This window comes from Hippopotamus amphibius, chromosome 6 (genome assembly GCF_030028045.1).
Source record: "Hippopotamus amphibius kiboko isolate mHipAmp2 chromosome 6, mHipAmp2.hap2, whole genome shotgun sequence".
Classification (NCBI taxonomy): Eukaryota; Metazoa; Chordata; class Mammalia; order Artiodactyla; family Hippopotamidae; genus Hippopotamus; species Hippopotamus amphibius.
Genome location: NC_080191.1, coordinates 61,279,377 through 61,351,465, shown reverse-complemented (window position 1 = coordinate 61,351,465; position 72,089 = coordinate 61,279,377). Strand labels below are relative to the sequence as shown.

General features: G+C 39.2%; 2 protein-coding genes across 2 annotated transcripts in view; both read left to right on the top strand.

Annotated features, from left to right (window-relative positions):
* The window catches only part of TAGAP (T cell activation RhoGTPase activating protein), a 9,313-nt gene extending 2,090 nt beyond the window's left edge, over positions 1-7,223 (top strand). The window contains exons 5-10 of the mRNA XM_057739359.1: positions 557-723; positions 1,411-1,572; positions 2,059-2,168; positions 3,588-3,783; positions 4,355-4,469; positions 5,157-7,223. Of these exons, the coding sequence (XP_057595342.1) occupies positions 557-723; positions 1,411-1,572; positions 2,059-2,168; positions 3,588-3,783; positions 4,355-4,469; positions 5,157-6,424 (2,018 nt within the window). The 3' untranslated portion in view covers positions 6,425-7,223. The remainder of the gene's footprint in view (positions 1-556; positions 724-1,410; positions 1,573-2,058; positions 2,169-3,587; positions 3,784-4,354; positions 4,470-5,156) is intronic.
* Positions 7,224-36,504: 29,281 nt separating this feature from the next.
* Positions 36,505-55,660, top strand: RSPH3 (radial spoke head 3). The gene is given in 12 exon segments (XM_057739517.1): positions 36,505-36,574; positions 36,577-36,662; positions 36,664-36,782; positions 36,784-36,883; positions 36,885-37,339; positions 42,623-42,710; positions 47,798-47,939; positions 49,480-49,625; positions 50,642-50,845; positions 52,362-52,524; positions 54,687-54,773; positions 55,168-55,660. Coding segments are annotated over 12 exon segments (1,974 nt in total). The 3' UTR covers positions 55,482-55,660.
* The last annotated feature ends 16,429 nt before the right edge of the window (positions 55,661-72,089 follow it).

Sequence of the window (72,089 nt, the reverse complement as noted above, 5' to 3'; positions counted from 1 at the left end):
GCGAAAACCCCGCAGGTGACTGCAGACAGACTTAGTGGTGTAGCTCCCTCTAGCGGTGAGTGCTAGCATGGCCACAGAGGTTTAATGGCCCGCCCAGGGCAGAGCCTTCAAAACAGTCTTGAGCAAGTCACTTCCTCTTCCTATAAGTTTCATTTTCTTCACTAGTCAAAGGAAGAAATTAAAGCAATCTATTTCACATCAGAAATATCCACCGTGGTTATTAAGGTCAATATGTTAAGATGGTTGTTTATGACCCACTTAGTTAGGTTTTGCTCATTTTCTGTAGCAAACAGCTGGTAAAGAGTAAAAACAGGAAAGGTGGAGACTTTGAGGAACCTTGGTGTTGCTGTTTAGGGGCTGGTTGCCCTGGTAACAATGTGGTGGTTTTTCAGGTTGAGTTTTCTAGATTAAGATTCACACCCTTTGCTTCCTGGGCTTTTCAACATTATTTCTCCCACATGGCAAACCGTAGATGACAATATCCGTTGTCTTGTCTATATCCTTGCTTATCAATATTTTAATCTAACTTCTCTTTGCCTTGTTTTCTTGGCTGTAGAGATTAAGAAGAGAAAGAAGGTGTTGAACTGGCTCTTTCTCATGAGAAGGCTTTCCTCTTCATCAGATTTTTCTGGGGCTTCAGAGCCAGAATTGAAGGCGTCCCTATTTGATCAGCCCTTGTCAGCTGTCTGTAGTGACAACGACACACTCCCCAGACCCATCCAGGTAGGTGTACATTCACACGTGAACCTACTTCACTTTTCTGCCAGCTGTGAAAAGTCCTCAGGAAATCTGGATGGCATCCTCATGTTAAACTTGTTGGGACCAATCTTTAGTTTTTTTCCCACATCTGGAAATGGTCTTTCCACTTAGGAATGCGGTCAGGAGACTACCTGGCTGCTCACATTCTAGAAACTGGTTGTATTTGCCAATGAGCTCAGGTTGACGGTCCCTCCATCCTTCTGACTTCATGGATGGAAAAATGCCAATAATCTGTAGCTTCTGAGAAATCTGAAACTCTATAAATCCTGAGGCAGAGATTTATAGAGTTTATGATCAAAATCCAATGTTTATATGGAATGACTTCAAAGGAGGGAGGCCTGAAATAGTTTTAGAATGTGCAAATTCCAGCTTTCACAGTTTACCTCCTCTTAGAAAAATGGCAGGGTTGAGGGAGACAGTTGATAGCAACTGGACTGACAGGAAAAACTGGCATTAATAGTCTCAATATCCTGGAGAACTAATTTTTATGGAAAGGATATTCTATAACAGGTAAAGTTCGCTACTGTTCATGTCCACTATTTTAATTATTTTTCTCCTACCTAAACATAGATTTTCCCTGTATTAGTAGCAGCAAAGTGTGTCTTCAAACCAATGGTAATCACTTCCTATCTCTATACCCCTTTCCTTTAGGATATCCTCACTATTCTATGCCTTAAAGGCCCTTCTACTGAAGGAATATTCAGGAAAGCAGCCAACGAGAAAGCCCGAAAAGAGCTTAAGGAGGAGCTCAACTCCGGAGGCATGGTGGATCTGAAAAGTCTCCCTGTGCACCTCCTGGCGGTGGTCTTTAAGGTGAGTCCATAGCATTGGTGCCAAATGCCCTGCTGATGGGCTCTGACACATTGACTCTCAGGAAATAAGAAATGGGCTCTTTACCCTACAAAGCAAAGGAAACTGATCTTTGAGTTTAATTTTTTTTAGTCAAGCCTTTATTTATTTGTATAAGCATCTCTGTTTCTGTGATCCCAGATTCCAACAAAAAGTGCTGCATTAAATTCCCTCCAAATTTCTATGAGAAAAGGCACTTGGATTGTCCCATGGCCGAGTCCATTCTCCTGAGTCTGGTGGCCCCTTGGATGATGGCCTTACTGTGCCTGTTGTTAGGAAGTTGCTGAGAGACAAGTCAGGTGAGAGGTTTCCCTAGGCTGATGAATGCAGGAAGGAAGGGGCGCAGCCCGTGGCAGGGATAAGCACAGAGTCCCTGAGATGCGACAAACAAGGTGAAAGTTAGGCTGGGAACACATTATGTAATATGAACGTTCCCCTTCCACCCTCCAGGACTTCCTCAGAAGCATCCCACTGAAGCTCCTGTCCTGCGACCTGTTTGAGGAGTGGATGGGTGCCCTGGAGAGGCAGAACGAGGAGGACAGGATCGAGGCCCTGAAGCAGTAAGTCACCAGCATCCCCGCCCGAGGCCAGGCCCACAGGGTCTCCATCCTTCGCTTCTTCACACAACTGTCAGAGTGGTTTATGTATATTGCAATGTTTAGGGAACTCTAGTGGAATTGTTCATCTACTCCAAGAATAAAAATCTAGAGTTACCCTGGAATTTTTTAAAATGTAGTTTTAGCCAAATGAGAGGAAGCACCTCTTCAAAAGGCAGAAATTGGACTTCAGTACTCATAAATCCCAAGAGGTGGGGAGTCTAAAAACATAAGTAGTTCAAGAAGATATGAGACAAACTCATAGATGAACACCTCAGAGCAGGGGAACCAGCCAGGTGTAGGAATCTGAGGTCTCCTTAACCTGTATACGTTGATGTCGTGCAAAGCAACGATCCTACAAAACATCCCTTAAAGCATAGTAAACAATCTGGAAGGGGTCGTTTGTCCTTAAAATTCCATAGCATATTTCATATTATAATCAACCAAAATGAAAACTATATAAAAACAAATTCCAATGACAGCAAAAACAATTCCGTATATAAATCAAAGTGTGACCTGTTAGTGACTAGAAAATCTTAAACACCTAACTTTAAAATATCAGCGCTATTGCCAAATCCTATGAAAGTCTGTCTATATATTATGACTGTCTCACATGGCTAAATATTTGCAATGAAATGTTTATTGAATTGAAGACATTAGTGTGTCTGTCCCTACGATTATCACAATAAGTTTGTGCTTACAGATGCAAAGCTCTTTCATAACAGTATCTTCTTATAAGAAATGAATGATCCTTATGTTAGAGCCACTATTTCATTTTTTGAAAATATGAGGCTTTACAATTCTAATGTATTAGTAGTAGTACCAATGTTGCCATTTAAGTGCCGCTGTCATCATTTTTATGAACATGCTCTTATAAACTGATTTATCCTCCGTAAAGATTTCTCAGAATGGTATAAAAATGTCTCATCTTCATTTGATGAGCACAGTTTTTAAAAAGGCAAATGATGGTATTCTTTAAAAGAAAGAAAAAACTGTCTTGCAGTGTTAGAAGCAGAAAGATTCTACACGGCTAAATGGTTACTCAACACAGTGATTTCCAAAATGCATTAAACTATGGAGTTTATTGCAAGAGTTAATGCTTCAAAATTTAAGATCATATGTAAGAATAAAGGGCTGTGTTATTAGTGTTCTGATCATAAAGGCCAGTTTTTTAGGGCTTCAGGATCTTGTGGTCAACTGATTCATTCTGTGTCAGTTGCCACTGGAGGTGTCTGAATGAACCTTTCGCAATGTTTCATGTGAAAATGGACCTTCCTCATTTTAAAGGAAGTCTGGGTTAGGCAGAAACTTTCCACTTGCTACCCTCAAGCTACACAGTCCATGAGCCTTCCCTAAAACCAGCCTTCCCGAACTCCATTCCAGGGTTGCAGATAAGCTCCCGCGGCCCAACCACCTGCTGCTCAAGCACTTGGTCTCCGTGCTCCATGTGATCAGCAAGAACTCCGAGGTCAACAGGATGGACGCCAGCAATCTCGCCATCTGCATCGGGCCCAACGTGCTGAGCCCAGAGAATGAGCAGAACCTGTCGCTGGAAGCCCGGAGAGACCTGAACGATAAGGTTTGTTCCCACCTGTCTCTGAGAAACTCATCCTCTGTTTGCAAAGGCCAAGCAATAAAATGCCTCTGAATTTTCCTGACTCAGTCAAGATCATGGTGAAAATACAAAATGTGAATGCTTTGGTCATAGTTCCTTTCTCTTGGGTGCATACATTGGATGGAACTGAGTAAAGCTAGGCCTGCGTCCTCTGTCCTCCCACGAGACAGAGGACAAGTGATGCCCATCTCTACATGACTGTTTTCCCAGGAAAAGGCCCTTTCACGTCTCTCTTTTGTGCATCACACTCTGTCAGCTAGGCTACCAATTTGGGAAACTCCTGAAATGAAAATTTTGGTTACTTTAATGTAACAATTTTTTTTTAATTCAAAAATTAAAAATGCATACCTTAAAAATTTTAGTATACATGACTGTTACCAATTTTCTGGATACTGCTTTCAGACCCTGAAAGACCTCTTACGGCCATTTTGGCACCTCCCTAACCCTGACCCCCACTGTGTCCCCATTCTTAACCCCTCTTCCTTTAAAAATAAAGATCTCATTAAGCTGACAACCTGTTAACTTTTCCTCATAGGTCAAGACACTGGTGGAATTCCTTATCGATAACTGCTTTGAAATATTTGGGGAGAATATTCCGGCACATTCCAGAATTGCTTCTGATGACTCCCTGGAACACACGGACAGTTCAGGTACGGAACATGCTCTCAATTGATTTTGACTGTGGGGTCAAGTTCATGCCCGGCTACCAGTCCAGGCCAGTAATGTAAAGCATCCTGGTATCTGAAGCAGAAGTTACCTTTACACATCACCAAATCAGAGTAGCCTCCAGTCGGTAGGGAAGTCATTAAACACGGAAACTTTCCTCTCGAATTTTCCTGCACTGTCTCCTCAGGCTGCAGACACTCATCCAGCTTCAGCCTGGAACCTTCCCTTTCCTCTTCTAAATCATGAAGAGCTGCTAATTTTACTAAGTAACCTTTAGCTAGAGGTTTGGGGTAAGAAACTTTTGTTTCCACACAATGGAATATGGGTCTATTAAAATGCGGATGGATCCAATAAAAAGAGCCATCCAAAGGGCTGGTTTTTAATTTAAGATCAAGAAATTTTCAGTGGAATGCTGTTTTCTCTCTTTTCTCTTTCCTCCCTCTCTCTCTACCTCTCTCTCTCTTCATTTTCGTACTTATCTTCTCCACCTCAAAATAGCAGATGTGGAAAGAATCAAAATTTTAATGTGGCCAATTTCCTTCATACCAAACCCCAAATGAGCATCACCAAATTCCCTAGTGCCGTACTTGATATAAGTAGGGTGAACAGTACTAAAGTTTATTTCTAAAAGTAGCTGAACAAAAACTCAACCATCCCTTGATTTCCCCCAGACGTGTCAACCCTGCAGAACGACTCGGCCTATGACAGCAATGACCCTGACCCCGACACGGAGCTCAGCAGCGCCATGGGATCCCCGAGCAGGCGGCCGCCAGGGCCCTTGGACCAGGCTGCCGGCCTGGAGCCCAGAGGCCCGCTGCACCCTTGGGAGCCCGTTGTCAGCACTGCGGCCAGACTGAAAGGCTCCCTCGGGCAACCGGACAGGAGGTACTCGGACCCCAGCGCAGCATCCTGGCAGGGGTGCCTCGAGGGCAGGAAAGCAAACCCGAAACTCACTCGAAGTGAGGATGACTTCACTCTGGCCCAGGCGGCCTCTCGTTTTGCAAGTGAGGAAGCTGAGGACCCATTTGCAGAGGAGGTGTTTCCTGCAGCTGAAGGCAAAACCCAGAGGCCCCAGGACCTGAGGGGGCAGGACCCAACTCGGGGTTTGGTGTCACCGTACAGACTGGCCCCCAAAGCTGCCTCTAGTGGCTCCCTGGACACTTTCTCTGACACCTCACCCCTGGCTTCTCCTTCCAGTCCCAAAAGAAACGTCTTCACCAGACATCAGTCTTTCACAAAGACTGAGAAAAGTAAGCCCAACAGAGAAATAAAAAAACACTCCATGTCATTCTCCTTTGCCTCTCACCAAAAAGTGTTGACCAAAACCCGCAGCTTTGTGGTTGCAAAATCCAAGGGCTGCACCGCAGACCAAGTAAAGAAAGGTTTTAAGAAAGAAAGCCAGCTCGCAGGCCGAATCGTCCAGGAAAACTTGTCCGACATCCGCGGCCAAACAGCTCTGGACTTTAACTCGGGGGCCCACGCCCTCTCGGTGGAGAACGTATTCCAGCTGGTGGATCAGAGGAGCCCTGGCAGCCCCCCATCTTACGAGGAGGCCATTCGGCACCAGGCCTTGGAGCTCACCGCCTACGGGAGCCAAACAGTTGGCAGCATGAGGGCCAGGATGATGAGCCTGGACTCTGGGCTGCCGCCTCCTCTCCCTGTCCCCCACAGAGGGGACTCAAGAAATACATGCAGCCAAGAGCCACTGGCTGGGCCCGGACGGTGGCCTAGGACTGAGAGTTGGAAGCAGAGCAGGACTGTCTGTGCTCCCGTGGAAACAACAGGACAGGTGACTATCACCAGGAGACCTGAGCTGCATCGGCTGAGAACGATGTCTGAGTCTCAACAGAAGAGCAAGCAGGCCCCCCTGGCCCGGCGGTGTAGTCAGCCCATCTTTGATGCTGAGCAGTTCCGATTCGCTAAGGAATCCTACATCTAGGAGGTGGGCCCACTACCCAGACAGAGCGCGTGGCACCTCTGTACACATGGGACTGTGTAAAGAACTGCTCTTAGACTCTGTTTTCCAAAAAGTCATGAATAAGCTCCTTTGGAAAGTTGTGTAGACATCTCCTCAGAGAGGAAAGCTACCCAACTCCACAACGGCACTCAGGCAGTGTCTGTGCACCTGAATTTGTGTGACATGTAGCAAACGTATAAAATGCATTCTAGACAAAGCGTCGGGTGCAAAGAGGTCTACGACAACATGTGTATATATGTGTTTGTGTACTTGAGCTAAAACTGCTTTGCTGTTCTCTGCCTCCTGGGGCATTTTTCTAGTGGTTAGGGTTGTAAAATAATCTTTTCTTTTTTTATGTTGTCACAAATGGCATGCAGATTTTCATATTTTCCACAGACTCCATTTAGGGGAAAATGTTTAAGTCTCTGTTAGAAGTTTCCTTTAATAACCAGCTTCGTGATAACTCATCACCACAGTAAGATGAAAGCAACAGCAAGGAATAGAGTTGTCGGTGAATGGAGTTATTGAAGGCATTGCAAACTCCCGTAACAGAAGAGGTTGTTGTTAAAATGTATGAAAAATACTTCGGTATGTCTTTTAATCATCTAATTCTAAATTTGGGTGAGTTAGTAAAAATGCATTATATTATGCATCATTAACTGATTTTTAGCACTTTGAGATTCTTTGTAGTTCAGTGGTATCTTCTCCAATAGTGTGGAGGAAATCACTTTATATGCATTGGCGGTGATATGTAAAACTTTGGTATAATCTCACTACAATAAATTGCCTTCCTATTTCAAAGTAAAAATGTTCATTCTTATTATGTTGCCTCTTCTCCCTCAGTTCATAGAAACCCACCAAGAAAATCATTCACACATTGGTTCAGTCAACAAGCATTTACTGAGTATACTCATTATTCTAGACCGATAGGCAGGGCAAGATGTGGATTTCATGTTTAAGAAAAAGAGACTATCCCTGTTTCCCAGAAATTTCCAAAACCATAAAAATGTACCCTCTTTAAGCCATGTTTTGGGCAAACGGTCACCCAGAGGCCAGAAAGTTTAGTATGCAAATATAATATTTCCTGGTTTTGGAGAAAAAAGTTCTCAGTACTTTTAATAACCTTATTTTTACGATGCTCAGTTTGCTTGATTACTAGCAAACATAGTGGTAAAAAGTCATATATTGGAACTTTCACGCTCAGTGATTAAGATATCTTGTAGATACTGGATGTGTTTTTCCTTACTTTATCAATGTCTTTCATAAAACACTGCATGTTTTTGATTTGTTAAAGAAGTATTTTGGGGTTGGCTAGCTAACAGATGGTAAAGACCTTATCTTTTTGAGAGGTGATTTATTAGCCATGTGGTACAAAGCTTAAAATGTTCCAACCCAGATTGCTCAAGGCAGCATGTTCAGACCCATTAATATCATTTAAATACTTTAAGTACCATCGATAACGCATAAGTTTCAAGGGGCAGACACTCCCCCTCTGACTGCTGACTTAAGAAAAGCATTATTTTCCAGAATTGGACGCTAATAGTGGTAGTTACAACTTTTAGCACCTATCAGTGCTGAGCACTGCACTAAGCATTTCAGGACTGAAAGGAAAATCCTCCATCATGTTTTTAGCAACTTCTCATCAAGAATCAGAAAGTTCTCATCCATAGATGACTAACACGATAAGCTAGGACCAGCTAGTCCATGCTACCACTGACCTGACCTCCATGTGACTCAGCTCGGATCACAAAAACTCTACCCCCATTTCCTTATTTTACCAAAGTAGGAGTGAAACCAGCAGTCTTCTATTGCATGTAAGTAGTCCAGTTTGTTGACAAACATTTATGAGCTTCTTGTAGTCAAGAAGCTACTATGTTTGAACAGTGGAGGAAAAGGTAGGGTGATGATTCCAGATACTCACAGTATTCCCACTTCTAACCACGGAGTCCACTAGCCTTTTAAAATAGGAGAGCCCAACCTGGTTCCCAAGCGTGGTAGCCGGGCTGTCATAACAAAGTACCACAAACGAGTAGCTTAAACCAGGGGTCTCCAAGCCCCCGGATCTAATGCCTGATGATCTGAGGTGGAGCTGATGTAATAATAATAGAAATAAAGTGCATAATAAATGTAATGTGCTTGAATCATTCCAAAACCATCCCCCCACCCCAGTCCATGGAAAAATTGTCTTCCACAAAATCGGTCCCTGGTGCCAAAAGATTGGGGACCACTGGCTTAAACAACAGAAATGTTCAGTCTCACAATTCTACAGCCTAGAACTGTAATCAAGGTGTCGACAGAGGGCACATGATTGCAGTGAGATTTGAGTGATATTTAAACATGATGCTATAGACAAGGACCCCAGAACACCACAGTTCTGTCCTCCGTGGACCTCCTAAGGGCCACACAGTCATCAATGGGCCTGACTCTCCAATGCAAGGTTATGGTAAAACCAGGTTGGAAGTCAAGGCCTGAGTAGGGGCTTCAACCTAAATCCAGGTCTGATCCCCAGCCTCCGAGCCCCAGGGCCTCCCCAGCACCCATGCCTTCCCCGGGTAGCCTAGCTCAGGAGGGATTCCGACCCTCTAACCAAGGGAAGAGGCAGGGAAGCACACACCATTCATGTGCCTGTTGGGGAACAGCCAGCATTCATGTCCTGGAATCTAGCTGAACAGACTGCAACTTCTTCCTCTTGGGGAAGGTAGGAGGTTTTCTTTCCTCCTACAAAGAGGGAGAGGGGTGGATTTCCGAATGCCATGGCCAGCATCCCACATGGTACACTGATTCCCTGCGAACATATACTGACTCCCAGTCCAGCACCACCAGGACTTAGTCCAGAACCTGTGGTTGTTAACCAAGCTGGGTGCTGGCCCTGGAGCTGAGCAAACCCTCAATCACCTTGGAGCTCAAACCCAGCAAACATAACCTATGTTACCCTGGGGTCCCGGAGTCATGGCTTGTATGCTAATAAAACAGATAATAGTTAATGGCCACTGTGCTTCCCATGGCCGTGCATGAGAGCACCTAAAGGGCAATCGGCACTGTTTATCCTAATGTGCTATTAACAGAATAAATTCTAGCTGAAGTTTCCTGATTGTGATCTCATCAAAAGGACCTCCGGGACACTCTTTCCTCCTGAAGGGTCAAGTAGATGGGCTGTCACATATTTTGCGTTTCTTTTTTAATTGAATTATGTAAGATCTTAACGCTTTATCTGCAAAGGGAGAAAGACTGAGGAATCAGAATATAAGCATTTTGCTAGAGACAAGGGTGAATCACTTCTGGGAATATTTTAAATGTGTCCTGAGGCTCTGCATCTTGTCCACTCCAGAGTACAAATTAAATGTGAATGAGGAACCACCAATGGGATGAAGCTACCCTCCTCCTATTATAGGCTACACAGAGGGACCATTGTAGAGACCAGCAAACCTGCAGAATGCAGTAGCTTGCTGGAAAAAGGAAACACAGAATAATCACAGCTTTGTAGCACAAGAAAGACAATGTGTTGGCACAAGAAAGAGTGTGTGACCCATATTCACAGGGCCTGAGTCCACACCCCAAATGGGCTACCAGGCATCAGGTACCAAACTGTCTGAGCCTCAGTTTCTCCCTCTGTAAAATGAAGATAGTCACACCACTGCATCAGCTGCAGAAAGCGCCTCACAGCAAATCCAGATAACAGAGGCTTAAACAAGAAGGGGTTGTGCACTCTCTCTCTATTAAAAGAAGAACAGACAAGCAGTCCAGGGCTGGGGTGGCAGCTCCATGACATCCTCGGGCCCCAGTTCCTTCACACCCAAGGCCAGCTTCACCGGAGTGTGACCCGTGCGGTCACACAGGGCCCCACCCTTCCAAGGGCCCAGCACCAGAGGTGATGCTCTGCTGTTGGCATTTTCCTTTTGTGCTGCCCCCTGCAAACTGCATAGCTAGTCTTGTTCACACTTTCTAGCTTTCCCATCCATCATCTTTTCTGTGAGCATCATCTTCCCCCAGGCTTGCCCTCCAAATTCCAGGCAGGAACTTTCTAGCTCAGTAATTTCTACCTACAGCCAAGTGGCCAGCATTTAGTCCCATGGCTACTCTCACCTGGAGAGGAGGCTAGGAAATACAGTTTTTCCTAGGCATATTGCCTCCTCCAACAAAATCTGTAAGAAGGAAGAGAACAGTGGACATTGTGTAGGAACTATTAGCCCTTGACACAAAAATCAAATAAAAGAGATTGTGGATCTGCTATAACACATGCTAATTTACTAGTTAATTTTTTTAATAATAGGAAGCAGGATAAAGCACAGATTATCTATTTAGGAGAGAAAGATAACTGAATATGTTGGATATGATTAGGGATAATATAAAGATAAGGCAGACAATTATCTTGGAGTATTTCAATTATTCATATGCACATTGTGAGAATTTGATAATTAGACAAAGGTAGTTTTAAGCAAAATAAATAACCCAATATGAATTGAGCTCCTACAACATAAAGATACTGTACTTTTGTGAGAAATTTACAGTCTACTAGAGAAATAAGACACCTCTGAAAGCAAAGATCAGTTCCAAATGAGGGATAACATAAAGAGCTAGAGTAGAAGTGAATGATTGCTTCATAGTCCAATTAATTTTAGGAAATGATTCAAGTTTAAAAGAGCCCCCTGTATGAAATTCCAAAGTCAGCAATGAAAGATTTCAGCTGATGTAGAACATTAAAAACAATCATGGGAAGTTCTAGGTAGGTATTCATTTATGTGATCGCACCATATCATCTTTTAGAAGGAAATAGATAAAACTTGTTTTTCCCATCTTTGCTGAAAAAGGCATTTCCTATCCAAAATTGTTTTGGAAAAGACAAAGTACTAGATAAAACACTGCTAATATGTAGGATATTCACCATTCAGAACAACATTTACATCATGTTACTTTCCAAATCTCCCCGATGGCTTCTTAATACTATTTTTATCAAGTTTAAAATCTCTAACCAACAACTACTGCTCAAGGCCCACCTTAATCTAGCCCCATCCTAGGAAACCAAAATTTCTTTCCTTAACTCTCCACTGGCTTTTCACCTAAATAATAATAATAGCAACAGTTAATACAAAATGTATATGTGTAGCCTACCTTTCAGAACCTGAGAGATAGCTAAAGCGGTATTCAGATGAAAATTCTTGTCCTTATAAAATTATACTAATAAACAAAAATTAAAATGAATGCATTCAGTGTACCATTCATAAAGTTAGAAAGGGAATCACAAAAATAAAGTTGAAATTACTCATTTAGAAAATAAAGATTAGAACAGATACATAAAACCAAACTAGCTCTCTGAAAAGAAACTTCTGCCTACCCTATTCGAGGAAAAGGGAGAAATTAAAACTACACAACATGAGAAGTGATCATGGGAAATATCAACAAAAACTGGAAATTCAAAGAATCAAAGCCCTGCTTTGCTGAACTCCATGCAAATGCATTTTAATACGTGAATTAGATTTTCCTAGATCAAGTTTCTAGGAAAACACAATTTACCAACCTAATTCTAGAAAAGAGAGAAAAGCTAAACAGATGTACTTCATATAAGAAACAGAAAATTACAGATCGAGCTTATGAATATCGATGCAAAAATTCCAAATAAAATATTGGGTTGGCCAAAAAGTTCTTTCAGTTTTTAAGTAAAAATAAAAGACATATTTTTCATTTTCACCAAGAGCTTTATTGAACAACATATTCACCGTTTTGTTCCACTACCTTCTGCCATTTTTCAGGCAAACTTCATAATTCTATCTTCCCATCAGATATGCAAAACTCTAAAAGTTTAATAACAGCATGTTGGTGAGGCTGTGGGGAAATTAGTGATTCGTTCATTTTTGTTGGAAGTGAAAACTGATATGACCCCTACAGAGGGCAGTTTGGCCATAACTGTTAAAATTATAAGTACATGTCATTTTTCTAACCAGTTCTCTTTCTAGGAATGTACTTAGGCATGCAAATAAGTTCTTAGGCATGTAGAGTTATATGTGAACGGGGATATTTTCTCTAGCATTGTTTATAACAATATCAATGTATTTGGTTAGAGAATGAATTATGAATAATTAAATTATGGCACTTCCATACAGTTATAAAAATTTCTCTGCAGCTGTGAAACAGAAATGAGAAAGCTCTTCGGCTATTGATACAAAAAGATCTCCAGGATATATCAAGTGGAAAAAAGCAACACGTAACAGGTCAATGTGTATAGTATGCTGTAATTTACCTTTAAAAAAGGGAATTAATAGGGACTTCTCTGGTGGTGCAGTGGTTAAGAATCTGCCCACCAATGCAGGGGGCACCATTTCGATCCCTGGTCCAGGAATATCCCACATGCCACAAAGCAACTAAGCCCATAAGCCATAACCACTGAGCCCACAAACCACAACTACTGAGCCAATGTGCCACAACTACTGAAGCCTGCTCGCCTAGAGCATGTGCTCTGCAACAAGAGAAGCCACCGCAATGAGAAGCCCATGCACCACAACAAGGAGTAGCTCCCACTTGCCGCAACTAGAGAAAGCTCATGGGCAGCAATGAAGACCCAACACAGCCAATAAATTAATTAATTAATTAATAATAGTAGTTTAACATGTTGGGAGTGGGGAATGGGAACTGAGATGATAGAGCCAAGAATACGCAGAAGATATTTCAATAACACATTTCTATATTTTTGGTGTTTGAATAATGTATTACCTATTCAAGTATTAAATATGCAATAATAATACCTAACATTAAATGCTTTACTCCAACACGTCTAAATGACCTGAGAAACACCTGTCTGGGGTTGGTGTTTTAGCATCTGGATACAGCTGGAAAAGTAGATCAAGGACAGATTCTGGAGGGCCTTGCATGTCCTCCAAACTAGAATTCAAAGTAAAATAGTGGGAGACTAGAAGACTATTCATCCAGACTTTTGATGAAAGTGTATTTAAGGTGCTTATCCATCAGGATTACTAGGATGGCATGGAGGAAGGGCAATTTGAGGCAGAACAGCCATTTTCTGAGGTTATTACCTCAACATTAGGAAGCGGTTATACTTGGTCAATAGGAAATCAGGCAGGGAAGCAGCTGTGGGAATGGGGAGTGACAAAGTGTCCAGGCAGTGAAGGGTGGACCCTGCAGGAGGACAGAACCGGAGGAGTGAGAGTAGGAATAAGCATGCTGTGGGCGGGGCACAGTGAAGACCCCAGTCCTGGGAAGATGAACAGGGGTTAAAAGGGTGTAGTCTGCACAGACGGCTGCCTGGGTTAAAATCTTGAATCTACCAGCTGCCATTCAACCTTGGACAAATTGCTTAATCTCTGTGCCTGCATTTTCCCATCTGCAAAATTGCAACAACGATACCACCTAGTCCGTAGGGTTGATATAAGGACTTGATGAGATAATATGTATAAAGTACTTTATAGTACCCCAAACACACCTGGTGCTCAATAAATGCTAGTTTTCTCTGTGAACATAAAATGTAGATTACTTCCAATAAACTCATTTGTTATTTGTTTCCCATAAACTCAAGTAAAGAACCCTATATAATTTCAGATTCACAGGGAAAATTTTTAAACTTCTCAAGCGAAATGATTACTTTGCTATTTGGACAACAAATGCTTTTCAGATATGTAACCTATGCAGTTCAAGCCCTTCATATACATAGTTAAGCATTAGAAATCATGAAAGATGATCGTTTAACTTTGTTTAGATAACTAACGCTGGTGAGCTCAAGTTTGAGTAAGGGCTCTTCCTTGAACTAGCTTTCACTTTTTCTTACAGTGAAATTTTAACATTAATGTCAAATATAATGTGACAACCATTTAGGATATCAGTAAGTTCAAGATGATAAAATGCCCTTTTGGAGAAAACTATAGAATTTCACTTAAAAGGGTTCTTAGACCCAATTCCAACGTGTGTGTGTAGAGGCTTCCCCACACCAACAAGCAATTCTTAGAACAATTCAAGTCTGACACTATCTACCTGGAGATAACCTAGATTCTACAGTTAAGGATTCAATCTTACAAGACTCCCCCCAACCCACCCCCACCCCCATGCTATTTCAGATGCCAATTACAAGTCTAGGTTGTAACTAGACCCCAAGTTACAACCCAAGAAGAACTCAGACAAACATTTTACCTGCTACAGCAGTGGTTTCTCATAAAAGGCTGTAACTCAGGGACAGCCAGATAGAGGAGATGCACAGAACAAGGTATGGAGGAAGGACCTGGCCCTTCCTGCCCTCTCCCAGTGCCACCCTCCCAGCGCCTCCACATGTTCACCCACCTGGGAGCTCTCCAAACCCTCTCCTTCTGGATTTTTATGGAGACAGCCATGATTAATTAAATCATCAGCCATTTAAGATTGATCGGACCTCCAGCCCTCCCTCCCATCACTCGGTGGGTTCTCCCGCCAACCAGCCCCCATCCTTAGGTGGGGTCCAAAAGTCACCTCATTAACATAACAAAAGACAACTTGATCACTTTCAACACTTAGGAAATTCCAAGGGTTTTAAGGGACTTCCCCAGTGGCACAGTGGTTAAGAATCCACCTGTCAATGTAGGGAACATGAGTTCGATCCCTGGTCCAGGAAGATCCCACATGCTGCGGAGCAACTAAGCCCGCAAACCACAACTACTGAAGCCTGCGTGCCTAGAGCCTGTGCTCTGCAACAAGGGAAGCCACTGCAATAAGAAGTCCGCACACTGCAATGAAGATTAGCCCCCACTCGCCACAACTAGAGAAAGCCGGGGTGTAGCAATGACGACACAACACAGCCAAAAAAAAGAAAACCAAATATATATGAAAAATACATTTTGGCCATCTGAATGTCCAAATATATATGCCTCATAAATCACAATGTTGCACAATGGACTTCTTTTTAAGCCCAAGAAAAAAATGTAAGCTATTACATTTAGTATAATTTAATAGGTTATAATGTATTACTATAATAATAAGCTAAAAAGGAACGACATTTACATGCTAATTCTAAAAAGCATTAGCTCAACACATTCTCCACATTTTCTGATTCTCCCTAAATTCTTTACATACTTTTTATCCACCTATATAATTTAAGCAATTTCCAAAGGACATTCATTGGTGATCCCAGAAACTGGTCAGAATCATGCACCCAAAGTTCTTCATTCACATACACTAACGGAACACAGTGTAATTCACTTGAACTTGCTATTTCAATGTCCATAATTCATATCAACTGTGTTACAGTTAGGGAAGAGAAAGGAAAACAAGGAAGCTATTTTTTAAAAGATAGAAATTTTTCACAGGTGAAAACAAGACATGACCTAACTACTGTAGGGAAGTGTTTTGATGTCACTGGTTGGGACAAGACAAAGGGTCTGGATTACAACAGGTCAATTCTCAGGACACTTGTTTCCCTTCTTGTTTCTTCCTCTTCTTCATTCCTGAATTCTATGCACAGCAGCTTGATCTAATTGGAAGAGAAAATAGTCTGGACTAAAGTCTGATCCTAGCTGCACTTACTACATGAATGTCATCATTAGCAGGTGCCTAAGCATCTTTATGTCTTTGGTCCTTCATCAGGATAATAAACAATTTTATTCTTCCATAGGCTTTTTAAAAAATCAACTTCATTGAGGTATAATTTACATATAGTAAACTGCATCCATTCAAAATGTACAATTTGATCAATTTTGCCTGATATACATACTCACGAAAACACCACCATCATCAAAATGCAGAACACGTTCATAGTACTTGGTATTGTCAGATATGTTCGTTTTGTTTTATCCACTCTAGTAGGTATGTAATAGCATCTCACTGTGGTTTTAATTTATATTTTCCATTGACTAGCAATGTTGAACATCTCTTCATATGTTTATTGGCCATTTATGAAGTACCCATTTTTATGACCATTTTTTAAAAATTGAGTACTTTTTAAGTACTAAGTGTTAAGCATACTTTATATTCTAGATACTAACCCTTTAAGAGATATGTTTTCCAAATATTTTCTCCTAATCTGTAGCTTTATCTTTTTTGTGTTTGTTTTCTTACCTGTGTCTTTTGGAGAGCAAATCCTTTTTATTTTGATGAAGTTCATTTCACTATTTCTTTGTGCTTTCCATGTTCTGTTTAAGTTTTTTCCTCTCCCAGTGTCACAAAGTTCTTTTATTCTTTTTCTGCTAAAAGTTTTATAGTTTTTTAAGTCTACATTTATAGATCTAAATGTAAAAATTTTACATTTAGGCCTATGACCCATTACAAGTTAATCTCTGTGTATGATGTGAGGAATGAAGACTAATTCTTGAAAAGACTTTCCTTCCTCCATTGAATTGCCATGGTGCCTTTGTCAAAAATCAACAGCCTGTGGTTTGCAAGGCAGAAATAGAGACACAGACGTAGAGAACAAACATATGGATGCCAAGGGGGGAAGTGGGGAGGGTTGGGAGGGGAATGAATTGGGAGATTGGGATACCAAACTGTACACTCTAAATATATGCAGTTTATTGTATGTTAACTGTATCTCGATAAAAGTTCTTTAGAAAAAAATCAACAGCCTGTGCATGTGTAGATCTATTTTTAGACTATTGTTTCATTAATTTATCAATACACCTATTGTTTTGTTTATAGGACACCCTCTTGATTATTAGAACTTTATAGTAAGTCTTGAAATTAGGTAGTATAAGTCTTGTAAATTCGTTCTTTCTTAAGAAAGTATTTGAGCTATTGTAAGTCCTTTGTATCCATACACATTTTAACATCAGCAAGTAAATCGAGGGATTTTGATTGGAATTTAATTGAATGTATAGATCAACTTAGTGAGAATTAATATCTTAAAACTACTGAGTCCTCCAACCCATGAAGATAATACATCTTTCCACTCATTTAGTCCTTTTCAAATTTCTCTCAGCAATGTCCTCTGGTTTTCAGTGTACATGTTATTAAAATTATTCCTAAATATTTTAAATTTGGGGCTTATTACAAATGGAATTATTTTTTCATTTTGCAATTTTTGCTACCAGAATATAATAATAGAAGTAATTTTTGTATCTTTGACTTATATACTGTGACCTTACTATATTCACTTATTGCTAGTTGTTTTGTAAATCCTTAGGATTTGTATGTAAACAACTGTATTATCTGCAGAGAAGTACAATTTAGCTTTCTCTTTCCAGTCTTTATCATTCTTTTTCTTCCATTATGGCAATGGCTAGGCCTTCCAATTCAATGTTGAGTAGAAGTGGCAAAAATGAGCACATTTGTTTCGTTCCTGATTTTAACAGAAAATCATTTAATATTTCACCATTAAGTATGTAGCTAGCTGGAGGTTATTCATGGATGCTCTTTAAAGAAGTACCCTTACAATTTTACTCAGACAGGAATTATTCTTATGAATGGATATTGAATTTTGTGATTTTTTCCTGTATATATTAAAATAATCATATGGTTTTTCTACTATATTCTATTAATATGGTGAATCATATTGATTTTCTAATGTTGAACCAAAGACATGGAGGAAACAAATGCATATTACTAAGTGAAAGAAGCCAATCTGAAAAGACTGCATACTGTATGATTCCAACTGTGTAACATTCTAGAAAAGGCAAAACTATGGAGACAATAAAAGCATCAGTGGTGGCCAGGGGTTGTGGGGAAGAATGTATAGGCAGAGTACGAAGGATCTTTAGGACAGTGAAAATACTCTGTATGATACAATAATAATGTAAACATGTCCTTATACATTTGTCCAAGCTCATAGATCATAGAGTAGTGAACCATAATGTAAACTATGGGCTTTGGGTGATGACGTGTCAATGTAGGTTCATCAATTGTAACAAACGTAAAACTCTGGTCAGGGAAGTTGATGGGGGGCCAGGGGGTGGGGGGTGGGGCCCTACACATGTTTGGAGACTAAGGATATATAGAACTCTCCGGACCTTCCCCCCCGTTTTGCTGTTAACCTTTTCTAAAAAAAGTTTGCTTAAAATAATTGATCTTAAAAATCAATTAGGTCAAAATGATTGTTAGTGTTCTTCAGATCATCTGTGTCTTTACTGGTATTTTGTCTACTTGTGTGATCAACTGCTGAGTAAGAGATGTTAAAATCTCCCACTACAATTATGTTATTGTCTATTTCATCAATATCTGTTTCCTTCATTTAGAGTCTCTGTTTTAGGCACATACACATTTGTAATTGCTATGTGATCCTAACTGTTGTTGCTTTCATCACATCATGTTCCTGTTTTTCTCTGGTAATAATCTTTGTTTGGAAGTCTATTTTATTTGATTTTTTTTTTTTTTTTGGGTGCACGGGCTTAGTTGCTCCGTGGCATGTGGAATCTTCCCAGGGCAGCGCTCGAACTCGTGTCCTCTGCATTGGCAGGCGGATTCTTTACCACTGCGCCACCTAGGAAGTCCTATTTTATTTGATTTTAATAAAACCACTTGTCTTCCTAAGCTCATTTTCTTTTTGCATGATATGTTTTTTCCATCCATTTATTTTCAACATTTTTGTGTCTTCATATTTAGTGTGTTATCGCTTCTAGGCAATATATAGTAGTCTTGCTTTTTCCCCATCCTAACAATCTCTGTTTCTGATTATTGATATGGGTGGATTTAGGTCTACTATTTTATAATTTTATGTCTCCTCTGCTTTTAGTTCCTCTTGTTCCCTTTTTCTTACATTCTTTTGTATTATTTGAGTATTTTTAATAATTTCATCGTAATTTACCTATTGGAATTTTAGCTCTTTAAATTATTTCTTAGTGGTTTCTCTAGGGATTTCAGTATAAACCCCTTAATTTCTCACAGTTTACTAACAGTTCACCCCACCACCACCATGATCATCTTTTTCATATGTAACTGCCATATGTAGTCCATCTACATACAATATAAATCCTATAAGTTAATGTTACAATGTTCACTTTACACAGTCATATATTTTAAAGGAATTAAAAGCAAATAAAATATTTTGTATAATTTTTATGTTCTTTATTCTTATTTTCATATCCAAATTCTCTTTTTTTCCTGCCACGTGGTTTGTGGGATCTTAATTTCCGGACCAGGGATTGAACCCTGAACCTGGCAGAAAACGCACTGAGACCTAACCACTGGACCACTAGGGAATTCCCTCCAGATTTTCATATCATTTCCCTTAAGCCTATTGAATCAGTAAATTTAAATATTCCATTAAATTTGGAAGTTCTCTGTCATTATTTCTTCAGATATTTTCCACTTCATTCTCTTTACCCTCTTCTTCTGGAACTTCAACTACCCTTATGTTAGCCTTTTTGATGTTGTCCCACATATCCCTGAGGGCTCTCTAAAATGTTTTTACTCTCTTCTCCATCTTCTTCATCTTCTTCTCACTTCCTCCCTCCCCTCCTCCTCCTCTTCTTCCTTCTCCTTCAAGCCCTTGTCATCTCTCTTGACAATAGGCCACATTTTCCTGGTTCTTCTTGTCTTCAATAGTTTGGGATTATAACCTGGACATTGTAAATGTTGTGTAGTCAAGACTCTGAATTCTGTTGTATTCATCCCAAGATTGTTGATATTTCGTCTTAACAGGCAATTGACTTGGTTAGATTCAAACTGCTCCAGTTCTGTCTCACCTGTGGTGGGTGGCAATTCAGGTCTCAGTTACGTTGTCCCTCAGGTTCCTTGAGGGGTTGGTTCCAGGATCCCCACCCCCTGCACCAAAACCCCTGGATGTTCACGACCCTTAGTTGGCCCTCCTCTTCTCAGGTTGTAACCCACAGAAAACCAACTGTGCTGTAAATCTGAGCTGCTAGCTGCCCTGAGTCTGCCTTGTGCAGAGTTCAAACACAGAATTTAGGTCACCCCTTTGCTGGCTGAGCCCTCACTCTCTCACAGCCCTGTTTGCCCCAGGCTCCACCCTGATTCCTCAGGCCAGAAATATGACAGACTTTCTATTAGAGTTTTAGCCACTCACACACCCTTTGTGACCATGTCCCATCCTCTGGTCAAAGCTGATGCCAGGAAACACACCCCTTCCTCCAGCATTCAACTCCCCTCTGCCTGCTTTTGTTCACTCTCCAGCTCCCTTGGTTGATTTTTGAAGTTTGTCTGGAGTTTTCAGTTGCAGTTTGTCGTAACTGTTAGGCACCCACTCCACCATACATATCACTTAGCATGCCTCTTCTCCACTGCGTAAGCAGTACCTAGTAAAGAACGCTCAGCCTTGGGCTGGTGTTCCTAACAACTCCCCCCACCCCAGCCCCCAGTAAGCTTATTGAAAGGATAAGATGTGATCATATCTTGGAAAATTATTTTGACATATTAAATGTACTTAAGGTATAAGGAGTCATTTAGACATACTTAAAAACTGACTAGTTTCCAAAAATGAAATATGGCCCAAACTAACATTAAGAAAAATACATTAAAGTCTGAAGGAACCAGAAACATGCCAAGTGGGGGCCTTCGCTGAAGGGTGACAGGGAAGCCATCTGGGCATTTCATTTGTGACCCCAATTATTTTTATCCGTGACTCTGTAGCAAAAAGTGATGGGGTTTTCATTGTGATTGGAAATAAGAAAAAGTGTAGCTTGATTTCTGGAAGACTTGTAGGTGATATGATACTTGAATTGCATGCACTTAGTTACTAAAAAAAATTTTATATGGCAAGACTTGAATGTCTAAATCCTGAAAGGTACAGCAAACATCCACAGGCCTCAAAACACACTGAGATGCACGTGATCTAAATTTATTCCTTCCAGGACATTTAATTATAAAGTTCAGTAACTGCTTTAAAGACAGGAATTGTTTGTTCAACAAACATTACAGCAGAGCCAAGCAGCAAAGCAATTTGTAAAATTGGGCATTTGGCCCCAAAAGAGATTCCTTCTCTCAAATTGCTAAACTGATGTTGCTAAATTTAGCAGTTCTTGCCTAAGAATTTTCACAGGTGTTCATTTGCATGCATGCAATTCCTGTTACATCAGTTTTTAAACAAATTGTTTGAGTCATGTTTCAAATCTAATTTGTGAATGTTGGTGTAATTTGTGAATGTTGGTATCTGATTATGCAACCCCATAGCAGAGACAGTAATTTTTCAAATTTTCTGGCCATTCCTAGAAATCAGAATTAGAAAATAGGCAAAATTTAAACTACAATCTACTGGTCCAAGCCCATATTATCAAATGCCCAGGCTTTAAAAATGTCATCTTATTTAATATCTTTGCCTCTGTGGATGAAACAAATGTTGCTTGACGTATCATTAAACAAAGAATGTTGCAGCCATCAAGCCAGTAGCCACCACAGCCACCCCCAACTGTGCCCCTTGAAGGGATTCAGGATGGAGCAAAGCAGGATACTGGCCCTAGATAGTTAAGGTGCATATCAAAGGGATGATTTCAATGAGCCCAGACTCTTGCAAGTTCCCATACACAGAAAAGCACTAAATTCATTAACTTGAGATGTCTGGTTTTCCTTAATTACCCATAAACGTTTGATGTTCTGAATACCTGGTCTTTCTTGCAAAACTCCTGTATATGCTGGCTCCTCCCTTATCTTTTGGGAGCAGTCCCTCAGAGCGATCTGAGAGGCTGTCTTCCAGGTTTAAGTCCTCAGTTTTGTCCACTAAATAAAACATAATTCTCAGCTTTTAAGTTGTGCATTTTTTCCAGTCGACACCTCAACCGTCTTCCCCCTGCAATTGACACAGCATACGGTGATGGGAAGCCTCATCTTCCGAACCCCATTTCACCATGTTTATCAAAACCTTCACATTCCACTCTCCTGCCTCGCCCACTAGAGGAGGTCTATTTGCTCTTGGAGTCCCCTCCACGGCACTGTCATTACCCACTGATGGGGTCCCTCGTGGCCCTGCCACAAAGCATAGCGGGTGAGGCTCTCCATCATCTGACCCTGCCTCCTTCTCCAGCCCACTGCTCCAGTCACCCCTGCACCACTCGCCAGTACCCTACCTGCAGCTCCCACACGCTTGCAAAGCTGATTCACGCCTGCGCCTCTGTTCACCCCGTTCCCCTACCTACACTCTCTATGCTGTCCACACTCCTTCACCTCCTCCGCTGTGCAGACACTTTCTCATCTCAAGAGTCACTTCTTCCACAAAGCCCTTGCTGAGCCCACCTCCCCTCTGATGTAAACCTAATCCTTCCTTTTCTATACTCACATTTTAAAGTCCTTATTTCTTTCACGTTACTCTCCCCCACATAAACCGTAACTTCTTTGAGTACAAAAATGGGTTGTGTTTGTCTTCGTATCCCCCATCCTAAAAAACTTCCTGACATATGTTAAATGTTCGTTACGTGTTCGTTGAGTTAATGAAAGAACAAACAAATGAATGTGAACACTTTAATTCAACCAGGAAAATATAACGGTGGTTCCCTTCACATGATTCATCTGTGTACATCTTAGTAGAATTTCTCCAAACTATAATCACTCATCTTTCTACAACTTCCTTCAATATGCATCAACTTCAAGGGCTCCACGATTTAATCCTTTCCCTTTGATCCTTCTTTTCTGTTATATTATGGATCCCAAACTCTTTGGAAGGAGATTTAAGGCATTATCTTTCTTTTCCTTTAAGCATTTACTTAGCTCCTTCTTGGTGCCAGGGGACTAGATGGGGAAGGTTTTTTAAAAATTTTACTTCTATCTCATTTAATTCTCACAACTTTGTGTGTGAATATTAATATGTTTTGCAGATGAGAAAATTAAGTAACTTGCCCAAGAATGAAGTCGGCATTTGAACGTGGATATTCTGAAGACACACTCTTCACGCAAGGAAGGGGGTTGAGGAGCAAACGCTTGAAGCTGGATACTGGTTTTACGTTCTTTCTGTAATAAATCTGCTATAAGTAAATCTGTGATAAATCTGTAATAGAGCTTCACAGACCTGAAATATTTTTAAAACCACAGAGTAGCTCCTGGCTTTAAATTAAAATCATACATGTGCAAAAGTAATTTTATTATGCAAGTCCATTTTTCCTGTGTTTTGAAACTGTGAGACACCCAAGCACAGAGGGTGCAGAAGGGGGGGGAGGTGGAGGGGCTGCCCCAAGGAAAGAAATCTGGACTCATGAGCCTTACCACAATCTGTCAAGTTCATTTCAGAAAATGCATTCAGGTCTCAGATCCTTTGACAAAAACAACTCTTATTTTTAAGACTAGGAAGAGTGAGGGGGTTTTGATATCTCCTTACAAGAAATTTCCATCTGCTGCCTTTAAGTTGTACCTTTTATTCAAAAGTATAGCATGTTTTTATATTTAAAACTTCCTGGGAAGCTGAGGGCCATTTTCTCACACTCTGAGTCATGGTTTTACTCTGACTAGGTGAATAGCATCCTCAAACTCTTACTAGACAGAGCCACTGAAACCTTTTAGATCAAAAGGAACTGATCGGTAAATAGCTTCTCCAATTCTCAGTTCTGCTGTAGGAAATGGAAAAGCAGAAGCTACAATGCTAAGTACTAGTATCAGATTCAAATAACAACTTTGCAGAAGAACAGGATGAATCTGAAACTTGGGCTCTTTTAAGCCAGACCCAGGTAATGTGGTTGAGGGGCCTTCTGTCATTTTGTAGAAAAAGGATGCAAACTTACAAATAGAAATTTAAGAATGAACACAAATATTTATATAAACAAATCACAAATTATAATTTTAATGTTCACGTTAGATAAGTTATAAATTTCATCAAGCAGTGGTTTGACAATAAACAAAATCCCCCTCAAAATTACATAATATTTTGATTAACTACCTCTAGACACATTTCATTAATGCTCCTTTTTCTACATACTATTTTTAATCACTTTTTAGTAAGATTTTGTCTGTATACCCTTTTAAATCACTTCTTCCTATAAAGATTCATGACATTCTTCTGTACAAAGAATAAAAGTTGTATCTGGGGATTTTTTAGCTTACTTGATTAAAATGGTGTTCTCTTCAACATTAGTAGTTTAGAACAATTTTTTCAGCTTCTCAACTCATTATTGGTAATGTCAGGTAAATTTTTAAGACGTCAAATTTGGAGAAATTTCTATCAAGTTTCTTTCATATAGAAGCTGTAAAATCTGGAAATTTGTTCCATAGACCACTTTCTGGCTCCACTTTTTTTCTCCCACAGTACCCACATACTGTCAGTGCTAGGTTCTATAAAATGTGTTCTTTTATGTGTTCTTATTTGTCTCAAAAGCTGGTGAACAGGCACAGTGGCCGGTGGGAATATCTCTGCAAGGCCCTTGTACCTCAGATCAGCTATTAACAGCTTATGTATTCAAGGAGGTGACTGCAAACCATATAAATACATCTCACTGAACCCAAATTAACTGTATCCATAAGTCAACTTTCCCTTAGCCCAGTCCCCAAATCCCCATGGTTACTCCAAGGCCATCCAAGTGGGTGGGGGTGGGGGGGTCACAGTGGAAAGAGACAGCAGTCCTGACTGATTGCACTTAGAACATCTTTTGCAAATTTTTTCAAAGCCACATGACCATTTGATCCATTTTTGACCCTGACCCTTCCCAAACCCTTACAATGGACCAGAGTAAGTACAGACTCTTAGCTTAAGTGGCCTTTGCTTCACAGTAAAAGCCACCTCCAGTCTCTTAGCTTTTCAGAGAAAAGCATGCATGAGCTCTTAAATTACTTCAATCTTCCACCCACCCCCATAATCACAGTCACGGCGGTCGTCAGTTAAATTGTAGAGAGCCAAGGCGAAGCTTATGAGGCACCAGGTTAAGTGACTGCAGATGTGTTTGTTCATTGTGTTTGTTCATTGACATCGGGCAGCAACACTGAGAAACAGTCCTCCCACGTTCAGATTAGGAAACAGGCTCAGAGTTACTAAGTAGCAGAGAAGGACTCAGGGCTAACTCCCTGAAGCCCTTACTCTTTCTACTTTCAATGGCTGCTTCCTTTGGTCTCTTTTCCCTCCCATAATAAAGTGACACACACTCATGATAGAAAACATTTTCAGTATAGAGAAGTAGAAGGAATTTTTTTAAACTTACCTATGGTTGCATTACCCAGGTCAACCATAGTAAGATTTTGGTGTATTTCCATGTTTTATGGAACCTAGAAATTGAAATGATTACATTAAATAAACCTATTTCCCTCACTTTTAAAGAAACATATGTTCCTTGTCAAAAATATGAAAAACATTGGGCTTCCCTCGTGGCGCAGTGGTTGGGAATCCACCTGCCAATGCAGAGAACACAGGTTCAATCCCTAGGCTGGGAAGGTCCCACATGCCGTGGAGCAACTAAGCCCATGCACCACAAATACTGAGCTTGTGCTCTAGAGCCCGTGAGCCATAACTATTGAGCCCACGCACAACTACTGAAGCCCACACGTGCAGCTACAGCTTGTGCTCCCCAACAAGAGAAGCCAGCACAATGAGAAGCCCGCACAGCACAATGAAGAGTAGCCCCTGCTCACTGCAACTAGAGAAGGCCCGTGGGCAGCAACGAAGACTCAACACAGTCAATAAGTAAATAACTAACTAAATAAATTTATTTTTTAAAAATATGAAAAACATTGAAAAGTATAAAGAAACTAAACACCATCTATATTAGTTTTCTAGGGCTGCTGTAACAAACCGGGTGGCTAAAATACTAGGAATTTATTGTCTCTTAGTTGTGGAGGCCAGAAGTCCAAGATCATGGCGTTACTCAGGTTGGTTCTTCTGAGGACTGCGAGGGGCTATTTTGGTCCTCTCCCCTAGCTTCTGATAACTCCCTGGCAGCCTTTGGCATTCCTTGGCTTGCAGAAGCACACCAATCTCTGTTTCTATCTTCACAGGGTTTCTCCCTGTGTGGAAGCAGAGGTGGGGGTGGGGGGTGGTCTGTGTCCAAACTCACCTTCTTTAAAGGGAATGCACCAATCATATTGGACTAGAAGCCCACCCTACTCCAGTATGATATTATTCTAATTAAATGAATTATATCTGCAAAGACCCTATTTCCAAGGTACTGAAGATTAGGATGAATTTGTGGGAGGACACAATTCAACCCATAATACCATTTCAAAACCTGTGACCCAAAGAAAACCAGTGTTAGCAGTTTATTATTAGGTAGTTTCTAAAATAGAGCCACAAATTTTTTGACACTCCTCCCACTGAAAGTGGGATCTATGCCCCCTTTCCTAGAGTCTGGGCAACTTAGCAACTGCTTTGATCAGTGGTCCTACAAGTCATCACAACCCAGGCACCAGCCAGGGGAGTGGAAGAGCTTCCAGATGTTTCCAGCCCCTGGCTATCAAGGCATCCCCAGTTTGAGCCTTACTAGCTAAGGTCCCAGGCCTCAAAAAATAAAGACAAACCGACCCCACTGCACCCTGTTCCAATTCCTGACCAACAAAATCTGTAAGCACGAGAAAATGGTTATTGTTGAAGCCACTCTTTTCTGGGGGAACTAGTTACACAGCAATAGTAACTAGAAATGTTATGATTTTCAGTCTTCTTTCTGTGCTTTTAAGAACCTCTCTTACTGAAGTGAGTCACTAACTTCCTTGATCAAAAGGAAAAGATAAATTGTATATCTGCTTCTGAGATTTTCTTTAAGAAATAGAGAAAGAGATAAGCTACATTTCTAAACATCAGCATCATGTGTATTCAGTATGTAATGAACATGCTGTTCCAACCAAAGGTAACACAGGGACATTCACAAGTCACAGATGAGATAAAGCGAAGCTTCAGGATTCAGCGGCTGCTAACACATGGTTTACTAGTCTTGCCCAATTAAAAGTTCCACAAACCAGGCAAACATCTGAGTTTTAAAGATGAAGAAAGTATGTGAGGCTCTTGGACATGAAAACGATCAATGCGCTGCACTGCTCAGCCCGGTTCTGAGAAAAAAAAGGCAAGTGTTTAGTTCTTCTCATTGCCTCTCAACCAGGTAAACAGCTAAGCTAATATCAGACACTGGAAACCAAATCAGGTTTTAATGGGTCATCAAACATAACCCTCCTTCTGAAACAAGGAGTAAAGCATGTGGGGCAAGAAATACATTTTCTGGGACATGAGAGTTGCCTCAGGAGGAACAGCTCAGGGAGTTCTGCAGGCCAAGCTTCACCCTCAGCCCCCAGAACTGACCAGACTGCACGGAGGTCACCAAGTAGCTGTGTTTTGGTCCAAAGTAAGTGAGGTTGGTCTTATAAGTCCCTGTGAATCATAATTTCCTCCTTACTGAGTTTTTCATTTTGACTGCTCTTTTGTGAGAATTTTTAAATGAGGGACAGCCTATGGTGCAAGGCTTTGCAAATCTGAAAGTAAATGCTATTGCCTTGAAAAATAATAGACTTTGAGTGTGACGCTGTTCCCGACATTTTCCCTGAAAACTCTATTAGATGTTTGATTCTGATCTTGGGTGTTGCAAAAAGGCGTAAGGTCAGTAGGATTTTCATTCTTGCAAGGTAATTTGCTTCTTTTTGCCTGAATGCTCATAAGATCTGTCTTCTGTACTACTGTAATATAAAAATGTTGCCATTTAGTTTTTCTTAGATTGTGGAGAACCCTCTTGATCTGTGTATTCAAGTACTTTTTCAACTCAGGAAAGACTTATTAAATTATATCTTTAGTTGTTACTTCTATGGCCTCATAGGAATATGAGTTTTAGGTTGAATTATCTGCTCTCCTACATATCAATACCTATCATTTCCCATGCTGGATCAATATTTTTAACCTTTTCCTCTAGTTCTGGGAACACTTCTCAGGATCGTTCTTCAAACCACTGATTTGACATTCAACATTTTCCATAATGTGGATTTGAATTCTGTTATTGCATCTTTAATCTACTTTTAATCACATACTTCTTAATACCCCCTGCCTCATATTCTGATTCAGACATATTGAGCTATCAGATCCTCAAAATTCTAGGCATTCTCTCACCTCTTGGGCTTCACACATAGTATTCTTCCCCACTCATTTCATCTGACAAACTCCTACAATTTCACATGGCCTGATCTCCAGTGTCCTTTCACATAGGAAGCTTGCCGTGACCCCCAGCATGAGTGAGGGCTATTGCACCCTGTCCCACTCTGTTATCACACATATTACACAGGATTGTAAATTTCTGTAATCCTGGCTACCCAACTAGACTCATGAGGGCAAGAACCATGGCAATTTTATTTATCATCCTATCCTCAGCCCCCAGCACAATCCCTGGCACTCAAAGAGTATTTTTGCCCATAATATCACTCCCTCTCCATCGCATCTAATTGTCTTTCCAGTAACCTTTTTTTGTGGCTTCCTGCTCTTACTCATAGATGGTGCCAATGTCTTCAGGGACGCCAAACAGTCTCACTCCTAGAGATCCACCTTCCTCTGACTGTCCAAATGTGTATTTCCTTTCTCCTGTTTGACAGCACTTTTTCCAAAGACTTCATGTTTCTCCTCTTCCTCCTCCTTCTCTTCTTCCTCCTCACTCTTATCTTCCAACAAGGGAATAAATCCAGACTTGGTGCTTGCCAACAAACAAAGCATCATAACTGCCCCTGGCCTCACTCGTTGTCTACCTGGGTGCATTTTAAATCTCCTTCTCAAGCTGAAACAGACTGCTATGCACAACTTCTACCTCCCGCCCCTTTGCTTACATCTACTGCACTCTTCTAAACAGAAAGGGACAAACCTTTCCAGGCTGCCATGGATATGTAGCTAGGACTTGGAAGAAATTCCCACTTCAGTCATTGCCATTTTAAACCAAGAGTCCCCAACCCTGTCCTTTTAAAACAAATCTCAGAGACAAGGATATTACTAGATAGTTTCGGGAAATATCCGTGAACACACTGTAGAAGACCTAATTATGCCCTATATGTTGTATTAGAGTTTCTTATAGAGATCTAAATATTTAACAATACTCATAAACAGCTGGGATGTATATACAATAAAGCACAATTCTACCAATGTTGTCAATGTTTCAGACACCAGGTGAGCTGGAGAGCACGGAGAGGCCAATCTCTCAGGAAAGGGAATGGTCTCTACTTTCAAGATGTTTCCCTGTTGGCAGGCATGGGACCTAACTGCTGATGTCTCCACCTCCTGAATTTTAATATAATCTCAGGCCTGGGAAGAGATTCCCTCCATTCAATATAAGAAAGTTTATAAAACTTGCTTCTGCTTCTGCTAAGGGAATTCAGCTCAGGAGAATTTATTTTCAGATAAAATCTCATAGATAACTAAAGTGACATGATTAATTAATGCATATGCAAGAAAAAATTCAGTAATGGTTCTATTTAGTATTTTTTGATTAAAAGCAATCAGCAGATTTGGGAAGGGTTAAAAGAAATTAAATACAGTATATAAAACTAGCAAGTGCACCTCATAATATTGTGATATGCATGTTCCTGAAGAGTTACATAAAAAATTTTAATTAACATATATTCCAGATCAGAATGCCTTTTAAAAGCATGCCATTCTAAAATGTTTAAAATGAAGATTTATTTTTAAAAAATTATACTTATCTCTTTTTTTGGTAATTTTTAAAAAAAAATCTTTGATTTCTTTAAATTAGGTACATTGATCCTATTATCTTAACTCTAAAATATGAACTCATTGAAGATAAAATAATAATGCAAGACTCATTTTTTTAAATAAAGACATGCAGACCCAAAGATATTAGACTATTTCAGAACATTTGGTTTTTTTTTTTTTTAATTTGGAAGTCAGTATTGACAATGGGCAACCTTTTCTTTATTGATTTTTATTGTACTCTTGAAAGCATGTTTCAATCAGAAAAAAAATCTCTAGAGGTTTGACTTAAAATATATTGTGGTACAGTGCATGAAATATTGTGATGTTTTCTAAAACTTTCAAAAATATGTAGCATAATTTCAACTTTGGACTCCCTTCTTCAAATCCAAAATTTGGGGAGAAAGAAAGAACGGAAGGAGAAAGATTAAAAAAGAAAAAAAAATTAACAATGGTTTTCATAAATTTGAAATTCACATTCTCTTCACCAAAATCAAGGTAATTTATAGCATCTACTTCTTCAGCTCTGTCTTCTTACCTTCTTAACCTACAGGATATTGTCATGCGGATGTCCCACAACCTTCCTAATATCAAAATGTTGCCTATTAGATGGAGGAAGCAAGTTGGAACCAAAGAGATAAAGACATCAGACAGAAGGAGAGGTAAGTAGGGGTGCCCACATGGCTGTCATTCAAATCCCTGATTCCAGTGACACCCAAAGCCCTCCCATTCCCACAGCACTGCCATGCCTGAAGTCACATGAACTGCCCTTATAAACATCAAAACATGCCCTTCTCGCCAAGCAAGTTCAAACTGGGTTTCTACCATTTGCAACCGAGTCTTCACTAATACAACCGCTTAATGTTATACCTACATTGCTATAAAGTTGGGCATAAATGATTTTTATAAAAATTGTTTTAAATCTTGTATTTACATTGCACTTCACCATTTTCTCAACATCTCTGTTATACACATCTCTTCCGAAATGTAAAAATCATTGGGTGAGATAGGTAAAGTGGCCTCTACTCTGTTATTTTAAAATAATAATGAAAGATTAAAAAAATCGATAAGACAAAGAATCATTTAAATTTTGCCTGAGGCCACACAGCTAGTGAGTGCAAAACTGGAGTTGAATCCCAGTCTTCTAACTCCCAATCTAGTGCTCTAAGTCCAGAACCCTGGCCCGCTGAGTCACAGCCTCCTGTTCAATATGTCCCTTTAGGCCTGTGCACAGATGTCAAATATTCTAGAGAGACTGGCTCTTGAAAGGAAACCTTCCCACAGTGTAAACAACTACCTTTTAATTAGCCTATTTTGTAAATGTGATTTAAAAAAACAAAAACAGTATTTCCTTAATACAAGCTATGCTTGTGCTACAATTATTTTACTTACCAGCAGATAATAAAGAATTAGTGACACCTTGTGGCAAAGACATATTAATTCGTGAGCTACTACCACCCATTTTCAGTTGAGAGACTTGTCCAAAGGCCTCATGCCCTTCCCTAGTTAAGACAACAGCAAAATTTCTGGAAAGAGTAATCTATGGTTATAGACTCTGCTTCTCACAACTAAAACTGTCCTCCCTTTGTTCCACTTGGGCAGAGTTCCCACCACTTCACAGAAACTGCTATTTTTGTCAAGTTCACAGATAACTTCCATGTTGGCAAACCCAACAATTACTTCTCCGTTCTCATCTTAACTTCTCATAACACTTGGGACAGGCTGACCCCACCGCTCCTGAAACTTTTGGTTTCAGCAAGACCACACGGTTTCTTTTTCACTTTTAAAGTCTCTAAAATCCTCTAAATGTTCATGAGTACCAAGTTCTTATCTCTAGCCCCAACCCTTCCACCGAACTCCAGGCTCACATCTCTACATCCATTAACGTATGACACATCCATTCGATGCCCAAAGCATTTCAGGATGCACATGCCCAAAACAGAACTCCTGATTTCCTGCTCCTTCCACCCAGTCGGCTGCATCGCAGTAAATGACGTGATTATCATGTCATTTTGCTCAAGCCAAAAACTTAGCAGTCATCCTTTATTCCTCCCCTCCATCTAATCCATCAGTAAGTTTTCTAAATTCATTCTCTAAAGTATCCCAAATGCACCCCTTCTCTCCACTTTCCCCACAGTCATCCTAACTCAAGCCACACCCTCTCTAATCTGCAGCACTTTTCAGACTCTTCTTACCTCTTACATCCATTCTTCACATAGAGACCTTTGTAAAAGATAACTCAGATCGGGTCATCCCCCCACCTTAAAACCTTTGAAAAGCTCCCCAGAATCCAAAGTCCTCCCCATCCTACCAGGCCCTAACATGCCGTGACACCTCCCTACCTCTAAAAACTCACTTCCAAGCACTCCTCCCCTTGCTCCTGCCTTCCGGATGGGACCTTGCACTGGTTCCTCCTCTCTGCCTGTGCTGCTCTCCCACCAAACTCAGTGTGGTTGCTTCCTTCTTACGCTGTATGGGTCTCAAGCTAAGTACCACCTCCTCAGGCCTTATCTTCCAACTAATCTAAAGCAGCTGTTCAGGCACTCCTTGTCGTAACACCCTGCTTTGTTTTCAGCTTTTACCATTCCTCCCATATTTTCTTCTCTCTCTCTTTTTTGGTTTATTTGCCTGTTACCTGCTTCTACCTATCCCAGCTCTCATTAACATGCCTGGTACAAGGAAGGTGCCTGATGTTTGTTGAATAACGAACTGTCATAAGGTCTCTCTTGCATCCTCTTACCTATGCTCAGAAAATTTCAGAAACCACAGCCATTCACTTATTTTTTTAAAAATCCAAAAGGATAAGATGCTTCCTTTTCTTTTCCTTGGAAAAACTATACACCTGTGATAGTCATTATTTCATTCACTCAATAAACTATTATAGACAAACAATTAGCTATATGGCAGGGCTACAAAGACAAATAGGACACAATCCCTACCCTCAAGGAACTCACAGCCTAGTTGTGGAGGCAAACATGTCAACACCTCATTATAAATATCATTTGCTAAATAAAAGACAGAAATATGGTTGAGGACTATGGAGAAACTAACAAAATTTGAGGCTGGAAAAACAGGCAGTAATCAGACAGTAAAGGCTCAGAGAGTGTTTAAGGAGCTTGAACTCACAGGGAAAAGTGGGGACAGAAATCTTTGAGGAGGGAACTAGAATGATCAGCGTTGCACTTCAGTTAAGACAGTTCTCTGGTTGCACAGAAGATCCAACTTAGGCTGCATGGGTCTGGTCAGAGGCTGGTAAGAATAGTAAGAATGCGAAAAAGAGGACTCAGAATCAAGAAGCATCTAGGAGGTAAGATGGGCATGACTTGGTGATTATTTGGGATATAGATAGATATATATGTATTTTTATCTATCTATATATCTATACCTAGATATATATATAGAGAGAGAGAGAGAGAGAAACACAGTAAAAGAGGTGGAGGGATGGGAAGATAACAAGCACTGTAAGCTGATACTTTAATGCACAGGTTCTAGAGTCAGACAGATAAGGGTTTAAATCTTGGTTCGGTCACTTACCTGCTGTATGACTATGGTTACATTCATATCCCTAAGCTTCAGTTTCCTTGTAAGTTAAACGGAAACAATATAACAACCAACCTCAAAGGGTCATTGTATGAAATCATGTATGTAAAGTGCTTAGCATAGAGAATTATTAAGGGATTTTAAAATTACAGATTCTCCTTGACTTAAAATGGGGTTATGTCCCAACAGACCCATCGTAAGTTGCAAACATCATAAATCAAAAATGCATTTACTGCACATAACCTAGCAAACATCATAGCTTATCCTAGCCTACCTTAAACGTGCTCAGAACGCTTACATTAGCCTACGGTTGGGCAAAACCATCTCGCACAAAGCCTATTTTAAAGCACTGAATACCTCATGTAATTTGCTGAACACCCTTCTGGAAGTAAAAAACAGAACGGGTGTAACTGTAATGGTTGTTGACTCGCCTATCGCATGGCTCACTGGGAGCTGTGGGTACTGCCTCTCCCCAGCATCATAGAGAGGATACCCCCACACACTGCTAGCCTGGGAAGAGATCTAAATTCAAAATTCAAAGTAAGGTTTCTAGTGGATGCTACTGCTTTCACAACATTGTAAAGTCAAACAATCATAAGTCGAACCATTGCAGTTGGGGACCATCTGTATCATCAATCTATCTGAATCTGTGATCATATACCTACATCTTCTCCTACCGCTATGGATGAACTGTCCATGCTTCTGGGCAAGGCCAATCCCTCTACTTGTGGGTAAGAGCCCATCCTTTCTTGCCCACATCCTTACATCCATTTCCTCTCTCTCCTACATTATCCATTCTGCCCTCTCTACTGAATCACTCCCTTAAACATACACATATATAGTTAATTCTCCCATTAAAAAATAGAAAACCTTCTCTTGACCCAACTTCCTTCTCGTCACCACCTTAGTTCTTTCTTTTTCTTTGAGAAAAACCTCCTTGAGCCACAAATTTCTCTTCTCCCATTCTCTTCTGCATCCATTATAACTGACCTTTCTCCTCCATAACTCTACTGAACATGTGCTTTTCCAGATCACCAGTGATCTTGATGTTGCTAGATCCAATGTTCACATCTTGCTTAACCTATGAAAAGGATCAGACATCATTGACTACTCCCTTCTCCTTGAAACACTTTCAACACTTGACTCCCAGGTGACCAAACTGTCTGCAATTTCTTCCATCTCTCTGGCCACCTTTTTAAGCCTCCTTTGCTTATTCCTTACCTTTGCAACCTTTAAATATTCTCAAGGGCTCATCTTTCTACTCCCTACACTGCCTTAAATGCCATCTATATGCTATTGAGTCAAAAATCCACACCTCTACTCTGGACCAATCCCCTGAAACCCTAGAGTCCCATATCCAACTATTACTCAACATCTCTACATTCAGATGACTAACATGTCTCTCAAGCTTAATGTGCCCAAAACTGAGCTTCCAATGCTGCCCCCAAAATCTGCTCCTTCCCAGTGTTCCCTGTATCAGCAAATGGAAACTCCATTCTTGCCATAAATTCTAGCTATGACTTAGTAGCTTGGATCAAACCAACCCTTCTACAGAAATTAGGAGTATCTGTTGCTGAAAAGAAAAATAAAACCAAAAGAGCAAAACAAAAAACAAGAAAAGCTGAAAAAATAAAAAACAAAACAAAACAAAAACCACACAGGCAATTTGAAGGCACTGGAAAGCAATCAAGCCAGTGAGGACATAAGGGATTGGGATCCCAGGGAGAAGGAAAATACACAGTTATAGAGAACTTTTCCATTGCTTTTTTCCTGGGGCATTTACTGAGTTTCTGCACAGAGCACTTAGCGCAAGCAGAAAGCAGTGACCTAGAAGTGTCAAGACTCTTTCAGATCTGGGAAAATAAAAAGTAGAGCTGAGAACTTTAGACAGCTCTTGAAGAGACAAGACCACAGAGACGCGGAGACCACAGGAAGTAAATCTGACAGTTTGCTTGACTATTAGCCTTGAAACATTTGCTGAATTCTAAGCTGTGAGGGCACTAGAAATCAAGATACCAAGCAGGTGCTAAGTGGTCAAAAAGCTAAGTAGACCTTTCCACAATCTCACAGAGCTGGGAATACAAATTTATAGAGTTCAAGGTCTCCCAAGGATGGGGACCTGTTAAAACTCTAAATTTTCTGTTGAGATTCCTAAAGGCCTCTGCTCTGGAATAAGGGCAAACCAGAAATAGACCAGTCCTCCCACAGTCTGAATCCGTTACTAAGTGTCATCTGCTCCTATTCTGCCAGTTGAATAAAATTAAATCCTCTGAAGAAAGACAACATAAGCTAGAGCCTCTCTGCATTGTTTTCTACACACTGCCCAACATTTAATCAAAACCCTGACAATGATCTTTAAGTCCTTTCTTTCTCTAGCCCCCCCTTCTAATCTACCTGTTTCTACGCGCATCAAACGCAATTTAAATGTCACTTTCTCCTTTAGCCCATTCAGAAACTACCTCAAAATAAAGTGATCAGACCTAAAATCTTCATGCAGTGTTTTTACCTCTCACATTTACCATATACCTTTATGTTAGTGTTTGTTTATACAATGCCTACATCTGCTTTAGACCAAAAGCTTCAAAGCACAGGTGGGATCTAGATCTTAATAGAATGGCTTAGCATTTACCAGACAGAGTTCTGCGTATTTTACACTTACTCTTTTAATCCTCATGACAAACTCAAGAGATAAATTCTATTACCCCCATTTTGCAAATTAGCAAGACGAAGCACAAAAACATTACCTTGCCAGAGGTTATGGGGCTAGAACATTTCAGAACCTGGATTTAAATCACGCAGTACTTAAACGGAACTGAAAAATACAAACGCAAATGCAAATAACCGATCCCTCAGGAATACATAAACTTCACTTACACAAACCAGTATGTTTACATTGCCAATACTAAAACCAATCCGTTTGCGTTTCTAAGGGCAGACCTACCCCATGATGCTTCATTCTTCAGGGCATAGGGGGCCTAAAAGACTCAAGAAAGCGCCCACCCTGTCCCAAAATGAGATGTCTGTGGGGCGGCCCTTCACGCTCTGTGGGCCAGTCGGTCCCCTGAAGGACTGGCAACAGAGACGTAAGCCGAGCAGGCGGAAAATGCAGACCAGCTGCGGAGGGCGGCGGCAGGCGGCCCCTGGGGCGGGAGAGGTGACGGCGCTGGGAGACACCAGGAAGCCCTGGCCCGGCCCTGGCACGTAACAGAGCTAGGAGCCCGGGTGCCAGGCGCGTGCGATCGTAGGTGGACGGCGCCCGAGGAGAGGCGCGGAGGCAGTGGCGGGAGAAACAGCTGAGGACGGTCCCCAAGAAACGAGGCCTGCGACAACGGGGCCAACACAGGCCCCGCAAACCCACACCCAAAAGTGGGGCCGGGAACCGCCGTCCACCGTCCTACCCCAGCCTCCGCGGGGGCCAGCATGCCGCCCTCCTTCACGCGCAGGAACCTCTGCAAGGGAGGAGCCGGTGGGCGGAGTCAAGAGCCGGAAGTGGCCCGGCGCACCGGCCTTCCCCCAACAGCCGCCAGCCGGAACTACCCTGAGGTCCCACCCCTCGACGGAACCCTGGGTTGCTGGGCAACCGGTGCGGGCGCCTTTGGCAGGCTCTGTGCGGCGCGGAGTAAGCAGAGTGTAGCTCCCACCTCGTGCCCTGGCAACCTCCCGTCCCGCCCGCCTCCCTTCTTGCCGCCACTCCTTGCGTCGCGGAATCCCTGCCCTTGGCACTACCTGCACCTCTGCGGCTCCCGCGACACTTTAGTGCCCACCTGCTTCGAAGCCAAGCTTCACCGAAACCGAAGCGGTCCGACCCCGCTCGTGGCCTCCAGGACGTTGAAGGACTGCGCCTCCCCGGCCATGGCCACCTACACCTACACCTATACCAGCCGGCCCCGGGCCCTGCCCTGCCAGCGCCGCCGTTACCGGGATGACCTGATGCAGCCGTGAGTGAGCAAACCGGCCCCTGTGTGGTGTCCACCCGCCCCCCCATCGCGGGGCCGCGGGATCCTGGTCCCGTCACCCTAGCAAAACCTGCCTATGCGGCTTTCCCTTCCCTACACTCTGCCAAATATAAAATTTCCTCCCTAAAGAACTCTCCCGTGGTGTGGAGGACTGAAGCAAGAAAGGGTATTAATTCATTTTTACTGATAGTGATGCTGGCTTGATTGATAACATGTGGACGGAACCGACTTATTTCACTAAGTTTGAGTCAGCTGATGTTTATTGTTGGCAGACTGTGTGCCAAGCAAGCACCTTCTAGGGGCATTTACGGACATTTTCTTACGTAGTGCCCAGTGCTGTGAACTTGGTTTTGTAACTCCATTATGCAGATGAAGAAACTGAGGTAAAAAGGTGTCACACACAATAGCGTGTCCAAAATGGGAGCCAAGTAAAGCTGTTTCCACAGCAGTCTTCGGACAGGAATCAGGTTCTCCTTCCATGCTGGACCCCAAATTGTACTTTTACATTCATCAGTACTTGCAGATATTCAAATATCCATATTTGGAGAGGACATTAAATGTTACGGTTCTCTTAAGTTCTTTCCGTGACTCTCAGACTTTGAAATCAGCAGAACTTTCCAAGAATGCAGGCTCCCTGCAAGCAGAAACCTTTGTGACTTTGGTTCACTTAGGACCGTGCCTGACACATAGTTAACACTCAGCACAAATTGTTGAATTAATGACTGTACGTGAGCAGTGTAGCTCTTGATGCTTATTTCAAACTGAGTCTAATTTCATAATTATCTTATTCTGACACTAAAGACCTTTTTTGTATAAGAAATGTCTACTACTTTAAGAAAACCAAAATAGGAAAATTTAAATTATTTATATTATAAAAGGATTCAATTTTAGAAGGGACTCCTTTGAGAAATACTTCTTGGTGCCTTTAAGTGGTTGCTTACAAATCCTTCATATTAAATCACACCAACAGATGAAACAAGAATCAATGGTGGTTCATTAGGAACGATTTTTTTTTTTAATAGTTGATTGGTATATTGAAGTAATCTGTTGATTCCAGCCTTTGGAAGGAGTTCTTTTATATGTGTGTCTATTTGATTTTTCAGTGTAAAATGATTCTTACTGGTGATTTTCAATTTATAAAAGTAATATATGCTTGAGGAAGCAAATAAAAAATACAAAATAAGGGAGAATAAAGGCAAAGTTAATTATCTCCCACCGACCTTTGCTCCCAACTTCCCTGTTGTAACCAAATTTGTCTTATGTTACTTTTCCACACCTCCTTGCTTGTACACATATACAGGAGCATGTGCACATATGTGTAGAAGGTTTATTTCCAGTTGGCTCCCCCCCATTTTATAAGCTTTAATTCCTTTTTTCCCTAATTTCTTCATGTATACATGCACATGTTTCTAATTTTTTAATAAATGGACTCATATCATTCATGCCTGTGGGTATTCTTAGTACAACCTTATTCCCCAGCCACTTCCCTTGCAGACCTACTTTCCCTCTCCTGTTCCCAAACAATGTTAATGACTTTGAATGAATACTTTCGTATTTTACCCCAGGCTCACATGTTTATGTACACATGTATAAATATATACATACAGATACACATTCTCAACATCTTCCTTCTCTCACTTAATTCTTTGTGGAAATCCCTCCAATTATTTTTAATAGCAGCATGATATCCCCTGGTACCATATGTTATTAAAATTTTCCACTATTGGTAGATATTCAGTTCACTTTAAGTTTTTACCTCAAAGAAGGAGGTCAGTAAACACCCTTATGTACTGGCCTTTTTATTCCTAGGAGGCAGATTCCGAGGATGGGATTGTTAAGTCATGTGTTTTTTTACTACAGACAGATGGAACAAAATATCTTTCCTCCAGGAGTATTTAAACATATCCTTTTCCCCACATCCTCACCAGCAATAGGTGTTATGGATTTTTTTCTTTTTGTCTTTATCATCCAAACAAAACCAAAATTTATCCTCATTATCACTTTTAATTAGCACTAGGAGACTTTAAGTAAGCATTATGTTTGGATTTTTCCATTCTAAAAGATCACTGGGGGCTTCCTAGGTGGCGCAGTGGTTAAGAGTCCGCCTGCCAATGCAGGGGACATGGGTTCGATCCCTGCTCCAGGAAGGTCCCACATGCTGCAGAGCAACTAAGCCCGTGTGCCACAACTATTTAGAAAAAAAAGAGAAAAAAACAATAAAATTAAAAAATAATAATAAATGAAAATAAATAAATAAAAGATCACTGGCTACAATAGATAGAAATGTTGGAGAGAAATGTTCCAGTTACAAGACTAAGAGACTTCTGCAATAGTCCCGATAAATGATAGTGGTGGCAGTGAGCAGTGGACTGATGCCAGAAAGATTTGGGGGATAGAATTAATAGGTGGTTATAGAAAATGGGGAAGAAGGAAGAGTCATGAATGACTCCTAGGCTTCTAGATTAAGCCAATTGGGTGGTTGGTAGTACCATTTAATGAGATAGAGAACATTACAGAAGTAATGTTGGAGTGGGAAAATGATAATTAGTTCAATTTTGAGGTTGCCTTTGAGACATCTGAGTGAGTTGTCATCAGGCATGTCAACTGGATGTATAGCCTGGCGCTCAGAGGAGAGTTCTGAGCTAAAGTTAGGATACAGTTGGGAGTTTTAGATACGTGGATAGTAAGTGAAGCCTCGAGAATGGTTGAGGTCAACTCAGGACAAGAGCAGGATGAATCATGAGGAAATTCTCCAGTGTGGGGAGCTAGCAAATACCTGGCTGAGAAAGAGGAGTCAGAGAAAAAGCAGAAGAGCATTGAGAATAATACGGTGGTATCAGCGAGGCCTGGGATGGAGGGTGTTTCAGTGGGGGAGGGCCAGCTGAGCCCAACACTACCCAGAGGTCAAGTAAGATGAGCAGTGAGGCATGTCTGGGTTTTAAGTAATATGATGTCAGGCTGTCCAGTAGTGGTTTCAATATGTGATAAGTAAGCAACTCACTCCCCCTCCAGAATCATTTCTGATAGAGTACTGTAATTGGTATAGGTTGATATTTGGTTTCATAGCCACAAATGGGATATCGTTTAGAGAATTTTGAATGAAAGCATCAACTGTGTATTTTTCACTATTGATCATTCTGATCTCTGAAATTAAAATTTTATTAGTATTTAAAACAATATCATTTTAAAATGTCTTTGAGGTTAAAGAACAATAAGAAATTTGACTTATTTTTTAAGCCTGATTCTATTAATGTAACTTTTCAATTCTTGAATCAAGTTTTTTTTTAGTCCTTTAGAGCAAGCCCCTTTTCAGCTGGGCTCTTTCATGTTTTTTAAGTAGTCTAACAGGTTTACAGCCTAAAGCCAGCTCCGCCTCTCACTAGCTAGGTAACCTTGGGCAGAGTCCTTTCTGGGTCTACTTCCTCTTCAGTGGAATGGTAACCATCCTTCCCAACTTGAAGCTTATTGTGAGCGTTAAATGAAATAATATTTCAGACCAAGGGACACATATAGACTGAGATATTATTTCATTTAATGCTCACAATAAGCTTCAAGTTGGGAAGGATGGTTACCATTCCACTGAAGAGGAAGTAGACCCAGAAAGGACTCTGCCCAAGGTTACCTAGCTAGTGAGAGGCGGAGCTGGCTTTAGGCTGTAAACCTGTTAGACTACTTAAAAAACATGAAAGAGCCCAGCTGAAAAGGGGCTTGCTCTAAAGGACTAAAAAAAAAACTTGATTCAAGAATTGAAAAGTTACATTAATAGAATCAGGCTTAAAAAATTACAATAGCCAGGACATGGAAGCAACCGAAATGCCCATCAACAAATGAATGGATACAGAAGATGTGGCATATATATACAATGGAATATTATTCAGCTATAAAAAGGGATGAGATGGAACTATATGTAATGAGGTGGATAGAACTACAATCTGTCATACAGAGTGAAGTAAGTCAGAAAGAGAAGGACAAATATTGTATGCTAACTCACATATACGGAATCTAAAAATGGTACTGATGAACTCAGTGACAAGAACAAGGATGCAGATACAGAGAATGGACTGGAGAACTCGGGGTATGGTAGGGGGCAGGGGCTGAAGGGGAAACTGAGACGAAGCGAGAGAGTAGCACAGACATATATATACTACCAACTGTAAAATAGTCAGTGGGAAGTTGTTGTATAACAAAGGGAGTCCAACTCGAGGATGGAAGATGCCTTAGAGGACTGGGGCGGGGAGGGTGGGGGGGACTCGAGGGGGGGGAGTCAAGGAAGGGAGGGAATACGGGGATATGTGTATAAAAACAGATGATTGAACCTGGTGTACCCCCAAAAAAATAATTTAAAAAAAAATGAAATAATATCTACCAAGGGCCTGGCTTTATAATAAGCATTCCATGAATGGCAGCTGTTTGTCTCCGTATTTTCTGGACTGTGCTAAAGAAATCTGTTTTCTTAAAATGTTTTCATCTTAGTCTAAATTCTATTAAAAATACATTGACTTCAGACAAAGACAAGTATCATATGACATCACTTATATGTGGAATCTAAAAAAGTGATACAGTTGAACTCATTTACAAAACAGAAGTAGGCTCACAGACATAGATAACAAACTATGGTTACCAAAGGGGAAGGGTGGGGAGGAATAAATTGGGAATTTGGGTTTAACAGATACAACTACATATTAAAAGAGATAAACAACAAGGACCTACTGTATAGCACAGGGAATGACATTCAGTATCTGGTCGTAACTTATAATGGAAAAGAATCAGAAAAAAATTGTGTGTGTATATATATAAAATTGAATCACTTTGCTATACACCTGAAACTAACACAACATTGTAAATCAAATATACTTCAATTTTAAAAAATGAATTGATTTCGTAAATAGAGACAGATGTAGAGGACAAATGTATGGATACCAAGGGGGAATGGAGGGGGTAGGTGGGAAATGGAATCGGGAGATTGAGATTGACACATATACAGTATCGATACTATGTATAAAATAGATAACTAATGAGAACCTACTGTATATAGCACAGGGAACTCTACTTAATGCTCTGTGGTGACCTAAATGGGAAGGAAATCCAAAAAAGAGGGGATATATGTCTATGTATAGTAGCTGATTCATTTTGCTGCACAGTAGAAACTAACACAACATTGTAAAGCAACTATACCCTGATAAAAATTAATTTTAAAAAAATGAGTCGGCTTCATAGACACCAGTACTCTTTTGCAGACGTTATTTAGAATTTGCTTTTTTTCAGAGCTGAAGAGCCTATACGTTATGGAAACATAATGTATGACAGGAGGGTGATCCGAGGCAACACTTATGCACTACAGACAGGACTACTGGTAAGTGTAATTGGAATAGTTTTAGCACAGAGCCTTCCACACTACCTGTGGTGAAGGACCAGTCTTTGTTTCTTTCTTTTCCTTTCTGATCTGTTACAGACTAAACCATTTATGAAATACAATAAAGATGAATTGCTAGAAAAATAAGAGAGAAAAAAAAAGACATGCAAAATACAAGCCAAATAGTGGTTGCCAGGGGCTGGGGAATAGGGAGTTGTTATTTAATGGGTACAGAGTCTCAGTTTTACAAAGTGAAGAGTTCTGGAGATGGATGGCTGTGATGGTTGCACAATGTGAATGCAGTTAATGCCACTGAACTGTGCACTTAAAAATGGTTAACTTTGTTATATGTATTTTACCACAAAAGTATTTTAAAAATACAAGCCCCAGTTTTTTACTAGGTTAACAGAACTGTGGAAAACTGTTCTAAAAGTTTCCAAATGCTCATTCTCAATTTCTGTAATTAAATTGTTACAGACAAGTTCAAATAGCTTACAGACTGCCCGAGTCTGATGACCACACTTTGAGTAGTGTTGGTGTAATATATTTAGATTTGTTTAAATTATCTCATACTCCAATACTGTTATCATTATTTAATCAAAAAGTCTGAATTATGCTTCTTTTCTTTAGTTCACTCAACAAATACTTTTTGAGTTTTAAGTCCTGTGCTGGGTACCTACGATACAGAGATGAGTAAGATGTAGTATGGTATTAAGAATAATTTCTTGGCACAGAAATGAAATATACGAGGGTGAGTCAAAAATTATCCACCCTCCGATTATATTAAAACTTCTATAAATTCTACAGCCAGAGTGTGGATAAGTTTGGACTCACCCTCATAGTTACCTTAACCTGTAAAGACTATTTGACACATAAACGCCTAACACCACGTGGGACATATGGGATGTTAAACATTCTGAATCAGTATACATCAAAATCACCTAGAAAACTTAAAAATATATATGCTTTAGCCATACCATGGATCTACTGCATTAGAATCTCCAAAAGTTGGACACAGTAATATGTAGTATTAATAAACTTCCCTGGGCAGTTCTGGTACAGCCAGTTCAGAGACCAGCATTTAGAAACAGTAGCTCAAATATGTGATGTAGACATGTGTTTCAGCATTTTCTTGTGGCAATAGCAATGAATACTGGCAGACCTTGAACAAGAATAGAAAGGAGAATCACTGCTTTTTTAGTCCTTTTTAAAAAAATTACCATCGTGATGATTTGATTTTTTTTTTTTTTAATTCTTTAGTCAGTTCATCAACACCTTACCTTAAAAGTCTGTACTCAAACTTCCAGTTGCAGACAAGCAGGAATTCAATTCCTGTTCCAATTCCTTCCTGTTCCTCTTCTTACAACTAAAAACCCTGGACATAGCACAAACAAATAGTATAGGAAGACTCTGAGAGGTGGAAAGATGAAAGTGGACTGGCTAGGGACCTCTGGACTTGAACAATGTGGCAGTGGGTCCCTGGGTTTTCTTTTTGCCCCTCATGTATCCTAGAGTGCCAGAGATGTCTGCAGCCTGCAACCATGAACACCCTGGAACCTGGCACACCCTAAGAAAAGCCTGTTCCCTCTTTCCAAAGATAGAGGGTAACTTCGTGGAACAGAAACCTTTTTACCACAGTACCCCTCCTCCAGCAACACACCAATGGATAAACCACTCTGCCCCTCCATATGGCATCAGGGAGGCTAAGGTGGAGAGCTGGACCTTGATCTCCACATGACAGCAACAGTACGAATCAGTCTTCTGATTCGTCCATGGAGTTGGTGTCAACAAGGGCAAAGCACGAAGCTGAAGTGCCACCCTCACCCAGGGGCAGTGAGGTGGTAAGATATGGTATAAGTAGATCTCCTACTTTTTCTGGGGTGGCATCAGCAGAGCTTGGGGGAGCTGAATTTTCAACCCTACCTGGTAGCAACAAGGAGGAACAAGGTAGTATGAGGCAGCACTAGCCAGAACTCAGCTCCCCGACAGTCCAGCACTAGTGTTAGCAGAACATAGCAAGGAGCTGAACCATCACCACCTGTGAGGTGGTACAAGTTGGCCCCCTGCTTTCACTGCATGGTGTCCGTGGAACCCAGCAGGATGGTAAACTTCCATCTCCACTCACGCCTGTGCACTAAAGCAAAAGGGGTGACTCCCTAATAAAATGATTAAGACCCAGTGTTTCACAACATAATACCCAATATGTCCAGAATGCAATTTAAAAATTGCTCAATTGTACTGAGAACCAGGACAGTCACAACTTGAATGGGAAAAATCAATCAAGAGATGACAACACCAAGATGACTCAGGTGTAGGAATAACCTGAGAAAGCTTTTAAAGCAATAATCATAAAAACATTTCAATCAAAAATGAACAATTATGAACTTTCTTGAAACAGGTGGAAAAAATAGAAAATCTTTGCAAAGAAATAGACAATAAAAAAATGAACCAAATGGAAAATATAGAACTGAAAAATACAATAACCAAAATAAAAACCTCACAGATAGACTCATTGGAGATGACATAGGAAACAAGCAGTGAATGCAGAAACAAATCAGTGGAATTACCTGGTCTGAAGAAGGGGTGGCGAATAGACCCCTACCCCAAGAAAAACCTCAGAGATCTGAGGAGCAGTAACAAAGTATCTAAGTTCATGTTACCCAAGGCCCAGGAGAGGAGAAAAAGTATGAAATTGAAGAAATACTGGAAGAAATGGTACCTGAAAATTCCACATGTTTGACAAAAGGCATAAACCTATAAATTTTCACCCAGACACATCAAAATCAAACTTCTGAAAACAGAAAACAAAAAAATCTTGAAAGATTAGGGATATACAAATTAAAACCACAATTATGTAACTACACACCTGTTAGAAAAGCTAGAAATTTTAAAATAATAGTGCTTGTGAGAATATAAAGCAACTGGAACTCTGGTACATTGCAGATGGGAATGTAAAACAGTACATTGACCCTAGAAAATTGCTCAGTGGCTGCTTATAAAAACTAACAAGCACTTACGATTCAGGTCCACAACTGTACTCTTAAACATTTATCCCAGAGAAATGGGAACTTATGCTCACATATTAACCTGTACACAAATGAACATTCATAGCAGGTTTATTCGTAATAACCCAAAAAATGAAAAAACCCAAGTGTCTTTCGATAGGTAAGTGGTTAAACAAACCTGGTACATCCATGCAATCAAGTACTACTAACAAAAAGGAACAAACTATTGATACATATGACAACCAGGGTGCACCTCAAGGACATCCTGCTTAGTGAAAAAAGCCAATCTCAAAAGGTTACATTGGGAATGTTTCCTTGTGTATGACATTCTTAAAAAGACAAAACTCTAGAGATGGAAAACAGATTAGTGCTTGTCAGGGAACAGGGATGAAGGTGGGACTTGAAGAAATACAAAGGAGACTCCTTTGGGGTGATGAGATAGGTCTCTATTGTGGTAGTGGTTACACAAATCTATATATAGAACAATATACACAGATGCAAACAAATCAATGCATGTAAAAATTGTGAAAACTGAATAAGATCTGTTAATATTTTACATGTTAATTTCCTTATTTTGATATTGTTATAATTGTATAAAATGTCACCATTGAAAGAAGCTGGGTGAAGCATACACAGGATTATATGTGCTGTTTTTATAAATTTCTGTGAATTATTTCAAAATAAAACTTTAAAAAAGAGATTATAACTAGATCCTGAAACAGTTGTCAGGCAATGCATTTCTAAAATGAACTCGTTGCATTTTTGTTACTGTAAATATTTCAATGCTGGCATTTATAATTCTGTTCCATTAAAAAAATGGAAATAAGCGTGATACTTATAATAATGTAGAATATATACATTATACAAAGGAAAAAAGCCTCCATCGAATAATCCCAAAATGATATTAGTAATTGTATTAGAAAAATGAAACTGTAGGTGATATTTCTTTCTTTTTGGTAATGTGGTTATTTTATAATAAAAGGAAATGATAACTGCAGGGGAAGAGCTATTCTATGACAGATATTGTGTTAGACTTGTTATATTATCTGATTTGTTCCTTATAGTCTAAAACTTACATAGATGTTATTCCCATTGTATAGGTGAGAAAACTGAATATCTGAAAATGTGGGTTATTAGTCCAAGCTTTATTAACCCTAATAATTAATAAATTAAGGAGTTGGAATTTGAGCTTCAGAGCCAGTGCTCTTCTTTCCACTATATAATTCGAACATGGGAGAAAGTTTATGATAGGTAGCGTTACCTGAGGAAAACAAAATAAAATATATGGTATCATCACTTCAAAAACAACTATGCATTAAATAACAATAGCCATTGTATTAGGAAGATGGGATTATAGGTAATTTTCTTTTTTCTTTTTAAAAATCTACAATGATATTTCAATTAAAATATTTTTAGAAGTGTAATTTTAAATACTAAAATTTTTCATGCAAAGTAATTTTATATTTCTCCTTTTCTTTTCATATTTACCTTGAGACAAGACAAGTTAGCTTAGAGAAGGGCTACAAAATGAGTTATGAATACAAAATCAAGGACCTCCACATATTGCAGAACTACTGTGAATTATATTTTTAATCCCTTAGCTGTTGTTTTGTGCACTTGGACAAGCTTCCTTTGGACTGAGGATGTTTTCTTTCTGAGCTAATTGTATTTTTTAAGGAAATTCTGTCCATGAAATAAAAGTTTTTTAAAAATTAGAGTGCTTTTCAATTTCTTAACTACACATTAAAATGTATTGTGACTGAATGGTTGTATCAGTTCACTAGGCATCAGAGGAGTTCTTGGTAAAAATCCTTGAATGAGGAAAAAATTTATTAGATGGGATTCTGCACCCATTTTATTCCAGTTAACAGTCATACTTTGAAGTTACTTTATGTGTTTTGTCAGATACCTTTGTCCTTACCTGACAAAGTTCAAATAAATGTTTAATCATGAAGTCACTGATAACCAGGAAGTGTTCTGCAACAGATGCTTTTATACCATCCAGGAACCACTTTTGGAACAGCAGTCCTATACACTTTGAGAAATATTTTCTAAATTTTAGAAGCCTTTTCTGTCCCTCAGCCTGGGCAACCGGATCCTGCAGAGATTCAGAGACAGCAGCAGGCTAAGAGGAGGGCTCTTGCCAAAAAACGAGCCCAAGAACAGCTCAGACCACGAACGCCCGAACCTGTAGAAGGCAGAAAGCATGTGGATGTGCAGACAGGTATGTGGGCCTGCCATTGGTGTGGTGGCTCCTGGGTGTGCTTGATTTTCTAAGTCAGTTCATTTTATTTGGCTCTTAAATTATTTGTGTATCTATTATGCTACCCAGTACTTCTCCAGTCACACAGTAGGAGAAGTTCATTCATTACACAAACTCATAGACTGTATATTATTATTGTATTGGGTATGGCTGAAAGTATGAGATGGGATTTTTAAAAGAATTTAATGACCAAATTAAATTCTCAGCCTTTTCACATATTCTATTCTCAAACTGGAATTATTTCTTACTTTTCATAGCCCAACATGAATCACTGTTGGACTAACAGGAGAGGACAGCAATCTAGTTTTATTTCAGTGTTTTGTCTTTTGAGAGGAGTAAACCCATTGAGATCTGAGTCGCCCACCTCTCTCACCATGGCCTCTTCTGTCTCTCCTTTTGTTCTCCATCCACTTTGCATACTCCCCAGGGCCACACAGTCTCTCCTAGGCTAGTGCCAGGCTTTTCCTACTTGTCTGACTGTTGTCAGCTGTGGAGGCTTACCTGGACCTACAGGGTCTATCTGTGTTGTTGACAGAATCTTGATAGTCAAAACAATGCTTGGTGTTTTCCTTGGACCAGTATAACTACTCAAGATTCACCTTGCACCCTGCCAAGATGGTAAGTGGATTCATCAGAGATATTTCTGGATAATAAAAATGAAAGGAAGAGGACCATCCCGTGCTTTTTCCTTCCAAATCTAGAATGAGTATATGTCTGTGATTAGCCAATGTAGTTGTAATTCTGTGAGAGCTAAATTTTAGTGTTTATACCATCAGAATGTTAAGTGATGGAATAGCAGCCACTCTTTGTTGACTATTTCCTATATCTCAGAGACTATACCAGGTCCTTTACCTGTGTATCTCCCTTATTATTATGAAGACTCCATGTGACTGATAATTATGATCCCTTTTACAAATAAAGAAACTGAGGCCCCAAGAGGATGTAACTTGGCTAGTTTCTGTGTTTAGCATCTGACTCCAGTTCTCATATTCTTTGCATGATACCATACTGCCCTTGCCCCATATAAATTATTCCTAAGGTGAAATTTGTTTTCATGTATCTGTTTATAATATGTAGGATAGAGGGAACATCAGTTAACACAGTGACATGGTGCATAGTTTTTTTAAATATCCAGGAATTTTCAAACCTTTAAACGCTGACTATGTTAGGACTCAAATAAATGGACTGCTAACCTTCCATCCCATGTTATACTTTGTGTCTTGTATGCATCTGTGGTTTCATGCTCTTCTTTTGTTCTGTTTTCAAATACAAAGCTCAGTGCTTTCTCAACATTTAATAAATGTTCTAGCCGGACTGACTCTGTAGTCTTCCAAATATTATAAAAACGCTTAGTACACTATGTGAATTGAATCCCACATTTGAGCACTTTGATTCCAAGACACATTTTCTGATCCATTCAATTCTTTTTTGAAGGGGCTGTAGTTTCAAATACTTGAAATAGACCAGAATTTCAAACTCAATGTATATGGTGTTCTCTTAGAATTATACCTTGAAGAAATTGCTGACCGCATAATAGAAGTTGATATGGAATGCCAAACAGATGCATTTCTGGACAGACCACCAACACCACTCTTTATTCCTGCCAAAACTGGCAAAGATGTGGCCACCCAAATTCTAGAAGGAGAGGTATAGTACATTATTGGACTTCCCTCTATCTTCTTTATAAATAGTTAAAGTTAGGTTTAGTTAAAAGCTTAACATGAATACAAACCACAATCAGGAAGATTCTACTTACTGCATTTCTTTCCAAATTTATCTATAATAGTTTTATCCTGAGCTACCCAGAAATGTTTTTAAATACCATGATCTCATTTTCCCTCTTTGCTGAGCAGAAATAAAAATTTTTATAAATGTTTTTAGAATATTTACGTATTTAATTTTTGTGTGTTTGCATACTTGCTTAGTGTATCAATACAAGGTATATTTGTACCAAATAAGAAAAAATAATATCTCTGGTATAAAAAGTTCCACTGTTAGTTGCTTGAAGATTATATAACTTTTATGAAGATAATCTATGTTAGGAAAGAAATCCTAAAATAATTGCATTTTCATATCAGTGTGGAATGCATAAATAGGCCAGTTTATGAAACTGGAGAAGAGAAGGCCGTGCTTATGTGCATAATGACCTCAGTGAGATTTAAGACTCGAAGGACCTTGAAGTACTGTCATTGAAATTGGGAAATAAAACAAGTCTTCATAATCTACATAGAAGGGTATATTTGCCTCTAAAGCCTAGAGATGAATCACCAAAATATCCATGATTCTTGTTCCTTTGTTCTTCAAACTGTTATCAAAACAACCAGTAAAAATTGAGCGGAAAACACACAGAATAAGAAACACACGGATATTTCCCTTGGGTTTCAGCGTTTGATCTGAACATTGTTTTGTATCAAGGTTCATTCTGATGATTGCATAGGTCTTTTTATAACTTTGACTCAATCAGTTTTTGCTTGTAAACAGCCTGTGTGCCTTTCAGGCTATTTTGAGGAAGAGAAACCATAAATAAAGGGCCAGCACAGTGTCTGGCACACGGAAGACACTCAATAAGTAGTATCCTGTTATTGCTACTCTTCTGGATGTTTTTTCATGAGCCTTTGGTTCATGATTAAAATTTTAAATTTTCTTTGTTTTGTATGTTTAAGCTCTTTGACTTTGATCTTGAAGTTAAACCAATGTTAGAAGTTTTGGTGGGAAAGACCATTGAGCAGTCTCTTCTGGAGGTAATGGAAGAAGAGGAGTTGGCGAACCTGCGGGCCAGTCAATACGCATATGAAGAGTTACGCAACGTCGAGCTTGCTGAAGTGCAACGACTTGAAGAGCAAGAGAGACGACACCGAGAGGAAAAGGTATAGAATTTTAGTTTTCTCTCTTAGACAGACTTTGGTTAATTAATAGATTATGTTAAAAATCACATGTTGTATGAACAGAGCTAAGATCTTTGCAAACATGTTAGAAATGACCTGTAGTATTTGTTGCTCAGGTCTCTCCTATAGATCACAGATCTTTCATGGACTGAATGACATTTTTAAAATTCCAGGTTATATAAATGTACGTAAATAGAGTTCCCCAAAGTTCCTGAATGTAACAATTTAAATTGCATATGTTCCAATGAAAGGCATTCTTAAATATCAGGAGTCCTAGAGAAAGAAATAACGTTGATTTGCCCCAAGTCAGTGGCAGAAAAGGTGGCAGGAGAAAGTGGAGTATGTATGGGTAGGTGAGGGGTAAGAAGCAGAGGATCAGGATAGAATTCTGGATTTTTTCTCAGTGGCCAGCCCTGCTCCACACCTATAGAGATACACCTACTACTTGGGTCTTTATAGAATATTTCTCTAGATTATAGGTTTTTAGGACATTTAATAAGAAAAGTTTTAGAATTCAATGTTTTAAATATGCCAGAAACCTCTAGTTAGGAAGCACGAGGCTCAGTAATCTTTAAGAGTCTGTGTGGGTCTGCCAGTACCTGTCACCCTGTGTTAAACACTGGATGGATAAATGGGAAGGGAGCTCCCAAGCACCTGAAAGGGCCCAGAGAGTTTAGCTTAGTTGTTGGGACATTCTACTCAAGGCCTTTCAGTTCTCCTCCAAAGTGAGTAATTAACTGTGTAAAGAGCATGGAGTTAATGGTAAAGATTGTGCAAATGCATGATTATTCACAATAATGAAGTGAACACTGACAAAATTAGTTTTGTTGAAATAATTGGTGATGCCTATCAAAAAATAGTTAAATTTGTTTATTGTTAGGAAATATATTATAAAAAATGAAGACTACAAATCATCTAGATTTATATTTGCTTCAACTTTGAAAATAGACTTAATTAGAAAATACATTAATGTTCCCACTTCTGCATAGGAGTAGAGAATAGTTCATTAGCTTCACAGATTTCATGTGATGAACAAGAAGCAGCAACAACAAAAAGAGGTTTTAGAATTTTCTGAACTTTATGAATTTAAAGAATCATTACAAATGAGATAATTTATTGGCCCAAGGTTTTTAATCGAAGGTGTCTAAGCAACTATAATTTTCATATCAGCAATACTTTATAATACTAATTAAAAATACATGTAACTATTATTATTCTTTGATAACAGCCATACAGTCAAACATGTATATCTTGCAATTATTTTACTTGAAAATAGATCAGGAAACAAATTTTACCTTAAGCTTCATCTCCTCTGAATTCAGTACCTACCTAGTTGTTGAAATTCATTACAATCTTGATGAAAACCGTGAACAGACAGCTCGCTCTGTTCATTTCTGGATACAAATGTAAGTCCACATTCTTCCACTCACTAGAGTCAGTACCGGGGGAAGATGCAATAGCTGAATAACCGCCGGTGGTGGTGTTCTCCTCTGGGCAGGAACGGCGTAAGCAGCAGCAGTGGCAGGCGGTTCACAAGCATAACGAGACTGCCCAGAAGATCGCCGCCCGGGCGTTTGCACAGCGTTACCTGGCCGACCTTCTCCCTTCTGTTTTCGACAGCCTCAGGGATGGTGGCTACTTTTATGATCCTGTTGAAAGAGGTCTGTGGAGTTTTTTGTTAGATGAACTGTTACAATAAGCATCCTCTAGTGGCTTGAATTTATCTCATGCCCATTTTTATTTTGAATTGGAATCTTTCTATTTCTGAAACAGATTTTAAAATCCATTATAGTTGCTTTAAGAAAGAGCTGTTACTAGTAAGAGGTGTATTATAAAGATCTCGATTTCAGGATGTTTATTTTCATTGAGAAACAACATTGGATAGTGGAAAGAAATATGGACTTGATGTCAAAGATTTGAGCTTGAATCCCAGTTTTATCATTAACTAGCTTTATGACCAGTTTCCTCATGTGTGACGTGAGGATTATTTAGGAGCTAAATGTCATAATGTAAATAAAACTTAAACACGGATTTTTTTCACTAACTGCGTACTGCAGTACAGTACGGCTCGTGGTTGGTAGAATCTGCAGATACAGAACTGCAGATACAGAGGCCTGCCTGTAAAGTTATACGTGGATTTTTGACTGCATAGGCGGTCAGCACCCCCAACCGCCATGTCATTCAAGGGTCAACTGTAAATATATATGTGTAAGTAGTTGTTGCTAAGTTTTTCTCAGTGGACTTCTGATCCCAATCAAAATCTCTTTGGGGGCAGCTAGTGAGGTTATTTAATGAGGTGTTTGTACTATCCCAGGCACTGTATTAAGTGTAGATTAAAAAAAAAACAAAAAATCCTGATCTCGGCCTTTATAGAACCCATACCTGTTAGCCATCTCAGCATCCCCTCAGCGCCATTCTCCTTAGCTAGTCTGGCCAAATAAAGGGTAAGAGTTGCCACTTTCTCACGGCTGCCCTCCTTCCTCAGGTTCAAAAGCACTTACATCCACAGTGCTTCGTACACAGGTCCTATTTCAAATGGCTAATACTGTTTGAGGGGAGATATTAGTAATGTTAATTTTTACCAATTACACACTCAATTCAAAACATAAAGGTCAGATTACAGACAAATATTATTAGTTTACATTTCTATTGAACTTTCCAATTTTTGTAGTGTGTTTCATACATGATACCATTTGGCCCTCCCAGAAACCCTGTGAGGTGGATACGGCAGATTAATCCCCATTTTTCAGAAGTAGAAACTGAAGCTCAGGGAAGTTAAATTGCTCTCGGACACTCAGATGGGGAGGTGCATAGGCCTGGGACTGACCGGGACTCTGACTCCAGGTCCAGTGCTCTTTCCATGCTGCCAGCTTCCCAGGGTCCAGCTAGGCCTCTTGCTGTTAGTTACAGAGGCCACAGCCTTTTTTCACTCATGGAAAAAGCTGAAAAAGTCAGTTATGGATCATTTAAAAGCTTGCAAAGGAGATTCATCTCTCAGAATTATTTATAGTGGTGAGTTTATATATTCTATCACACTCTATTGTCACCCATTGAAAAATAACAATTAGATGCCTGCCCCCCAAAAGAACCTTTTTTTTTTTTCCTGGTTGTGCCACGCAGCATATGAGATCATAGTTCCTTGACCAGGGGTCAAACTCATGTTCCCTGCAGTGGACTGCCAGGGAAGTCCCCAAAAAAGCCATTTTTAAATATTAAAATGTATATTGTAATGGACCATATTTTTTAAAGGCTTACACCATAGAGCAGATTTCCAGTTCAGTTTGAACAAATTTACCACTAATGACAACACCTAGTTTCTGACCCATTTCTACATGACCTTCTTCTCAGATGCCCTTTGACCCTTATCCTCTGAATCTTGATCAGCTTCTGTCAGGCCCCGGGCTTCAGCTGGGCCTCAGGTGGGGGAGTGCCAGCCTTGCTCAGTTCTGGATTTGCGTTGCATTTGGATTGGAGTTCTGCTCCCAGTTCCATACCCCCTTCTCCCTGCACCTCCCCCTGCCCCATGCCTCCTTGATTCATCTCACGTTGTGCCTGTAAAGTCAGTTCTAAAGGCTTTGACTCAAAGGAAGTCCTCATAGTTTTGAAAATATCAATACAGTTTCTACTTCAATAGAAAGGAAGTGGACCAGAACGTATATAGAGAATATGATACAGCAAAAGTGATTCTGTATGAGTCTATTGGACATTTTATAATAAGAAAACAATGTTGGTGTATCTGTAACATTAGGGGGAAAGCACAGATTCTTCCAATCTATAATGATTCATAAAAGTCACTTAATGAAATTAACTTTTTAAATTGCAGATATTGAGATAGGATTCCTTCCATGGCTAATGAATGAAGTTGACAAAACCATGGAGTACAGTATGGTGGGAAGAACAGTGCTTGACAGTAAGTTCTTTTATTTTATTGAAAAGTCATCTCTGAAATTTTTCAGTAGAAAGAATATGTAGAAGAAAGATGTTAATTTTACAGTTTTGGTTCTTAAATTTTCAGTATATCAATTGTATTAACAAAGGTACATATTTTTACCCTCAATATTATTTTTGGTTCTTTTATAAGTGATCAAAATTAGTATCTTCTGTCATTACTTTATAAATTATATTCCATAGAATTCATATTTAGTGCATTAAGTGGCAGAGAAGGTAAGTATACTGACTTTATATAAAAAGTCATGATACAGGGAAGGGATGACGGCTGGTGAATGTTTTATACTCAAATATGTCAGCACTATAACTACTAAAATACAAAAAAATCAGTGATTTCTGTACATATAACTTTTCAGTGTTGATTCGTGAGGTGGTTGAGAAGAGACTGAGTCTGTATGAGCGTAAGGAGGACAAGCACTCCTCTGTGAAACCTGAGGACAGGCTTGGTGGTCCTGGAGGAGTGAGAGAGCCACTGGCAGGTTATGAACTCCCGGACTACGGTGCCTCACGGGCCCGGTGGCCACTTCCAGACAGAGACTCCCTGCAGAGAGCACCATATGATGCAAGGTATATGGAGAGACTGTCATCCCAAGAAAGGAAGCTTATGGAAGAGGAGGATGAGCAGATAGAAATGAGGAAGTCCTTCGGGAGGGAAGAACTGTTGCAGTAGAGGGGAGCTTCAGAGCCACGGAGCCGGTCAGCAGCCAGTCAGCGTTGTGAGCAGTCAGGTAACGGTGCGTGAGTCCCCTCAGGTTATGAAATTAGGGCGTGTTCAGTCAGCATATCCTCTGTCTAATGGACTGGGCAGATCAAATGTGCTGAAATAATAAAACTAATTTTTAAACTGAAGCTTTATTTAATAGCGGACTATTTAGAAGCTATAACTCTAATGAGAATTATGTCTAATTACACGTTTCCCATTACCAGTATATGTAACTAATGAATGTATTTTTCTTAGTCCTTCTGTCACCACTATGTAACTAATATATTTTTCCTTAGTATTCCCATTGCAACTATATAATATATTTTTCCTTAGTTTTGTGGTTAAATTCTTTTTTTAGTAAGTATGGTATTTAACAGATATCAGTGCTGTCAGCCATCAAGCTTTTTTTCTCTGTAGAAAGACTATTTAACTTACAGTAAGCAAGAATCCCTAAATGTTGAGTTACTGAAAGCTATAGTGCTCTCTCCTTGCAAAGACTGTTTAATTTTACTTGTATAAAATTAAACAGTTACTCCTTCCACCTTCAATATTCAACCAAAGCTCAGGGGATTCTGTGAATTAGTAACATGCTGTCATCTGTTTTTTCACATTCCTGCTATTAAAAATTTTCAGGCCGTGCCAATAAAGCTAAAAGGACCACTGTTATCCATCAGGTGTGTACCATTCAGGCCTTTTTCAAGATATTTCTATAGATACAGATTTGAATACCTGGAAATATATGGGTTGTATTATTTGCATTTTTTTTTACCTAGCAGTATATCTTAGACCTTTCAATGTTAGTACATATAAATCTCTTTTTTAAATATGGTAAGATATTACCTAGTATGACTGTTACCATTTGACTCTTTAATCTGAACTTGTTTGGTGAATTTACCTACGCTATTGAAAATCACAGATATTTTATCTCTAAAGTTATATTAATCTTTAGTCACTGAAGTTTTCTGAGGCTTTAGGTAGAGATAGCCTGTTTTTCTCGGAATATTTATAAATATTCAAGCTGCTGTGATTTGAAATAGCTTGCAGTGATTAACACGTTTACCTTAGTTTCTTTTTAAATTAGGTATTAAAAATGTATAAGAACATCTTTCTCCATTTGTAAAAAGAATTGCACTGTGTACCTCTATAGCATTTTTCATGATTCTCAAACTAATTTCCCACATATTATATCACTACATCATTTTGACCTCAGAGCAACCCTTCTGAGGTATATGTGACAATATTTTTATTTTCATTTTCAATCAGTCATTGGTTTGTTCAGCCAGCAAACATTAACTGAGTGCCTGCTGCGTGCTGAGCAACATGAGGAGGCTGCAGATGCAGCCTAGCAGTGGAGCTGAATGAAGCAGGGGTAAGATGAGGGAACCACAGCTCAGGGGTTTTAAGTAATTTACCATAAGTGACAAGCTTAGTAAGTAATAGGATGAAAGCTGGAACCCAAATCTCCTTCCTTCCTTCCTCCCTCCCTTCCTTCCTTCCTAATCTACTGTACTTTCTTCTAAACAACCTTGAACCTTTATGAGGTACAAAGAATGACTTTAAATAAATTATTGCGTTAACATTCTAAAAATTGGAATCACTCCTTTATTCATTGCTGGGTTAGTTCCATCATGTTAAACAGTCTTTATGATCATCCTAAAATTTACAAGATACTAATTTTGGTAATAAGACCAGGAAATTTTGTTTAATTGGGGTTGTTGTGGATCACTATTATTATGGGTTAAATTACCCACAATTTTAAGAATGCTTTCAAAATGGATTGGAGGTTGATGATCTTCTACAGTTCTAATCCTCTTTTACAGTAATCCAGTCCATTAAGTACTTTGCAGATGCTTTGCTCAGCATCCAGTTCTGAGCTTTATAATTCCATAAATTAATTCAATTTATTAAATATACCTAAAATCTGTAGACCCCACACTGAAGTTGGTTAAGCTTAACTGCCAGCCTGTTCCATCCTAGAGAGAAACAAAAATAATTGAGAGTTAGGGCACTGTCCTGTGAAGAAACATAGAGAAGCCGGTTATGTATTATCTGTAGAAAAAAAATATTGAATGGAAACTTTAAATTGTCTGTGCTCACATTTGCTAATACTCTTCTTGTGAGTTCTATTCCTTTCTATTTTCAACTAACACTAAGCTAATAGAAGCTAAATAGTAATAAGATGGATAATATGTAATAAATTTATAGATTGTCTTCCTTGACATAAATTCCCATATCACTGAAATAGATCAGAAAGGGAGAAATAATTTTCTCCAGCGTAGGCATCATGGTGTTTAAGCCATTCTGACTTGTGTTGTGCTGAGGAAAATCGGCATGACCGAGAAGTTGTTCAGAGCAGCACAGGACTGTGACTGAAAGCAGACACCAGAGCCAGACTACCTGGTTTTGAGTTCACCACACGTAAGGGGTTCGCCTCTTTAGTTAGGAAAAAGAACTGGTTTATCAGGCTGAGGTTTATTTTGAAAACATGTAGGAGAGGAGAGGTCTTGCAGAAGGAAAAAGTATTTGGAGATGATAATTCCTTTAAAACTCATAATGGGTATGGGAGGAGTGGCATTTTGCATATCATATCAGAATGTTACGGTACCATAACCATCAGAATGTTAATGGTACTCATTTCTTCTAAAAAACTTTCATTTTCTTGTCATGTTAAAACGTATTAACCACATCAGCTAAATTTTTTATCTATAATTTTAGTTTTCATGTTTTATTTACTATGCAAAATTTGATACATTCTACTTTTCTGTTTTGTTTGTGGGTGAATCACAGAAAGTTTTATTATGTATTCTATAGCTCAGTAGCCATAGCCACTTACCTCAATGTATTTAGTATAAAGGCATTCTGAAGAGGCCCAAATATGGGTTTAATTTCTCCATAGACCAATTAGCTCCTAGTGTTTTTTAGCGATAGCTCCTACGTCTAACCAGAACCAACCTTCTCCAAGTTTGTTCACAGAGACTCAAGGAAATATGTTACAGATCAGGTGTCACTATCATGAAAAACTACTGTTAATGGTATTGGATTGATGTATATAATTCTCCCTTTGAATTAGAGCATATTAACCTTTTTGTTTTAGTGCTTTCAACTTAAAAATCAAAATTTAATAAATTGATAGTTTAGGTGATGTTTTTCTGTTTTTCATAAACCATGAAAATAGCATAAATGAAATACATGAGTTAAAAGATACAGTAATGGTGTTGTAGGTTTCCTTATAAATAAAATTAATCAAGATATTGAAGTTTCAAATTTCAGTATAAAAATATAACATTTAAAGAATTTTAAATTCTTTTTGAAAATAGAATTTGAAACATTAATACATTTTTATCATTATGTGCATTTATAATTTTTGTAAATTATACATTTTTATTTTTGATGATTGTGTATGGTCTTCTAACATTTTGGATTATATTGATATCTGTTTTTACCACTAGGTGTCAGTAAGTCCATCAAGTAAAGTTAGCTTGCCTCCAGCTTCATACATAATTTAGTGACCATAAAGAGACCTTGGTGATAAAGAGTTCAAAAATATATTGTACTCCTTGGAGACTCTAAACTCACACTGAATATCTTATCTTGCCCTAAAGTCATCTGCCAGCTCTGTAGCGAACTCCACCCTTATCTCAGACCCTTAACATGGTAGTGTTAGAATGGACTTTAGCTGTCATATACTCCAGTCTTCTATCCAATACAGTGTCCTTAACAGGTGTCACTTAGTCTTTGTTTAATCACTAAGGATAGGGCTTTCCCTTTATGAGCTGCGCTCCCCAGGCTCAAGCTGTGGTAAATACTTAGTCAGTTACATTGTTGGACAGTTCTCATTATTAGAAATTTCTTTTCTAATATCTAATCCCATTATAACCTGTGCTCTTTGATTTATAACCTATAACCAATTGGCATGATTATGGTGGAGGGAGACGGAATAATTTTATTACCATATCAGCTCTATGCAATACTCCAATAGTTTTTTCTTTTTTTCCAAGTTTTTCTTTCTTCAATGAAGTACCACCGCTCTTCCCAATCATTCCTTACATGGCATAGTTTTAGAACTACTCAGTCTCCATCCTGGTTACTGTTACCATGAAATTCCTATTCAGTCAAAGTCATCTTAAAACATGTTTCCCAGAGTTAGGTATACTACTAGAGGTGTAATCTGACTCAGCAAGGAGTATTGTGGGGCTGTTATCTCCCATGATAGACATCACCAACTCACTTCCTCTAAATTCAGATTATCTGGAAACCTCATTTTTAGAGCGTAAGAGAATGAAAGCCAAAGTGACTCTGAGCAGTCACAATGTCACAGTCCACACATTTTGCCATGGACCATCCAAAGCTATTCTAACATTGCTACCCAATTTGGCTGTTTATTAACCACAGCATATTAGAAGTAGCATATTGACAAGGAGAGAGGGACTGCTTTGGGAAGACCATGGGCTAACATATATAAGAAAAAAAAAAGGTAGAACAAAAGCAGGAAAAAATAGATAGCTCAAAACACACAGCAGTCTGGAGCCAAAATTGAATATTCTTTATCAGGTCTTGAATACATGATTACATTACAGCACAGTACAGAAATTAATGTTTATAGAAGAAGCACTTATAGAATAGTGGAGTAAGGACTTCCAAAAATCAGCTCCTCCATAAAAGTAATGAGAACACCGGCAAAAATTGTCAAAAAATAACATTTTCAAAACTCTGGAAATTAACCAAAGGCTTGCAACAATGAATAGCATTTATTCAAGAAAAATAGCTGAATCACAGAAGAGTAAGCTTTGTGGCATTTTAACTTGCCCTATTCCCATCTCATTCTTCCCAGCTCCCCAGCAGCCTTGAAAACCAACAGACTCAAAACCATGGTAACTGAGAAAACCAGCAGCCTATCAGCCACTAGAGGGAACAGAACATGCTCAAAGCTCTCCAGAAAAGCCACATCCCCAGAAAACTGTCAGTATTTGACCTGTCGGTCTGCTCCCTTGGTAAGTCCTTTTACAGGGCTTATCTTTATTTGACCTGACTCAGAGCTTGCTCAGTGAGGAAAGTCCGAACACCAGGGCATTTGTTTTATATATATATATATATATATATATATCAGCAGTAATTATCTAACATCATAGCTTCCTGAGGTGGAAATGCCAGTTGGAGCAAAGAGGAAGCTGGCCAAAAACCTTCAATAGGAAACCTGAGGAATGAGATGTCCATAAAAAGAGTTTGAAAAACTTCAGCACATTCCTGGGAATCTATATGTATAGCATGCTTTGTAGGGCTGTTTGCCTGCCCCGGAAAGACCTGGGAAGGCTCTCATCTCTCACCTCTGGCCTACCTTGAGGATCTACACAAGCAGGAGTTACAAGCTAAGTCAGGGTGGTAAACTGCTAAAATATTGAGGGCATGTCTCGACACACATAGAGCCCCTCAGCAAAGGGTGTAAGACATACTGGTTCAGGGCATTTAAGAAATCTCTTTAATCATTAGCTGACCACTAAGCTAACTGAGCAACTTCAGTGGCAGCACAGAGAATACAGACTTTACAGAATTTGTTCAGGAAGGCCATTAAACAGACAAACACCAACAAAAAACCCAGATTGAAGGGGTAGAGCTAGAATCTGATGTCCAGAGTCACCACATTTCTTTCAAATGTTCAAATTTCAACCAAAAAAATACAAGACATGCAGAAAATAAGAAAGTATGGCCCTTGCAGAAGAAGAAAAAAAAAAAAAAAACAGTCAATAGGAACTGTCCCTGAGAAGGTCCACATTTTAAACCTACTTGACAAAGACATTAATCAGCAATTATAAATAAGTCCAAAGAACCAAAGGAAACCTTGTCTAAAAAATTAAAGTATGAGAATGATTCTCACTGAAGATTGACTATCAAGAGATAGAAATCACAAAAAGGAACCAAATAGAAATTCTAGTGTTGAAAAGTACAATAACTGAAATGAAAAACTAACCAGAGTACCTCAGATGTGAACTGTTAGAAGAAAGAAGCCATGAAGTTGAAGTTAAATCAATTGAGGTTATCTACTCTGAGGAACAGAAAGAAAAATGACTGAAGAAAAATAAATAGAGCCTCAAAGACATGTGGGACACTGTGAGAACACTGACAGACACATAGTAGGGATCCCAGAAGGAGAGGAGAGAGAGAAAGGGGCAGAAAGAACCTTTGAAGAAACCACGGCTGAAAACATCCTCAATTTGATGGGAAAAAAATGTTAATATTTACATCTAAGAGACTTAGTAAACTCCATGTGTGATAAACTCAAGGAGATCCACAACTACACATATCATAGTCCAACTGCCAAGGGACAGAGACAAAGACAATTCTGAGACCGTACTGGGGAGGGGGAAATTCCACCCCACCCTCCCACCGCATCCACCCATCCTGAATTCTTTTCGCTGGTCTAGTAATTAAATTGCCACAAGACAGATTAACAGGGAAAAAAAATCAATTGAATTTGTATGCCCAGAGGTCTCTAGAAATGGGACCCCCCCAAAGTCACCAAAGCAGATTGTTTAAATGTCATTTTTAAACAAAGAAACAATTATTTGTGAGTGTTAACAAAACAGAGGGGTTTGTGCTTGGAGTAGCAAAGAAAGGAAGTAACAAAGTTTGATTATACAGCTTTCTTAGCCTTGAACTCCCTAACCCTGTTATTAAGGATGCTTTCTATCCTCCTGGTATAGGGAGGAGACCCTTTTCAATGGGAGATTTATTTCCCACTTTTAAGGGGTAAGGAGTGGGAGGTATGGAGGGGTTTTTTATATCATTTTTTTCACTGACTGTTTCTCAAGTAACTTTAATTCAAAATGATCAGTATGTCACTGAGGCACATTTGGGGACAGCATGAGACAGAAATAACTCATCATATACAAGGACTCCTCAATATTAACAGCTTATTTTTATTCAGACACCATAGAGGTCAGAAGGCAGTGGAGTGATATACTCAAAAGTGCCAAAAGAGAAAGGCTGCCATTCAAGAATCTTATATCCAACAAAACTCTTCTTAAAAATGAAGGAGGGGTACTACAAAATAAGCAAGGGTAGGTCTGTCATGCAAACATCTTCCAGCTTTAATTACTAAATGGCTGGAATGATGGCCAGCCCCTCACATTTATCATAAGAAATATTAAAATTCTTTGCTAACATATTTTCTGTGCCAGTGCTTTGAACAATAAGAAGAAAGGGAAGAGGATCAAGATGGCGGAGTAGGAGGACATGCACTCACTCCCTCTTGCAGGAGCACCGGAGTTACAACTGACTGTTGAACAGTCATTGACAGAGGGACACTGGAACTCACCAAAAAAGACACCCCACATCCACAGACAAGGGAGAAGCTGCAATGAGACGGTAGGAAGAGCGCAATCGCGTTAAAATCAAATCCCATAAATGCTAGGTGGGTGACTCACAAGCCGGAGAACAGTTATACTGCAGAAGTCCACCCACTAAAGTGAAGGTTCTGAGCCCCATGTCAGGCTTCCCAACCTGGAAGTCCAGCAACGGGAGGAGGAATCCCCAGGGAATCAGACTTTGAAAGCCAGCGGGATTTGATTGCAGGACCTCCACAGGACTGGGGAAACAGAGACTCCACTCTTGGAGCGCACACAAAAAAGTGTGCTCACCAGGACCCAGGGGGAAGGAGCAGTGACCCCATAGGAGACAACCAGACCTGCCTGCTGGTGTTGGAGGGTTGCCTGCAGAGGTGGGGGGCAGCTGTAGCTCACTGAGGAGACAGGGGCACTGGCAGCAGGGGTTCTGGAAAGTGCTCATTGGCGTGAGCCCTCCCAGAGTCTGCCATTAGCCCCACAAAAGAGCCTGTAAGCTCCAGTACTAGGTAGCCCCAGCCCAAACAACAAACAAGGTGGGAACACAGCCCCACTCATTGGCAGACAAGCAGATTAAAGTGTCACTGAGCTCTGCCCACCAAATCAGATTAAAGTCTTACTGAGCTCCGCCCACCCAGCCCTACCTACCATCAGTCCCTCCCATCAGGAAGCACCCAAGAGCCTCCTAGACAGCTTCCTCCACAAGAGGGCAGACAGCAGGATCAAGCAGTATCAGCAGTATTTCGTGTTGTGGAACTGAAAACCACAGCCACCGAAAGAGAGAGAAAATGAAAAAGCAGAGGACTTTGTACCAGATGAAGGGACAGGATAAAACCCCAGAAAAACAACTAAATGAAGAGGAGATAGGCACCCTTCCAGAAAAAGAATTCAGAATAATGATAGTGAAGATGATCCAGGACTTTGAAAAAAGACTAGATGCAAAGATCAAAAAGTTTACCAAAGACCTAGAAGAATTAAAGAGCAAACAGAGATATGCAACACAATCACTGAAATGAAAAATAGACTAGAAGGAACCAGTAGCAGATTAACTGAGGCAGGAGGGCAAATAAGTGACCTGGAAGGCAGAATGGTGATAATCACTGATGCAGAAAAGAATAAAGAAAAAAGAATGAAAAGAACTGAAGACAGCCTAAGAGACCTCTGGGACAATGTTAAACGCACCAACATTCACATTATAGGAGTCCCAGAAGAAGAAGAGAGAGAGAAAGAACCCAAGAAAATATTGGAAGAGATTCTAGTTGAAAACTTCCCTAACATGGGAAAGGAAATAGCTACCCAAGTCCAGGAAGCACAGAGAGTCCCAGGCAGGATAAACCCAAGGAGAAACACGCCAAGACATATAGTAGTCAAACTGACAAAAATTAAAGACAGAAGTTATTAAAAGCAACAAGGGAAAATTGACAAATAACATACAAGGCAACTCCCATCAGGTTCACAGCTGATTTCTCAGCAGAAACTCTACAAGCCAGAAGGGGGTGGCATGATATATTTAAAGTGATGAAAGGTAAGAACCTACAACCAATAATACTCTACCCAGCAAGGATCTCATTCAGATTCGATGGAGAAATCAAAAGTTTTACAGACAAGCAACAGCTAAGAGAATTCAGCACCACCAAACCAGCCCTACAACAAATGCTAAAGGAACTTCTCTAAGCGGGAAACTTAAGAGAAGAAAAGGACCTACAAAAACAAAACAATTAAGAAAATGGTAATAGGAACATACGTATCAATAATTACTGTGAGTGTAAATGGACTGAATGCACCAACCAAGAGACACAGACTGGCTGAATGGATACAAAAACAAGACCCATATATATGCTGGCTACAAGAGACCCACTTCAGACCTAGGGACACATACAGACTGAAAGTGAGGGGATGGAAAAAGATATTCCATGCAAATGAAAATCAAAAGAAAGCTGGAGTAGCAGTACTCATATCAGATAAAATAGACTTTAAAATAAAAAACGTTACAAGAGACAAAGGACATTACATAAAGATCAAGGGATCAATCCAAGAAGAGGAGATAATTGTATATGCACCCAATATAGGAACACCTCCATACATAAGGCAAATGCTAACAACTATGAAAGAGGAAATGCAAGGTAGAAATAGAGACACAGATGTAGAGAACAAACATATGGACACCAAGTAGGGAAAGAGGGGAGGGCTGGCGGGGAATGAATTGGGAGATTGGGATATCAAATTGTACACTCTAAATATATGCTGTTAACTGTATCTCAGTAAAAGCTCTTTTAAAAAAATGGAGGAAGTAGGCAATCTGAAAGCCTATATCTATTAAATAATTTGGATCAGTAATTAATAACCTTACAAAACAAAACACCAGGCCCACATGAGGTCACTGATGAATTCTACCAAACAATTTAACAAATTATACCAATTCTCTACAATTTCTTTTACATGATAAAAGCAGAGGGAATACTTCCAAACTTACTCTGTGAGACCAGACATAGGCATTACAAGAAAACTATAGACCAATATCTCTCATGAACCTAGTTGCAAAAATCTGCAGCAAAATATTAGCAAATTGAATTCAACAATGTACAAAAAGAATTATATACCATAAGTTAGTGGGATTTACCCCAGGAATGCCAAGCTGGTTTAACATTTCAAATTCAATTAATGTAATCCATCACAGAAACAGGCTAAAAAAGAAATATCACATGATCATATCAATTAATGCAGGAAAAGCATTTAACAAAATTCAGTACCCATTCATGATTTGGGGGCGAAAAAAAAACCTACAGCTAACACCATGGTGAGAAACTAGCTTTCCAACTAAGATCAAGTACAAAGCAAGGATGTCCGCTCTCACCATTCCTTTTCAGTATCATACTGAGTCCCATCTAATGCAGTAAAACAAGGAAATAAAAGGTATATAGATTGAAAATAAAGAAGTGAAACTTTGTTTGCAGATGACATGATTGTCTATGTAGAGAATCTGAAAGAATCAACAAAAGGACTCCTGAAACTAATAAGTGATTATAGTAAGGTGGCAAAATGAAAGATTAATATACAAAAATTAATCACTTTCCTATATACCAGCAGTTAACAAATGGAATTTAAAATTGAAAACAATACCATTAACATTAGCACACCCCCTCCCCCAAATGAAATACTTAGGTGTAAATCTAACAAAATATGTACAAGATTTGTGTGAGGAAAACTACAAAACTGTGATGAATGAAATCAAACTGCTAAATGGAGAGATGTTTTGTGTTGAAATGACTCAATATTGTCAAAATGTCAGTTCTTTCCTACTTGATCTATAGATTCAATGCAATCCCAATGAAAATCCCAGCTAATTATTTAGCAGATATCAACAAACTGATTATATGTAGGGGCAAAAGACCCAGAAGACCCAACGCCATATTGAAGGGTGAAAACAAAGCCGGTACTACTTAACTTCAAGACTCCCTATAAAGCTAATCAAGACAGTTTGATATTGGTGACAGAATAAACAAATAGATCAGAATAGAGGGTCCAGAAATAAACCCACACAAGTATGGTCAACTAATCCTGACAAAGAGCAAAGGCAGCATAATGAAGAAAGAATAGCCTTTAATCTATTTGACTGGGGTTTGGTGATGACTTTTTAATATAACATGAGAAGCGCACGCCATGAAAGAAAGATTTGGTAATCTGGACTTTATTAAAATTAAATATTTCTGCTCTGCGAAAAAAAAAACTGTCAAGAGAATGAAAAAAAACAAACCACAGGCTGGGAGAAAATATTTGCAAAAGACATCTGATAAAGGACTGTCATCCAAAACATAAAAAGAACCCTTAAAACTCAACAGTAAGAAAACAAACAGCACAATTTATTAAAAATGGCCCAAAGACCCTAACAGACACCTCACCAAAGAAGATATATAGATGGCAAATAAGCATATAATAAGCTGTTCCATGTCATTTGTCATCAGGGATCATTGCTGGTAGGAATGCAAGTGGTACAGTCATTTGGAAAACAATTTGGCAGTTTCTTACAAAACTAAACATACTCTTACCATACAATCCAGCAATTGTGTGTCTTGATATTTACCCAAAAGAGTGGAAAATTTATGTTCACACACAAAAACCATACAAGAATGTGTATAGGAGCTTTATTCATGGTTGCCAAAACTAGAAGCAAACAAGATGTCCTTCAGTAGGTCAATGGATAAATAAACTGTGGTATATCCAAACAATGAAATTTTTTTCAGCGCTAAAAAGAAATGAGTTATGAAACCATGAAAAAACATGGAGAAACCTTAAATGCATATTACTAAGTGAAAGAAGCCAATCTGAAAAGGGTACGTACTGTATGATTCCAACTGTATGACATTCTTGAAAAGGCAAAACCGTGGGGCCTTAAGTCAAAATATCAGTGGTGGGACTTACCTGGCGGTCCAGTGGTTAAGACTTTGCCTTCCAATGCAGGGGGTGCGGGTTCGATCTCTGGTCAGGGAGTTAAGATCCCACATGCCTCTCAGCCAAAAACCAAAACATAAAACAGAAGCTATATTGTAACAAATTCAATAAAGACTTTCAGAATGCTCCACACCAAAAAATGTGTGTGTGTGTGTATCAGTTGTTGACAGGATTTAGAGAGGAGGGAGGATGAATATAAAGCACAGTGGGGGACTTACCTGGTGGCACAGTGGTTAAGATTCTGTCTGCCAATACAGGGGACACAGGTTTGATCCCTGGTCCGGGAAGATCCCACGTGCCGCAGAGCAACTAAGCATGTGTGCCACAACTACTGAAGCCTGAGTGCCTAGGAGCCCGTGCTCTGCAACAAGAGAAGGCACCACACTGAGAAGCCTGTGCACTGCAACAAAGAGTAGCCACCACTCACCTCAACAAAGACCCAAAGCAGCCAGAAAGAAAGAGAGAGAGAGGGAGGGACGGAGGGAGGGAGGGAGGACAGTGGATTTTTAAGGCAGTGAATATACTCTCTATGATACCATAATGATAGATACATGTCATATATTTGTCCAAACCCATAAAATGTACAACACCAAGAGTGAAACATGTAAATGTAGGTTCATCAATTGTAACAAAGGTAACACCCTGGAGGGGGAAGTTTATAATGCAGGAAGTGCTGTATGTCTGGTTGCAGGGGAGATATGGAAAATCTCTGTACCTTCACCTCAATTTTGTTGTGTACCTAAAACTGCTCTAAAAATAAAATCTATTTTTCAAATGTTATTGGCATTAAAAAACTGAAGGAGAAATTAAGACATTTCCAGATAAAAACTGAGAGAACTTGTCACTAGCAGACCTGCCCTACGAGAAATGCTACAGGAGTCCTTCACGGTAAAATCATAGGGCACTAGACAGTGCTCGGGTCCACGTGAAGAAATATTGAGCAGCAGTAAAGACAGTACATATGTACATAAGAGACAGCAGAAATATGTTTCTCTTTATCACTCTTGTCATTTAAAAGGCAACTACATAAAGCTGTCATTATAAAACTGTTGATGGTTTCATGTATAAAGATGTATAAAGATGCAATTTACAGGACAATAACACTAAGGAGAGAGGAGGAAAAGAGTGCTATTGGAGAAAATGTTTTGTATACTATTGAGATTAATTGGTATTAATCTGGACTAGATTGTGTTAAATTAAGATGTTAATTATAATCCTCAGAAAAAAACACTAAGAAAATAACTTTAAAAAAATATTAAAAGAAACAAGATAAAATTAAAATGATACATTAAAAGATATCCATTTAATACCCAAAAAAGGGCAGTAATAGAGAAATAGAAGCACAGGAAAAGATATGACATAAAAAACAATGGAATGGCACATGGAAATGCTAACTGATCAGTAATTAGGTGAAAATTAAATGGGTTAAATGGTACAATCAAAAGGCAGAGAGTGGCGAAATGGATTTTTAAAAAACAATTTAACTATACTATTACAAGAGACAAAATTTAGATTCAAAGGCACAAGTGGGTTGAAAAAGATATGACATGCAAAGGGTAACTAAAAGAGAACTGGAGTGGCTATGCTAATATCAGACAAAATAGACTTTAAGACAGAAATTGTCACATGAGCTAAAGAAGAGTATTTTATGATGATAAAAAGATCAATCATCAGGAAGACGTAACGATTATAAACATACATGAACTTCACAAGAGAGCCCCGAAATACATGAGGCAAAAACTGACAGAACTAAAGGGAGAACTAGAGAATTCAAAAACAACAGCTGAGGACTTCAAATCCCCCTTTCAGTAGTGGATCAAACAACTAGGCAGCAGGTCAACAGAAAATAGAAGATGCAACCTGCATTGTGAACAAACTAGCCTTCCATACCCATAGAGCGCTCCACCCAACAACAGAATATACACTCTTTCAAGTGTGCCTGGAACATTCTCCAGGAGAGATGATGTTCGGCCATAAAATAAGCCTTGATAGATTTGAAATATTAAAGTCATACAAAGTGTGTTCTCCAGCCACAATACGTTTAAATTAGAAATAGTAGCAGAAGGAAATTTGGGGAACTCACAAAGTATGGAAATTACATACACCCCTAAATAAATAGTCCAAAGAAGAAATCACAGGGAAATTAGAAAACATTTTGAGACGAATGAAAACGAAAACACAACTACCAATATTTATGGGATGCACCTATTTTTTTGTTTGTTTTTGGCCGTGCTGCACAGCTTGTAGGATCTTAGTTCCCCGACCAGAGATTGAGCCTACAGCCTCAGCAGTGAAAGCTGAGGCCTAACCACTGGACAGCCACGGATTTCCCTTCTTTTAAAAGAAGAAATGTCTTAAATCAGTAACCTAACCTTCCACCTAGGAAATTAGACAATGACGAGTGAAATAAACTCAGAGGAAGCAGAAGGAAGAAAATAAAGGTTATAGTAGAAATAAATGGAGAATAGAAAAACAATAGAATCAATAAAACCACAAGTTGGTTCTTTGCAAAAATCAACAAAATTGACAACCCTTAGCTAGACTGACCAAGAAAAAGAGAAAAGGGAGATCAGGATTGACATATATATATATTACTGATACTGTGTATAAAATAGATAACTAATGAGAACCTACTGTATAGCACAGGGAACTCTACTCAATGTTCTGTGGTGACCTAAATGAGAAGGAAATCCAAAAAAGGGCATATATGTGTATGTATAGCTGATTCACTTTGCTGTACAGTATAAACTAACACAATATTGTAAAGCAACTATACTCCAATAAAAATTTAAAAAAAGATTCAAATTACTAAAATTAGAAATGAAAGAGAGGATATCACTACCAACTCTACAGTAATAAAAAGGATTATTATGGGAATATTATGAACAACTATATGGTACCAAGTTAAATAACCGAGATGAAATGGACAAATTCCTAGAAAGACACAGATTGCAAAAACTGACTTAAGAAGAACACCTGCATATGCCTATAACAAAAAGATTGAACTAATAATTTTAAAAACTTCTCACAGAAATCCAGGCTAAGATGGCTTTATAGGTGAATTCCAATAAGCATTTAAAGAAAAAGTGATACCAATCCTTCACAGACTCTCAAAACAGAGACTAAGGAATACTTCCCAATTCGTTGTATGAGGCTAGTTTACCTTCATACCAAACCAAAGACATCAAAAGAAAACTACAGATCAACATCCCTTAAAGTCATAGTTGCAAAAATCCTCAACAAGATACTAGCAATTAAATCCAGCAACATATAAAAAAGATTATATATCATGACCATGTGAGATTTATCCCAAGGCTGCAAAGTTGTGCAACCTGAAAATCAGTTGATGTCATATACCATATTAATAGAATAAAGAACAAAACCGGATCATCTCAATAGATGCAGAAACAGCATTTGACAAAATTCAATTTTTTTAATTAAAGCAGCCAGCAATACTGGGAATAGAGGAGATCCCCCTCAGCCCTATAAAAGACATTTAGGAAAACCCTACAGCTAACATCATAGCGTAATGTGAATGACTGAATCCTTTTGCCCCCAAGATCGGGAACAAGACAAAAATGTCTACTCTTGCCACTTCTATTCAACATTGTACTGGAAGTTCTGGCAATGGCAGTTAGGCAAGAAAAGTAAATAAACGGCATCTAGCATCAAGATTGGAAAGGAAAAGTAAAACTGTCTCTAATTACAGAAGACGTGATCTTGTGTATAGAAATTTTAAGGAACCTACAAAAAGACTGCTAGAACTAATAAATGAATTCAGCAAGTTTTCAGCCTGTAAAATCAATAGTATGCAAAAGTCAATTATATTTCTATACACCAGCAATGAACAATCTGAAAGGAAATTAAGAAAACTTTTATTTATAATAGCATCAAAAGGAGTAAAACACAAGCATAAACTTAACCAAAGAGGTGCAGAACTTACATAATGAAAACAGCAAAACTGATGAAATGAAATTAAAGGCCTAAATAAGTAGAAAGATATTGTATGTTCATGTTGGAAGACAATATTGGAAAGATGGCAGTACTGCCCAAAGTGAGCTACAGATTCAATACAATACGAATCAAAATCTCAACAGTCTTTTTTTTCAGAAATGGAAAAGCCTATCTGACAATTTATATGGAATTGCAGGAGAACAACAACAACAACAAAAAACTACACAACCTTGAAAAAGAAGAGCAAAGTTGTAGGACTCACACTTCCCAATTTCAAAACTTACTACAAAACTACAGTAGTGAAAACAGTGTAGATAAAGATAGATGTATAGATCAATAGAGAGTCTGGAAATAAACCCATACATTTATGGCCAATTCATTTTAACGAGTGTCCAAAACTATTTAATGAAGAAAGAATAGTCTTTTCAACAAATAGTTCTGGGACAACTGGATATCCACGTGTAAAAGAATGAAGTTGGACCTCTACTTCACACCATATACAAAAATTAGCTCAAAATGGATGAACTCATGTGGATATAGATCATAGACCTAAACGTAAAAAGCTAAAACTTTAAAACTCTTAAAAGAATACATGAGTATAATTGTGTGACTACAGGTTAGAAAATGGTTTCTTATATATGACATCAAAAGCATAAATGACAAGAAAAAAATTGGATTTCATCAAAATTTTAAATGTTCTTCAAAGGACACTGTCAAGAAAGTAAAAAGACAAAGCACAGAATGGGAGAAAATATTGATATGTTCAAACCATATATCTAAAAAGGAACTTATATCCAAAATATACAAAGAACTCTTACAACTCAATAATAAAATG